General features: G+C 32.7%; 9 protein-coding genes across 9 annotated transcripts in view; 4 read left to right on the forward strand and 5 right to left on the reverse strand.

The window, feature by feature from the left end:
• Positions 1–12,077: 12,077 nt before the first annotated feature.
• HELRODRAFT_142779 (hypothetical protein) lies at positions 12,078–12,542 on the reverse strand (the record flags this gene model as incomplete). The annotated part of the gene is made up of 1 exon (XM_009024461.1): positions 12,078–12,542. A coding segment is annotated over one exon (465 nt), but the record flags the coding sequence as incomplete, so codon positions are not given.
• An 11,324-nt stretch (positions 12,543–23,866) lies between these two features.
• Positions 23,867–28,839, reverse strand: HELRODRAFT_162180 (hypothetical protein; the record flags this gene model as incomplete). The annotated part of the gene is made up of 5 exons (XM_009024462.1): positions 23,867–27,825; positions 27,903–27,986; positions 28,058–28,129; positions 28,229–28,350; positions 28,817–28,839. The coding sequence occupies 5 exons, from the start codon at positions 28,837–28,839 to the stop codon at positions 23,867–23,869; spliced, it is 4,260 nt and encodes a 1,419-aa protein (XP_009022710.1).
• A 633-nt stretch (positions 28,840–29,472) lies between these two features.
• Positions 29,473–34,723, forward strand: HELRODRAFT_188890 (hypothetical protein; the record flags this gene model as incomplete). Its single annotated transcript, XM_009024463.1, has 7 exons — positions 29,473–29,524; positions 31,388–31,495; positions 32,598–32,798; positions 32,879–33,094; positions 33,244–33,465; positions 33,990–34,207; positions 34,700–34,723. The coding sequence occupies 7 exons, from the start codon at positions 29,473–29,475 to the stop codon at positions 34,721–34,723; spliced, it is 1,041 nt and encodes a 346-aa protein (XP_009022711.1).
• Positions 34,724–35,363: 640 nt separating this feature from the next.
• On the forward strand, positions 35,364–37,911 carry HELRODRAFT_162182 (hypothetical protein; the record flags this gene model as incomplete). Its single annotated transcript, XM_009024464.1, has 5 exons — positions 35,364–35,495; positions 35,903–36,632; positions 36,751–37,216; positions 37,422–37,531; positions 37,649–37,911. The coding sequence occupies 5 exons, from the start codon at positions 35,364–35,366 to the stop codon at positions 37,909–37,911; spliced, it is 1,701 nt and encodes a 566-aa protein (XP_009022712.1).
• Positions 37,912–39,397: 1,486 nt separating this feature from the next.
• Positions 39,398–46,343, reverse strand: HELRODRAFT_188891 (hypothetical protein; the record flags this gene model as incomplete). The annotated part of the gene is made up of 13 exons (XM_009024465.1): positions 39,398–39,508; positions 39,806–39,881; positions 40,218–40,475; positions 40,764–41,573; positions 41,754–41,867; positions 42,192–42,726; positions 42,876–43,127; positions 43,637–43,681; positions 43,944–44,091; positions 44,555–44,713; positions 44,782–44,886; positions 45,378–45,467; positions 46,293–46,343. 13 exons carry the CDS (start codon positions 46,341–46,343, stop codon positions 39,398–39,400), a joined length of 2,754 nt encoding a protein of 917 aa, XP_009022713.1.
• A 2,875-nt stretch (positions 46,344–49,218) lies between these two features.
• HELRODRAFT_162184 (hypothetical protein) lies at positions 49,219–52,078 on the forward strand (the record flags this gene model as incomplete). Its single annotated transcript, XM_009024466.1, has 6 exons — positions 49,219–49,230; positions 50,122–50,231; positions 50,662–50,764; positions 51,105–51,175; positions 51,872–51,967; positions 52,033–52,078. The coding sequence occupies 6 exons, from the start codon at positions 49,219–49,221 to the stop codon at positions 52,076–52,078; spliced, it is 438 nt and encodes a 145-aa protein (XP_009022714.1).
• A 2,690-nt stretch (positions 52,079–54,768) lies between these two features.
• HELRODRAFT_155886 (hypothetical protein) lies at positions 54,769–57,548 on the reverse strand (the record flags this gene model as incomplete). Its single annotated transcript, XM_009024467.1, has 3 exons — positions 54,769–56,291; positions 56,352–57,031; positions 57,259–57,548. 3 exons carry the CDS (start codon positions 57,546–57,548, stop codon positions 54,769–54,771), a joined length of 2,493 nt encoding a protein of 830 aa, XP_009022715.1.
• Positions 57,549–59,120: 1,572 nt separating this feature from the next.
• On the forward strand, positions 59,121–66,170 carry HELRODRAFT_66664 (hypothetical protein; the record flags this gene model as incomplete). The annotated part of the gene is made up of 21 exons (XM_009024200.1): positions 59,121–59,237; positions 59,678–59,780; positions 60,061–60,104; positions 60,348–60,457; positions 60,749–60,851; positions 61,201–61,272; positions 61,420–61,457; positions 61,719–61,801; positions 61,988–62,054; positions 62,296–62,381; positions 62,495–62,565; positions 62,786–62,918; positions 63,287–63,368; positions 63,503–63,578; positions 63,737–63,820; positions 64,132–64,227; positions 64,329–64,408; positions 64,730–64,793; positions 65,285–65,404; positions 65,752–65,841; positions 66,021–66,170. 21 exons carry the CDS (start codon positions 59,121–59,123, stop codon positions 66,168–66,170), a joined length of 1,869 nt encoding a protein of 622 aa, XP_009022448.1.
• A 3,419-nt stretch (positions 66,171–69,589) lies between these two features.
• Positions 69,590–72,089, reverse strand: part of HELRODRAFT_162187 (hypothetical protein) — a gene marked incomplete at both ends in the record, with an annotated part of 7,519 nt that continues 5,019 nt past the window's right edge. The window contains 2 exons of the mRNA XM_009024468.1: positions 69,590–70,018; positions 70,132–72,089. The exon at positions 70,132–72,089 is cut by the window's right edge and continues 1,102 nt beyond it. Of these exons, the coding sequence (XP_009022716.1) occupies positions 69,590–70,018; positions 70,132–72,089 (2,387 nt within the window). The remainder of the gene's footprint in view (positions 70,019–70,131) is intronic.

Below are 72,089 nucleotides of genomic sequence, written 5' to 3' on the forward strand. Positions count from 1 at the left end.
TAATTTATTTTTAGAAATTTGCAACGTCCAACTCGACAACACCATCACAACAAACAAACGAGCGAACAAACGAACGAACAAACGACCGATCGATCGAAAGAACGAACGAACATTCGCGTAATTTGGCGCGCATTTGGAAATTCCCACTTCCAAATTCAACAAAATATTATCTATATTTGTATTTTTTGTATTTTATTTTTTGTTTTCAGCCATCATTCTGAAAGATTTATAAGTTTTGTGCGCCGGAGTTGTCAGCTGAATTCACCAGAGATTTTTTCGGGAGTGTTGTAACTTGTGTTCCGTCTTTCTAACTTTTCATCTTCATGTTCATTTGTTATCTTCACTTTTTGTGTTGTCGTCGAGTTGTTTTTGTGTTCAAGTTCTTTCGAGTAGGTAGTTTGCAATGATTCATGTTTGTTCACCGGTTAGTTTTTGTTGTGTTTTTTGCTGTTCTCTTTTTTCACTGTAGTTGTAACATTGTAGTTGTAACATAGTAGTTGCAACATTGTAGTTGTTACACTGTAGTTGTAACAATGTAGTTGTAACATTGCGTTTGTTTCGCTTCACTACACCACTTCACTGCTTTCAAGTTATTATGAAAATTATTCTGCATTAACTTTTTGAATCGCTATTAAACTTGTGAGCTCATGTTTTCCAGTGCCACAGAAGAGTGACTGAAGGAAAAAACCACGTAAAATATTAATTCATATAAATAAAGTTCGAATTCGATGAATTGAGTGGAATGAATACGTTGATGTAAATGTGGTCATGTAGTCATGATTGTATATGTCTGATTGAACATACGATGTACGCTTGCTATTTTGTTAATTTGTATGCAAGTTTTATGTACAGTAAAGTGCATTTTGAGTGTTCACGTATTTACACGTGAACATGTATGTACACTTTAGTGCACGTTGTTGTCATCATCAGTTGCATCGTATTGCTCGTGAATATGCAAACATTGCGTAATGTTCTCAATAATAATATACATAGATTCTCAAATTTCATCGCCACGCATGTGATTTCTTCTTTATTCATTCGTTCGTTCGTTTGTTTATTTGTTTGTATGCTGTTGTACGCATGTGTGAGTGTGTTGTTTTGTGTGCATGTGTGTGTTGTATTGTGTGTATGTGAGTGTTGTAAGGTGTGTATGTGTGTGTTTGTTGTATGGTGTTTGTGTGTATGTTTTATGGTGCGTATATGCGTGTTGTATGTTGTGTGTATGTATGTGTGTTGTAGGATGTGTATATGTGTGTTGAGTTGTTTCCACGTTTAACTTAATGTACATACTTCTTCATTTAAAATGGTGAGTAAGTTTATGAGCTTGTGATTTGCCTTTAATATGCCGTTTTGTATCGGTTTATTTATTTCGCATGCTAACATTCGTTTGGTTGTGTGGTGTGTGTGGTGTGTGTGTGTGTGTGTGTGGTGTGGCGAGTGTGTGGTGTGTGTGTGTGTGTGTATGGGTGTATGTTTATGTGTGTTTGTGATGTGTGTTAGATGTTTTCACGTTCTTCTGTCTGTGGATCGTTTGTCAGTTGTCTTTATATGTCTTTGATACTTGAGACTAAAAGATTGATTGATGGATAGATGGATGGATGGATGAATAAATGGATGGATAGTTGAAAGAATGCATAAATGGATAAATGGAAAGATGAATGTTGGATAGCAGTAACGGATCTAGTATTTTTTGGTGGGGGATGATTTAAAAATAGTAAATTTTTTTATACTTATTCTCATAATTCCAGTTTATTCATATTTTGGTGAGAGTATAACTTTCAAAATTCTAAATTAACGACCTTTCATGCTAATTTCAGTGCATTGAATTGGTTTATTATATACAGTCTTCTTCAAAACTTTTTTTTAAAATCTGGTTGGAATGCATCCGTTGCTCTATTGCCGTTTCAAGTTTTTCACTCCCAAGTCCAGTTTCTATCTATCACTTCAATGATTGGAGCAGATGATGGAGTTCTATTTCATTGGTTCATTTCCACACTTATTTCATCAGATTTCGATTTGCATTTTTTACAGAATGCATTACAAAATGCGTTTGTCGAATCAAAATCAAATGTTTAGTTAATTGTTTCCAGTTGACTGTTTCTATGTTAAAGTGATTTTTAAAAATATAAATTAATCTGCTAAAAGTATTCTTCTTAATTACATTTTTGAAATCATCTTTCATCTTACTTACACAAATTCCATTATATTCCTCATGTTCGTTTGTTTCAAAGGTTTTTTTTTATTTTTTTGGCAACTCGTTTTTGTCAAAATATTTTCAAATGAAAAAAAACTTACACATAATGTATCGCTAATATTAGCTAGGTGGTGATTGGGGATGGGATTATTTTTATCAGGTTGTTCGCATTGAGGTTGGTGTGTTATTGCTGTTGTTCATTAATTTTTATGATGCTCAGCCAGTCCATTCTCAATGAAATAATTTATTTAAAATTTTAAATATTGCAACAAATGAATGCATCATCATTCCCACGAAATGCACCCAACTACCTCATCGTTCAATTCCTTTCTAATATATGGGTATTTGGTATGAGTTTCTTTGTCATTTATGTATGTGTTGTGTGTTTGTTTTTGAACGTGTGTGTATGTGTGTATGTGAACGTGTGTGTTTGTGTGTCGGTGCATGTTTGTGCACGTGTGTTTATATGACAGCATGTTTAAAGTCAACCCGACATTTTGAATGATTTGTTAAACATGCAAACAAACGTTCAACTCTAATCAAACAAATCTACGCTTGTGAACAAACACACGCACACACGTTCACACACGCACACAGACGTATACACGCACAAACATGTACAAACACACACGCTTACACGTGTACACACGCACACTATTTTGCACGTGCATATTTTTATTTTTATAAACTTCCGTTTATAAATTTTTAATTAAAATAACCATTTTTCAAACGGAAGAATATTTATGAATATTCAAAATTAATACCCACTTACGCATAAAACTCATTCAAGCGCATAAACACACACACACACACACACACACACACACGTGTAACAGAGATATTTCCTACATTTGCTTCCATTCAAAATGGTGCATGTGAGTAGTTTCAAGTGTTTGCGCTGGTGACTCAAAAATGTGTGTCTACCTCTGTGTCGCCCTGCCTGTCTCGCTGGTTTGCAGGCAGAAGACCAACCAACCAATCAATTGACCGAACAACCAACCAACCAACCAGCCAGCACTCCAACCAATCAACCAGCCTGCCAGTCAACCAGCGAGCCAACTAAGTAAGAGGCACGCAACAAACAAGGATGTGATGGAGTTTGCTGTAGTCTACAAATTTTTATCAACTCTGAGTCTAGAAAACAGATGGTGCAAAAATTCGCTAACCATTTTGCTTCGTTTCATAACAAATAAGTTGTGTTTTGCCACTTCACTTTTGAGTTAACACATTTTCTGTAACTAAGAAATGTTGATCCTACAATGATACTTTAAAACATAAATATCTCTGGATCAAAAAGTTACTTTAACAACAATTTGCTGTATGAAAACAAGATATTCGCAAAAACTGTGAATAGCTTATTTACCATCTAGTGTACTATACTGCTAACCTGAAAACCAAATTTCAAATTTGAAATTAAAAACAAAATATCGTACCAGCAGATTTCAAACACTGTCTACATTTAATTAGTTAATGAAACACTAAAATGAGGAGACGCGTAACTTCTACAAATAATTTGTATAAACTTCGTTAGCTAACCTTGAAGTGACCAACATGTTATCATTTATTGTGACTGACAACAAAAGCTTAATTTTGGAGTTTTTGGTTAACATTCTTAATCACGACTGACCAGTTTGTTTATATCAAATTTTATAATTAATGAATTTAATTGAAAAAATACGAATATAGCATATAAGCAAAGGAAAATATATACGTATGCGTAAAAAGAATCATAGATGGCAGGCACGCACGCACGCACGCAGGCACGCACGCAAATGTATGTTGTTTCAATGGGGAATTACTTTCCTCAAGTTGATTGCTGGTGACTTTTAGTCTCAGTCCAAGTGTTTCGTGTTTATTCATCTTGTTGCGCATTGTACACGATGAATGTTTATTTGTATTGTTTGTTTGACTATTTTGTTTGCTAGTGTGCTCTTTTGTAATAGAACATTTCAATATTCTTTACCAAATTTTTATTCATTGAACATGAAAAACTGTCTGAATAATTCGGCATAAAAATAACAAGCAATTCCAATGAAGAATTAATGAAAATTGTAAAAGTCATCAAATAAAAAAATAACAAATAAATGAATGATCGACTGAACGGTTGAATAAATGAACAAATAAACAAATGACACCAATTGGTTCTAGGTAATTATGAGTCAGTCAAAGAAAATTAGAGCGTGAAATGAATGCGTGCGTGGTGCTCGCGAGAGGCGTTGCTAATTAAACGGGTACTCCACGCTTGTACCGTTCCTGCTGTCTGCCTCTGTAAAAAAAAGGCGTGCTAATGTTAAGTCACCGATCGTAGGTGGGTGGGTGTGTGGTTGATTTCCGTGTGAATCCCGTGTGAGACGGATCTACAGGATTACCTTTGTGGGAAAGTAGTGGATTTTTTTCCATTTCTTGCTGTGAACGTTTGGTGGGCAGAAAGGATAACCACATTTATTTTATTTTTTAGGTGCTATTTTTAAAAATCAGCTCTGCAACCGCCGAAATTATTAAAAGACGTGAACATTAAATGTGTTGCTATCAATATTGACGTCACAGAATTATTATTGCAATCTACTGTCATATTGAAGCACTCATAGCCGGCTAGCTGTCACAAAAATTTCCCTTTGTTGTGCACGACATTAAAGATGAAGCAACTGATGCAAAATTGTCATCTGTGTTCATAAAAGAACAAGACCGTGGTTGTCTGTTGTCAACTGCTTTTTTGTTCATAGCGCTGTACAACAGTTTTGCCAGCGTCCAAACATAGCTGCAGAACTTTCATAACAAAACTACTGTTAAATATTGGTGTTCCAGTTTCTGATGACTGAATGGCTTGTAAAACTATGGCTTGTTTGTTGGTGAAAACTGAACTTCTTGATGACTGCGATTGGGAGAAAGAGTTGAATTGTTTACGACGACAGGAGAAACTTACAAATTAATCTAAAGTTGTCACACTTTAACAAAATATATAAAAATTAGAATATCATAGCTATTTTCCAATACTTAAATTGATAGTAATAATTAATTAAATAATAATTATTGCTATTACGGATGGTACGGGCAAAATTGCAACAGGTTGAAAAAAAATTTAGAACCTTTTATTAAAAAACACCAGTAAAAGTTGGAAATTTGTTTACAAAATGAATTACGTTTTTAATAAAATATTTTAATGTACACTAGTTTCTTAGTAGAAAAAAACACCTCTCTTGAAGGTGTCCATTGTTTATACCAAATTTTATGTTATATGGTCAAGTAGTTTGACTTCTGTGCAGGTGAGGCCGTGTTTCGCGATGAACAGATGTTTGAAAAACCAAGCATGAGCTTGGTCACTCCTTAATTTAAGGTATCTATGATTATAAAATATTTTGATCCTATTATTGTCATTTTATGGTTGTATCATTTTAAAAGTATTATTTCTTGAACTTTTACGAAAACACCAGGGAATAAAAGTTGCGTCCTTGATTTATTGCTCAAGATGAAAAGAAACTTTTCTAATTTTACTATGGCTTCACTCGTTTTTAATCCTTTTGAATAATAATACCATCGTACAATGTACATACAGTGCCGTGCATGCATTTCTCAACGTTCCTCTCGTTGTATTTGTTAGTTTGCAAGTTCAAACAAATATTTGTTTGCCGATGTTTCTAGTTTGCTGGCAGTTAACCCTGACATTGATGTTGGTCGTGGATGTAGCTCGTGATTTATTTTTGCTTCAGTTTGTAATTGTTTCTATTTGTTGCAGAAAAAATATTTGTATTACTTCACGTTAAAATTCTTCAACTGTTAATTTAAAGTTTTATTTTATTGTAGCTTAATTTTTGATTGGCTTGAATTCTCATTTCATTGAGGTATTTAGAACTAAAAAATATACTAAATACTGTTTAAGAACATAGAAAATTATTAAATGTCAAAAAACCATTTTGATTCGTCATTTATATCTTAATTTATTTTTAAAACTTGTAACCAAAGTCACAAAGCAACAAATTTCCTTCCCAAAAACCAACATCATCACATGAACATTCGCTCGCCTGCAGCTATGCAAAATGTTAATAACCATTAACGACAGTTAAAAGGCCGTCCATGTCTATTCAAAATTTTTACCATCCAGTTTTACACTTAAATTATGTAAAAGTCAAGCAGCTTAAAAAATTAAATGAAACTTTCAAATTATCCAAAAATTGTTGAGACTAATTGCAAAAAATGAGCAAACCTATTTAACTTTGAAACCTATGTGGATATTAATTCAACTAATGATTGCTCGTGACAAATGGCATTTTATTTATTATATCCGGTCTGAACTCGACAGTCTCTTTCCAGTGGGCAGCTTAGTGACAAACCAACTCTCTCCACTGAAATGCTGCTTGTTGCTATCGAAAATAAAAAGTACAAAATTTCCGCAAATAGAAATAATTTTTGTGGCCTCACCAACACTCAACAGCCCTAAAATGCGATGTTTCTTCTTTAATAAAGCCTTCCAGTTCACTGGAGACATGGTAGCTACCTTATTTTTGGTTAAAGTGCCACTTTTATCAAACTAATGACGTCATTTTTAGATAGCAAAAAATTATTCAAAAATTACATCTCAATGAATATATTTACACAAGATCACTTTCGATCAAATATTCGGAGGACACTTCAAAACTTTCAGCACTGCGATCCATCGAAGTTTTGAGATGAAATATTAGATAGGAATAGATGAAATATTAGGTAATATTAGGCTATTACAATAGCGCGTCAAGAAACACTAAATTGAAAATAAAACATATGACGATTAACAAATTTTTGAAGATGTATTTCAAACTCTATAAATTTTTAGTATATTAATTTACGGTCACCGCAATTTTAGTGTTCATGACCAGGCATTTTTGACAATCGCACCCACAAAAATTGGCGTTAGACTTCAATCATTAATAATTATATCACCATATTGAATATCACACCATTCATCAGCCTTAATTGCAAGTTTTTTTAAAGTAAAATCAATTTAAATTCTACCGCTCAACTGTTTATTGTATAGAGCCACAATGCTTCTAAGTCAGTCACCTTTCGTGAATGTTGCTGTAGTTGTAAGTGACAATAAATTTGTATTTGTTTGGAATTTTTAAAAAAGTAATTGAAGATTTTTTATGACTTTTTTAAACGAATAAAATTTGTTTCAAATAATTTTTAGTGTGATAATATTAGAAAACAAATTACAAATGTTCTATTTGGACAATATAAATAACTAATAATAGTAATAATAAAAGTAAACAAGCTACTTCTAATAATTGTTGCCTACTGGCAGTTGAAATCATTCAAGCAATTTAAACCTCAGTCAGTTGATAAACAATGAAAGACGTTCGTGCAATTGAGACGACGACGAAAATGAAGATGGCGACGATGGCGTTGACGTCGAAGATGATGATGAGGATGAAAACGATGATGATAAATGACAATGAAGGTGATGAAGATGATGACGAGGAAGATGAAAATGATGACGACAACAGTTGCCTCACATTGTTGCATTGCGTTGTTACATGCAAGAAGGTGCGTGGGCATGACGATAGCAGGAGTCAGGTAGGTAACAAACAAGCCCATTGTGATAATTTGGTAGCGAGTGTGTAGCGTGTTATAGCATCGTGCGATGTGCAGCACTGTGTTGTCGCTGTTGTTGTTGTTGCTCTATGTATTGTGTATGCATGTATGCATGCAAACGATCAACTCTTGTTTGGCCATTAAGTTGTGAGTTTGCATTAATTAATTCTTTATGTTTGCTCAAGACGGGTTCCTCCTTTTCTCCTTTTTCTCTCTTTTTTTTTCCTTTTTCTTCTCTCTTCTCTCTCTCTCTTTCTCTCTCTCTCTGCTTCTCTATGTTCTTTCTCATATTCCTTTGTTTTTTGTATTCGGGTTTGTTCACGTGTGTTTTCACGTACACATGTATGTACAAACATACAGTCACAGGTGTTCATTCATTCATTCATTCGTTCATTCATTCATATTATTATATAAGTATGAATACTTCTGTATTTTAAATCATATTTCGAAAGTTTTTTGTAACAAAAAACAACAAAATATGAAACATAAAAATTACACACTCAATCAATGGTTGTTTAACACCTTTAAATTACAAAATTTCAGACGTACATGAACGATTCTAGACCAACACTTGATTTTAAAATTCACATAAAAAAAATTTCAAAATTAATTTTATTTCACTATAGTATGCATGTGTGTAGCATTAAGTTGTCGTACATGTTGTTGTATGTTTTGTTGTACATCTATCTGAGCACGTATATTTGCATGTTTGTTTTCGTGTACGTGTGCACGCTCTCCTCGAGATTAGGACTAAGTTTGTTTGTTTAAATGACTTTCCGAGCTGACGTTGAGGTGGAAGAAAGTATGGAAGCATGTTGAGGAATACATCACCGCGGTTAATAACGTGTGCCTATATATATGCACGAATTGCAAGTGAATGTGTGTACATGAATAGGGTAAGTGTGCTTGTGTAGGCATGAGTTATGTGTGTGTCTGTGTGTGTGTGCGTGTGTGTGCATGTATGTGTGTACAAATAAAAAGTTTGTTCATATGTGCGTGTATGTGTGTAATAATTTCGTGCTTTTTTTACGTGCATCGTGCATCGCCAACAAAACACAAACATGTTTCAAAAGCACATGTATCCAAGTGCAACACACGCATATGCAACCTTTTGTTACATTTTTTATCAATTCATTTTGCATGAATTAATATAACATGCAAAAATTTACAATCATTTCAAGAAAGAGAGAGAGAGAGAGAGAAAGAGAGAGTTGCAGTTGCATAAATTTTAAAAAATCAAACCGCATAATTCAGTGTCTTTTCATGCACGTGTGAAATGTATGTAGAAGCTTAATAGAGACATGATTAATCAATATAGTATTATTTTATAAATTTAATAACCTTGCAACAACACGCAAAACAAAACTGCTTCTACAAAACATACACGCAACAACACACGCAACAACACGCACACCACACAACGACAAATGTGCAAACGCATGCGGTGAACGCACCTTACCCATCTACACACGCCATCAGAATGTTTGTCGTACGATCTCCGTATATTTGCAGAATTTTTTGTAGAAATGTTTGTAGGAGGAATTGTGGAGAGTTGAAATGATGGGAGTCGATATAGCGATCAAACAAGGACGAGAAATTTTGTTTTGGTACTGTTGAACGTGTCTTCGAATAATTTGCTGTTTGTTCTGCTTTGTTTGCACTTGAAAAAAATTCTTCCACAAATTTAATTTTTCTTCACGTATTATTTCTTTGCATATTCATTGACATTTTAAGCTCTGATAAATGTTTTTTGGATAAAAATAGGATAAAAAAAATATGTTGTCCACTCTTTTGACAATGGGAATTTAAAAGATTCTCCAAGGAAATATATTTTTGAAATACTTTTTTATTTGATTTTGAAATTTTAAATCGAGCTGCATCAAATTAAGAAACATTTTCAAAATAATTATCTACCTAGAAATGTTGAATTTATTTTATTCTTTAATCAAACTGGTTGTTGTTAAAGTCCTCCACACAAATTAATTATTCAATCTGTTTGGCGATAATCACCAAATTAAATATATTCAACTATAATGACTGTTGCAAAGCTAGCAAAACCACGATTTTAAAAACGAAAATGTGCATTAATTAAAAAAATGAATAATGACTTCATTGCATAAATAAAATATATTATTCAACCAATGAATAAAACGTTCTATTGAGTTGAACCTACCATGGCATATCTGTATCAAATTCGTGCTAAGTTTAACAAATTCACTTATGAATTCTATTTATTGCTCGTTAGCAATTCAAATAAGATGCAGTTTATTAACTACATAAACCTCGCGTGCACTAAGTATTTTTGAAATGTGTATTATACTCCCTAATCTCAATACTATCATTTCTATTTAATTCACGTTTCAGCGTCCATTTACCAATCTGCGCCTCCACTCCACAACATAAACTGTCTCCATTCCACCTCATAGTTTCAATCCATAATCACTCTATATATTTTTAAAAAAGTCCACGAGTTGGGTTTAATTGTTCTGCAAATGTTGAAAATCATATAAAGCTAAAGAAAATTTAAAAAACAACCAATGTAATATCTGTAACTTACTTGTGTGGTAGTTCTTCATGGTAAGGAACTACACGAAGATTATTACGGTTGACGGTGATGATGGTGACGATGACGACGACGGTGATGATGAGGATGATGATGAAATAGGTTGTGGAAGTCGTCATCATCAAAATGGAATGATGTCAGGGTCTTTCAGTTTTTTGTTACTGATGTAGTTTTTGAGGTTTATTTGTTGTCAATTTTGAAATGTTGACTGGTGACTGCAGTTTGTTTTTTGTTTTTTTGTTTTTTTTTTCATTAATTCGGATCGTTCACGACAGCTTTGATGTGAAATTTTTTGAAATTAAAAATGGAACAAACTGAAATCATGTGAAACAAGAATTGGCAGCCAACAAAATTCTATACAATTCAAAAACTAATAAAAGTAACGTCGTAGAAGTTATCAAGACAACAGAAAATATAATTAGAAATGATTGTTCTCTCGCTATTCAACACATTGCTACCTTTCAAGGGGGATTAAAATTGTATTTTTTGCTTCATTGTGCGAAGTGTTTATACAATACCTCCATGCGTGTTCGTATCCGTTCATAGGTTTGATGATATTCTAAGAAAAATTTTGGAGTTAGCGGTTGAGAAATACGCTGCTACAAACCTTGTAGAACGACTCGCGGTTGGACATGTCGACGAAAGGCATGCTGCCAAATACGTTGGATTTGCGCGCTAAGTAGGAAGACACTTCTGGAAATTGGTGGCGGTTGACGTTGTTGTACGATTGATGGCAAGATGAATTACTGTTCAGAAAAGTTTCATTGTTGCTGTTGTTGTTGCTGTTGTTGATGTTGTTGCCGTTACTGGTCTGATGGTTGTTATTGGTTTTGTTATTTAATGCATTGTTACTGCTATCGTCGTTTTTGTCATTATTATTATTTACGTTTTTGTCGTTGTTAATGTTTTTGTTGTTGTTAATGTCATTGATGCTGTTTATTTTGTGATGTAATACTGAATTGTGATTATTGTTGTTGTGATTGTTATTGTTATTACTGTTGTTATTGTTGTTGTTGTCATTGTTCATTTGTTCAAGGTTATTGTCGTTGTCGTTGTAAGCGTTAGAGCTGTGAAAAAATTGTTCACTGTTGTTCAAATCGTTGTTGTAAGAGTTACGTAGAGGGGATGTTGAATTGTTTATATGGTAGCCGTCGTTTTTGTGCTTGTTGGAAAGGTTGTAGGTGTTGCAGTTGTCACTCATTATCGGCGTCGTTGGTCGTGTTTCCCTACTGCACGTTGCATTGCCTAACAAGTTTGGTGCCTGTTGTAGGCGGCTGTTGTACAAATTGTTGTGCTGTTGAGCCCGCAGCAGCAGCGTGCTGTGGTAGTTATTTCTTTCAATTTGGTCGTCGATATCGTCCGAATTGTTTGGACGCAAGTAGTTATGATGTATGTTTAAGTGTGGATGTTGCAACTGAGATTGAACTAAATGTTGCTGGGTGTGGTGGTGGTGGATAGGATGATGTTGTTGCTGCTGCATTTGTAAATGTTCTTCCAAGTTGTTACTGTTGTTGTTGCTTTGAGAATGTTCTCTACTTGGGTTGAGGCCATCATAGCTGTCGTCATCCATGTCCTCCATGTCTTCATTGTCTGAACCTGTGATGTTCGCCAAAAGTTGATGAATCATGTTTTGAAATTTTTTATTTTGAATAAAATATAGAAAAACATTTTCATTAAATTATTAAATTATCATTCAAAAGCAAATGCGAATGAAGTTGTTTACCGACCAACACAACCATTGACACCCATCTGCAAGGGTGTCATTCTTTTTTCCTTCTGCCTCCTGTTACAAAACCACACCCTTACAACTTCTTTCTCAAGTTGCAACTGCTCAGCCAACGCTGCTATTTCTTGAGCGGCTGGTTTTTGTTGTTTTACAAAATGTGACTCTAAAGCACCTTTCACTGTTATTTCAATACTCGTTCTCTTTTTACGTTTCCTTCCTTGGGCGGCAATTTTGTCGATGCTGGTTGGACTGCCGGTGGTCGAGTCGGCCTCTTCTAGCCACTTTTGCAGCAAAGGTTTTAATTTGCACATGTTTTTAAAACTGAGTTGTAGAGCTTCGAAACGGCAAATGGTTGTTTGCGAGAAAACGTTGCCGTACAGCGTGCCAAGAGCCAAACCAACATCGGCTTGAGTGAATCCCAACTTTATTCTTCTTTGTTTGAACTGGCGAGCGAATTGTTCCAAATCGTCGGATGTTGGGGAATCGTCGTCAGACTGAGCGTCTGGCATTAGACCTGACCCAGACATGAGACCGCTAAGTTCTCGCGAGGACAAGGGACTTCCAAATGAATGTTGAATGCCAAGCGCGTCGGACAATGAATCGTTACCAGTTCGCGCTGCCAGTGAAGATCGCCAGTTTTCAGAATAAGTTTGATAAGCTGCAGCCGCCGTTGGAAACGTTGAATATGGAGTACAATGGTTGACGAGGAAGCGATTAGGATGATGATGGTGATTTCCTGAATGATGAGATTCTGTAGAGCTTGATGTTTGCCATGCTTGAAATGGATTGTTGGTTGATTTGAACTGGCTGAGAGCTGATTGAGACATCGTTTGGTATGCAAATCGATAATCTGGACTTGTGCTTCCGGACTGCTGATTTGATTGGTCATTTTGGTTCTGCTGAGTTAATAAAAACGGCTTGAAATCTTCACCATTACCAAACCATCCAACGTTTTTGGCCATTGTGTAGTGATGATGAGATGCGTATGGTCCAAATCCAAACCACTGACCGTAATGACCAAGCGTTGGAATCGTGTTGTTTTGAGTGAATGGTTCAGAATTGTTGTTGTTGCTGTTGAGAAACAAGTTATCTTGCGCTGTTACTGGAGTGGATGAATTGAAAAAATTTGTTTGAAAATTGCCGGAAGTGCTGTCCTGTCCGCTGTTCCTATATGAAGAATAATTTAGGAATGAATTCATGGAATATTCAGATCTCTGAACATCGTTTGATTCCAAATTAGAAGGTTGTTGGTGGTGTTGTTGCGATTGTTGCATTGATAAGGAATGTTGCAGAGGTGGTGGAGTGGGAGTTGTGAAACTTTCATTTTTGTCTTCATCATTGTTGTACGAAGAAACTGCGTAACTGTTGTTTTTGTTTGCCGTTGTTGTTGAATTAACTTCTTTATCACAATCTGCAGAATTTTTTGCAACACTGCCATCCTCACCATAGATTGACAAGCAGGACTGCGTCGTTCGGTTGCAAGATTGGGCGTTGCTGAGTTGGTTAATTTTCTGTTGTAGTTGGCAGTGGTTGTATTGTTTTGAAACGTTTTGTTTGTACGCTGAACTGTTGAAAATGGCGGATGAAAAAATTGAAGGGGTGAATGTTGTTGACGTGGCTGATGTGATGACAGAGACCGGTTCATTCATCGCTTGGTGGCTTGGTGGCAACTAACTTTGTAATTAACAACTGTGAAAGCATAAAAACGTATCCAAAATGTTATGAATTAGCGAGATTGTTCAGTATATGTTGTCATTATACTAAGATTAATCAAAATATTTACTGTGTAGGATATATAGTACATTAGTCAAGAACAAACTAAAAATTAAAATTTGGGTAATAAAAATAAGTTGCACAAAAATCACAGCATTTTTTATCCATTTAGCAAGAGATAACTGGTAAGAAAAATAAGAATAAATGTTCTGAATTTTTTATTAGTTTATTTCACACTATCGCTCTTTTCCCAGCAGAAAATTGTACCAACAATCGAAGTTGAACGTCAAATCTGACTTGCAAATATCCCATACAGACAAACATCCCATCCCATGCATATCTCGACATCAGAAGCACACGCGTAAGCATGCATCCGTACGTACGTACGTGCGTGCGTGCGTTTGTTGCTGCAATAGAGAACGCTCTAGATATATATATGCATGTAATGTCCCTACTATAATAATATTATACACATATATAATATGTACTTATATGTAATATTTGTATTGTATATGCACCTTTGTGCTTATATATTGTGTATGTATCTCTATACATGTGTGATATTTATATAACAAATATTCACATCTATGAAGCGCCAATAAAATTTACAAAGTTATGAATTTATACGCTAACATTTGCAAGCCAATCGTGTGTGTACTTGACATTTTGGTTATTTTCAGTTTGAATGGGAGAGTGAACCGCGCCATAGAGTATTCCTCGTGAAATATTTTTATTTAAATTTTAATGAATAATGATCTCAACGATTAAACTCTTCAAATAATAGAATAAACAATCGTATACATGAAGTGCTCATATGCAAATGTTGGTTATTCATGAAATGCATCCCCAATATAGCACACACACACACACACACACACACACACACACACACACACACACATGCACGCACACCCCATAACCTCTTCCAAACAATCACACAGCCGCGCAATATACAAACTAAACCAGGTTTATCCATTTTTTAGATTAATATTACTTGTTTGCTTGTCTAAAATAATTAATAATTTATATATTGATTAGGAGTTAATTTATTTGAATGTAACGCATTAGCTGCCATTTTTTGTAATACTAATACTAAAATGTTATATCATTAAGTCGTCAATAAGAAAATGTTTGGCAACCAAAATCTCTATTCTTACTTGCTACACTTGAAACAGCTTATAAACAAGTTAACAATGTTGTTTTTTAGACTGGAGTATATTTGCAGTTAGATTCATTCAACAATAAAATATTTATTAGCCGAAATCTTTTTGTGTGTCTGTGTTTGTGTGTAAACGAATGTGCATGTAAAAGTGGGGATGTGCTAATTTGTATATATGTACGTATGTATGTGTGTATGTGTGTGTATTGTGTGTGTGTGAGTGTGTGTTGTGTATGAGTGTGTGTGTGTGTGTGTGTTGTGTATGAGTGTGTGTGTGTGTGGTGTGGTGTGTGGTGTGGTGTGTGTGTGTGCTTTCGAGAAGGTTTTAAAATATACGAAGTTGGTATTTTCAAGTCTATAGATGAAACTGCACTCGATACTTCTGGCTTGTTTCTTTCTAAGCCAAACTTTCTGTTCAGCGTTTTTGAGTAAATTTATGAAAAATGAAAAAAAATTGTTCTGTTGTTTTCGATTCATTTGTCGAATGGTGGGGGAACGTTCACTCACTCACTCACTCACTCACTCACTCACTCACTCACTCACTCACTCACTCACTCACTCACTCACTCACTCACCCACAGGTGCTTGGGTTCGATTTCTATGAAGTATTCATCAGGTGCATCATAATCGTCGTCGTCGTCATCACCGTCATTATGCTGATGATGATGATGATGATGACGATGATGATGACGACAACGACGATGATGATGATGACGGTGAGGAGGAGGAGGAGGATGACGATGATGAAGATGATGATAATGATGAGGATTTATTGATCGTCGACAATGAAACCTAATTTTTAAATTTTTTTATTTCTAGAAATTAACATTTAAAACATTTCAGCAATTACAACGAAAGAAAGATCCTAGCTAGCATGAGATTTTAAATTCCTTAATTTCGACAACAAACGAATGAACGCTACAAAAACCAAGAAGATCACATACACTGCTAAAGAATTTTTATTTTAAAATATTTTCACAAATTCAAACAAATATAAATATTAATAAACACCCACAAACCGTGCAACAGCAATTATTGCATAGTGCAACATACCAAAACAACAACACAAAATACAACACAACGCAACGAAACAACAACACAAACACATCATAACAACACAATGTTAATGTCATCTCAAATCAAAACATTTTCAAGCATACCTACACTAAATTTTGTGGAACCATCTGAAACTCAACATTCAAATTGAGGATTTTTTTATTTTACAATGCTCTCTATACTAGTATATATTTATTATCTACAAAATTGTTTGTATATGTTTTACGTATTTATTTATTCATATACGTATATACAAATGTATACAATTGAAACCCATCTCACACGACATGTTTATACTGTATTGTATAACTATAATGTACATATTGTATGTTCATAATTGGTAAAACAGCAAACATACATTTTTGTTAACACCAACTCCAGGATTCATTCAAATTGCTCTGTCAACAAGTGCACATCCAGACTAACTTAGAAAAAGCCCAGGGAAACATTTATATGATGCATATTCAAATCACATACATGCATATAATAAATATATACATGTATATACACGGGAGTGCATGCATGCATACAGAAGCGTATATGCAGATACCCAAACGTACATACAATTGTTTCCAGATGAATGCACATCACACACACACACACACAAACACACACATATTTATAAATACAGTAACAGATAATACGCCAAAGATATAAAAAAAGTGGCATATACAAAAATGAAAGAGGAACGAAAGAATGAAGGAAAGAAAGAATGAAGTATCTGCAGTAGCTGCAGTAGCTGCAGCAGCTGCAGTATCGGCAGCAAGAGTAACAGGAGAAGCAACTGTAAATATTTTTTTATATCAAAATTTTGCATTAGCGCAGGAAATGCTCTTTTTCTTGCACACCATACGTCATCTATTTGATCATCTAGTCACGTGTTTTGCATGAACGACGTTCATTGGTCGGCGACAACGTGTGACTGACAGGCATTCTCTGCAATGATTTGTAAAAAGTAGGCGTGGCTCCGTAATATTTCCTTGCTGTTTGTTGTTCCGTGTGCGAATGATGAATGTGCAATTAAATTAATTAATGGGGAAATTAATTGTATAATTTGTTACATTACGTTGCATTAAATTGATCGTCTGTGTGTGTATGTGTGTGTGTCGAACCAACGTTTATGTGTATGTCTGTATGAGCGTATGTGTGTCTGTGTGTGTATGTGTCTGCCTGTCTGTGTGCGTGTTTACAGGTCTTCCATGGGAATGAATAAATAATTCAGAGTGGTCGTTACACATTACAATTTTATTTTAATATACCCCTTATATCAATTTTTGTAATGTTTAAAAAGTAGAAACGTCCCAGCGTGATGATAGTGTGCAACATTGGAAAGTCACTTCAACGGTCGTCTCAACCCGCGACCAGCTTCGTGGAGTCACCGTCAGCTGCATCTGGATGCATTTCAGTATTAGTACATAAGTATGTACATACAATATATAATATGTATGTGGGTATACATATTAAGTTCACGCACACACAAACACACACACAAACACACACATAAACACACATATGTATACATAAATATACGCTTGTAACGTTGTTTTTGTACATCTTCATGCATCTTCATGTGTGTGTGGTGAGTGTACATAATGTACGCACGTGTACGCATTTATTCAAAAATGCATGACGAATATGGTGTGGTCAGTGTGTGTTTGTAATTGTTGCCGTGGGTGTCAGTGTGTGGGCGTTTGTATTCAACAACAAATCAAAAAAATTATATAGGTGGGTAGAAAAAACTGAAGTAGACATGGGTGGGGGCGAGCGGGCATGGAAACAGTATCATGAAACAAGATGGGGAAAATAAGTTACTCATTCAACTAACTTATTCGATTGTATATTTTGGCTTCATCGCAGACTCATCTACTTACTTCATCATCAACTCACTCATTCAACATTAACATTAAGTTTATTAACTCCATCACTCAATCAGTCATTCAATCATTCACACGGAAATCAACTCAAGTTTATAGTCTTAAAACAAAACTGCAGATGCAATCCCAAATGTTTACCAACATATACTATACACATATCCTTACATATATGTTATATATGTGTGTGTGTGTGTGTGTGTGTGCGTGTGTGTGCGTGCGTATGTGTGTGTGTGTATACGCCCCCGCACGCAGCGCACACACATGTGCGAGACATGTGTTCGCTGCACATTGCACATATACATTACAGACAATAAATACTTTGAATATATATATATATATACATATATAAATATATATATATATATATATAGTATATATTACTATATATATATATATAGTATATATTACCATATATATATATATATATATATATAGTAAATGTTAGCAGCACACACAGACATATACATTATTTAGCGCACACTTGAAATGATGTTTGTCATTATTGACGGATGGCGAGCAAAATGATGTCTCTAACATGGAGAGTCTGGTGCCGTGCTGTCTGCTGGTGGGTGCGTTCTGTTTTCTTGTTCACTGAATGGAGGAAAGAAAGTTTAAATTTGCATTTCAAACACATTCATTCAATCATTCATTCATTCACTCACTCATTCATTCATTCATTCATTCAATCAATCAATCGTTCATCTCTTCTAAAATAATGAAACTTCTGTTCTATAAAATTTTTTGTTAATTAAATTTTAAGTTTGTTATAATAATTTGATTAGATGCGCAGGTTTATGGTGAAGTGATCATTCATTGATTGGTATCATCCTCTTCCCAGTAACGCTTTACATAAAATAAATTTCTTTCATTAGTTTTTCGGCTCGTTACTCTTAATCAAACAATGCAGATCGTTTTGAGAACAGAATATTCTTTCTCAACAGTCATATTAAATACATCACGAACAAGTAAACAGTGCATACATGCGTATCGTTTGTAATATTTCAAAATGAAAAATAATTGAAGTTGATTAGGTAACGAAAGATTAGCAAGGATATAAAGTATAAAAACGCGTGCCTGTGCGTCAATCAAATCATTTGTTCACATACACAGGCTTGCATGCATATCTGATACAACATCAACAAAAAATTACAGGCATGAAAATTAAAATGTATTAAAACCAAATAAATACACACACACCTACAAACTAGATGCACACACACACATGCTTGACCATCAGATGCATACAAACACATAAAACACACTCACACAAACAACTTACACATAAAACAACTTACACACACACACAAACAACTTACACACACACACAAACAACACTCACATAAGAAAGATGTAAACGTAAACTTTACTTAATCTCGACATCGCACAAACACATAATATATATATATATATGTGTGTGTGTGTGTGTGTGCGTGTGTGCGTGCGTGCGTGTGTGCGTGTACATTTGTATAGGTGCGTGCAGTGCACGTATGTATAGCGAGAAGGTCGTAAGCGGAGATAGTGGTGACATTAGAGAGGACAGAAGAGGAGCATGCATATGATCAGTGTATATCAGATGACCTGGTTCGTCCCTGCGTTGATTAGTTTGACCGCTGGACGGGAAAATGCGACTGGACAGGCTAATTGCAGCATGTGTCTGCAACGTAAGACGACGTTTGTGCGAGAACGCATGCGCGTGCTTTGATACAAAACATAAACAACTGCTTGTTTATAGGAAATACTTTTTATAGTATGTTCTTAAAAATGTCATTAAGTTTGTATCGTTAAAATGTCAACAAAATGAGGTATATAATGATCGAAACACATTTATCCATGTGCAAATAGTTTAATGGGTTTACAATGCTTATAAACAACCAAAACATGTGAATGAATTTGTTGTTTACTTTCAAATAAAAACTGATCATTTATGCTAATTGTATGAATGCATAAATGTGTGCATAATTGAATGCAAACAATCATATACGTATATGCATACATACTTGTATATATCGGTGACAACAAGCGTGTGATTTGTCCGTCAACAAGTGAATGAACGCGTGTTGCGCGCGGTGATGATGCGTGCAAAGGTGCACATTTTTTGTACAACCTCCAATGTGGAAGGTTTTTGAATCTGTGAGGATCTATCATGGAATTAAAATTTCAGGAGCCATTTTGATCAAAATCGAAATTGTTTGATCACACAAACAATTTCTTAGTACAACCAATAAATTAACATTTATGTGAAATGCTGAAGTTTATCTAGTCTCTTAAAATAAAAATTTCTTCGGCCATCGTTTGCGACCATTTCGTTAAAAAATTTACATCTACCGGCAAAATCTCTTGATAATGAAGCCGTTAGTCACAAAAAACTAGACAGCGTTTTTTGTTTTTGAAAATCTTTTAATATTTTTTAAAAATTTAGAATTTTAATAAGGCGTACTTACTAAATTTGTGGTAAATCTTCATAGGAAATTTTTATTTTTGAAATGTTTGAGCAGTAATAATTTCTGATTAGAAAGTATTCAATTGTCATCAATCGACAAATATTATTCATCTTAACACGCCGGTGTAATATGTTGTTGATTCAGAAATTCATAAGCAACTAGCAACGTTCGGTGCTATCATTTGTTTGCAGGTACCTCTACGCATTTAACCAAAACTGGACAGAAAAGATACAACGTCGTACCATCCGACCTGTCAATATCTCAATTAAATAATACGATAAATATGATCCTTGGATGGATCGCAAATTCATTCTCCAGCATTTTCCAAAACAGCAAGTGAGTAAATGAATAACAGACAATGCAAAATAGCATCAACGAACTGAACATTCATTATCTAGAACAAAACGAAGGCATGATTAAAAATAACACTGATGTCAACACGAATTCGAACGTCAACTACACCAAACATATAAATCAAACATGCATTAACAACAACATCAGCAACGCCATCAACAACGTCAATAACAGCAACATTATCAACAACAACATCAACAAAAAACACTTGCTAACATCAATCAACCTTCTTTTTTTAGACTGAGCTTCAGCCAACATCAGTCGTGGTGCCATTTTTTGAGATTTCATTTTTATTTATTTAGGTCAGGTCATGTTTCAAAGTTCAAACAAGAGAGCAGATGGCAATAGAAATGAAAAAAAATGTATACATGTATGTATATATATATATATATATTTGTTTGTATATTTATATATACATATTAATAAACAAATAGATAAGATATATATATATATATATATATATATATATATATATATATATATATATATATATATATAATATAATATAATATAAGCGTATAATAACAATGTCTTTATCCGGATTTCTGCATATATGACCTCATTATTGTACAATGTACATAGCTATATATCAGGTATGATCTAAACTCATGAGTTTTTCATTGAATATTTGTCTTGTTTTTATAAATGGTTAATTAACTGCAAGGTTTTTGTTAATTTTATCTTTCAGATGCCCACCATACCTTGCACCAGATTAACATACAAACAGACACAAACACACACGTGCATACATCGACCTACACGCACATGCACGCACACAGTACAATCCTCTAATAGAACAAAGAATGAAACATAAAAGACATGAATCCGGATGAAAACAGATTTAAACGTACATACAGGACATACACACGCATGACAATTTGTTTAAATTAATAAATGCAAATCACGAGTAAAAATAAATCAATTAAAATAAATAAAAATAACAGCATCGTCATGTATCAATCCAAATCAGTATCCAATGACTCTCCGTAATTAAAGGTAAAACATTCTTAACTAAACTTATACATATATATATATATATATAAGTGTGTGTGTGTATGTGTGTGTGCGTGTGTGTGTCTGACACATAAATATTTACACATACACGCATACACACACACACGTACAACCACATGCACGCATGCATACGTACCTACACACACATACTTTCTTGGAGCAAATAAGAGAAATTTCCATTTTTATTATCGACTACGACGACCATTCTTTTATCCTGCAGGATGTAACTCTTAATGATGGCATGGATTATCACGTGACCGATGCATTGTCCGATGATTGCCTCTCGAACACACGCTCACACGCACACTCATACATACCTAATCCCTTGTTTTAATCGTTAATCTTGCTGTTGGTGTTATTTTAATTCCTTCTCTTTGTTTAGGAATGCTTTAAATGATACTTCATCCATTTGATTTTAATGAATTGTTGTTCGTTACTTGCTATAATAATTAAATTCAAGTCTTATCTTTCAGGCAAATAGCAGTTTTAAAACACAAGAATGCATGCTCACATAACAACAGCAAAGAAACATTTGCACAAATATACAAAGCATGCACCATTACAAACACATACACACACAAACACACAATCAGACATAATCACAAAGATGAACAAGCCTTGGTTCAATACACACAAACATGGTTCTCGTTCTAAATTGGTATATCCGTATTATTTACATAAACTCTGCGTTCACACAACATCAGCACTTGAGCTACACGTTCGTACACCGCTCTGAGAAGCGTTGCATGAGAGCATGTCTGGAGAATAATTATCATTAAAATATTATTTCATAAACTGTTCATCTCTTTGACTACACTGTGAAGGTAAATTTAGACTGGTAAATATTTTTGTGTTATTGTTGGTTAAATAACAAAAATTTAGGTGAAATATTAAACAAACAACAATTTTAAATAAATCATCCAGTCTCCGATGGAGAAGATCGATCGAGACATGAAAATCATGAAACTGGCACGCACGCAACAAGACATGTCGCACGCACGCATTGCGCAATCCAAACGCACCTAACCTTACAACCAACAACGATAACGACAGCAGCAACCACAACAAGCAACAGCAGCAGCAACAACAGCAAAACAACAGCAGAACAACAGAACAACATCAACAAATCCCAACAGGGCACACACAACATCACCACACACTCGTAGGAGGAGCGCGTATTTTAAAAATCTGAATAATGGAGCAGGGATTTAAGCATATCTAGCAAATGGATGAGTAGCATTGGATTGATCAATTAGTTGAACCGACCAGCAGGTCACGTGTTCATGACATTGACGTAATAAGGTCACATCCGCATAAACTATCCTCCCATTCTTAGCTTTTTCTTGCATCAATTTTCATCTACTTCATTTTTCCAAAAAAAAAAAATAAAAAAACAAAAATTGGGTTTTAAACAAATGAAAAATAGCGTTGAGTTAAGAGTAACTGACGGTAATACTGCATGCAAAAAATTGATTATAATTTCGTTCTTAAAAAGATTCCTCAAATATCAAAAGTTTATAATTAAAGGCGAAAAAAAATAATTATCCTTTAGAGAAACCGAATGAAAAATAGGAAGGCCAATTCATGAGGCGCTCCATTCAATTAAACTTGCTTACGACCTCGTAGCGCATTATTAAACAGCTCACGATTTTTTTTCGCACACCGATATGAATTATAATCACCCACTCTACAGGGAAAAAAACTTCACCGTTCGACCCCAACGTCTTTCTGGATTATAACTTGAATTATGCTTACAGATCATGAATTGTGACGAAATATTTGCTATAAAGCCAAAAAAGAGCATGCACAAACACAAGAGCGCTCTCAGGGGATTATTTAGAAACGCGGAAAAGGGTTGGGTCATAATTTAGGAACTTGAATAATACTCGAGTCACAGATGTGTCAGACAAGTGCATGAGACAAACTCTATGGCACATAAAGATGCTTTGCCTCTTGAATACGTAATGGAATGCTCCTAACGATATTGACTTTGATGCGTGCACACTTGTCTCCGTTATGAATATTAATGTCCTCTTCTTGGTTCAATCGTATTCGTTTCTGCTTTTGTCTAAAATAAATAGACGAATGAACGAAGCTTATACATTTTATTTTTTCAATAAATAAATAATCTAATTAATATCCCGATAAATTAATATCTGATATAAAATATTTAAATACAAAAAAAAACCAAAAAACAAATTAATGTGTTAAATATTTTTTTGATTGCCCAACAAATTGTTGATGCTCATTGAATTTTTTGCGGTTGGATGTTGACTACCCAGACCAGAATGATTGCCATTTGTGAAAAAGGAATGGTTTTGATAGTACGTGACGGCAGAGGGTAGATGCGAATAAGTGGAAGCTACATTATCACTAACACTATTGAAGTCGTAGGGATAGTGATGCGTCGATTGAAAAAACGGTTCCGTCTGCATCGACTTGACAGGAAGTGATGCATTCGATTCTGCTCCTAATCCAAGTGGAGGTGGCAAGTCCGTGAAAAGATTGCTAATGCCAAAATGATGAATGGATGGAAGAGCGGATGGCAATCGTTTTGCAGATAACGGAATATGAGATGAGCTCAAAGAAGGTTGCTGCGTCAAATCCGCGATGGATGTCGAATGATTGGGATAAAAATTTAATTTGATGTCGTTAGATTGATGATGTGAACCAGGCAAAGGAGGGATTAGAAAAGAATTTAAATTTGGTTCAGGATTTGGCTGGTAAGTATTGTACGATGGCAGAAAGTCCTCATCATTGGTCAAATAAGTTGGCCGGTCGTGAGATGCTACGTAGAAATTAGGAGGGAAGTTTGACGTATCGTATCCTGATTGGTAATCTAATTTTTGATATTTTGATGATTCGTGTGAAAATTTTGGATATTTTTTTGAAGAAAGCTTGTTTTGAATTGATATAGGGCGCTTTGAGAAAGGTTTGGCAAAATTTAAATTAACAGAATCTGGAGATTTGTACTGAACATTCTTTAAGACTGAACTGGTTAATTTTGACGGTATTGAAGGAGACGATCGAGCGGTTAAGGGGTATGAATCTGAATTCGTAGACAAGTTGAGATAAGGAGTGAAGGTTGTAGGTAAATTATTTGTTAAGTTAAAATGTGATCCGTCCTTTAATTTGTACTGACTGTTTGAGTCAAAATTGGGATATTGATTTTTTGTTGTACTTACTGAAAAATACTGCGAACTCAACGTATTCGATGAAGAGTCATAATATTTTGAAGTAACAGGATATTTAATTGACGTTGTCATTGGATAAAGATTGTTTGTAGAAGAAATTGCTGAGGAAAAATTTCCAGAATCAGAACTTTCCGGAAAATCAAAAAAATTGTTAGCCTTCAAGTATCCTGGATTAGATTCAAATGATGATTGCTTATTGACGAGATACTGATCATTCTTGTTAACATGAAAATTGTCGTTTTGATGCTTGTTCATTTCATTGTATGACAAAGGATAAAACGAAAAAGGTTTGTTCTTGTTAGTCTGGTAGTCAGTTTGATCGTTAAATGGAACGACACTACTAGAACTATCGTATGAAGGAGGAGCAACCAAATTTTTGTTTTGATAGGCAAAGTGGTTGTAGTTGGAAGAATCATTTTTCTTACCAGACGCTGAAAATAATGGTGTATCGAAAGATTTTGTAAAAACAGTATTACTATTATCATTATTAAAATTATTATTTCTGTTATCATTGTTAAAATTGTTATTTATGTTATCATTATTAAAAATATTGTTATTTTCAAGATGAGACTTATTTGCTGATGGAACGTCAACATGAAAATTAACTATTTTCGGCTTCTGAAATTGTTTTGACTGAGCATTACTTACGCTGTTGGCAGAATGTTTGATTGAGTCACCATGAGAAAAGCTGAACTGAACATTCATGTCATTATTAAATTTTCTGATGCAACTATTTTCAATTTTGTGTGAAAAAATGTGAGAATTATTGCTAGAAGGTAGAATATTGAACCTGCAGTGATTTTGGTTTGAATTATATGACACTTTTGCAAAAACAGAATCTAATTCATTTGAAATTTTTTGATTTTCGAAATCTGTCGCTTTGGTGATGTCGCTTGACGAATTTTTTTGGAGATCAGCAAATGGCTCCGACATATTTGTACAAAACGAAAGTTTCTGATTTGAATTTCCAGTTTTCAAAACATTACTTGAGCTATTAACACTGTCATTAGAAACCCTACAAAAATTTTGAAAACTTGTTGACTTGTATGCAAAATTATTTGCAGTACTCCCTGTCTGCTGAAAATCTTTATCATGTAAATAGAAACTGAAATTATTTGAGAACGAATCATCTGCACCGAAGTTGTCATTGTTGTATTTGTTGTACTGCATGTCTGAATGTCTAGCAACCCAATCTTTGGTTGAGTTCAATAGCTGCTTCGATGAGCTGACAGATTTTGTTTCTTTGATGGAAGTAAATATATCATCATCAAATTCAAAGTTCAACACGGATTCATTTAAATAATTTTCAGCGTTCGTAGAAAAAGCAGCGATATCTTCCGTATAATTTTGTAGAATATTCTTATTAGTAGACGTTTTATCACAACTCATTTGAAGATTCGTACTAGAGCTGGTCAGCAGATTTCCAATGTTGTGATAGCTGCTCTTAGATTGAGAAACTGCATTTGATAGGGCATTATCCAAGCTCTGGTTAATAAATTCGTGTTCATTGTTTTCCATGGAGAAACCGACGGAACCTTCCATAACGTTAATAAATGAAGATTCATGAGAAGATGCATCAGGAATGTTTGTGTCGGTTGTGTTGTTAATCACTTCCTTATCATTTGTCACAATTTCTTTATTTGCTGTACTCTTCATTTCATTCATCTTGCACGTTGGATCTTCAATGTTCTTTGCTACAGTCCATATCGGTTTTTTCATTTTACTATTGACTTGTGCGGTTGATTCAAGATCAGATGTTGAAAATGCAGTCGTCATGTTGTTGTTGTCAGCGTCATTCTGGTTAGAAATTGATGAATCAGTGGGTGGAACACTCATTACACCATCATTCTGAGTACTTACATCATTTTGATCATTCACATCATTCTGAGTACTTACATCATTTTGATCGTTTACATCATTTTGAGTGCCCAAGTCGTCAACAGCATTTACATTGTTATGATCATCTACTACACCTTTCACACTTGATCTATTTTGACTCTGCACATCACTTTCATCATTTCTGGTAACATCTATAGTTTCAGGAGCAGCATTATTTCCTGATGATTCACTGCCTTCTTTCACAGACTTCTTAATTTTTGTAAATTTACTGTATTTAAATTTATATTTATTTTGTAAATAATTTGTTCTGCTCAAATGACAGCAATGGAAAACTTTGAATCTTCTTCTGTTTGGAACCTGCTGTTTGTTTCTATAACCACCTTTTTGCTGGTCACTTCTACTTTTGCAATTAACATCTTTTAAAACATCGTTACAACTTGTGCAACCCTGAGATGAAAACATATTAATGGGACAATCATCCTTGCCGACATCACATATGCTTGCATTTGAATGTGGTTGAATTGTATTGATGTTTGCAAATGGTTGAACTGTTAGAAATGGGATGATATTAAAGCCCAGACTGGCATTTGATACTGGTAATATCTGACCAGATGGACAAAGAAGGGCAAACGAGTTGACGGACTGACCACATTGAATGAATGTTGGAGTCATTGATGTGTTAACATTGTTCTTCTTCGATGAGACCAGATCAGTAACTGTACTGGAACTATTTAAGTTATTAACCTTTTTATCATCGTTCCTGAATGTCACAATGCTGGCCAATGATGAACTACTTTCTATTGTAGTAACAGACACCTTCGTTGTGAGACTTGTAGTCAAGAGTGTGCTCGTACTCAGAGAAGGTTGCTTGAAATATCGAGAAATTGTAAAACATTTGGAAGATTTTACACTGCTAATGCTGGCAGTGATATCATTTTTGTTGTTGCAGCTGCTATTTTTGTTGCAGTTGTCATTGCTGCTTTTGTTTTTGCTGCTGCTACCTATGTTGTTGTTGTTGCTGAGCATGGAGGTACTTCCTATGAAGTCACATTGTACCTGACAGGATTTGCTTTCAGTTGATCGCTTGGAAGACCAGTGCTGGGCAATGTTTGCGAGGTTTGGAACATTTATACCTTCACAATAATTTTTTAATTGAGTTGATAATTATAAAATATATTCTACAAATTAATTTTGATCAGTAACAACATACATTGTTTTTCTATTATGTTTTTCAGCTTTCCAATCTCTTTAAAACAACTTTCAAGTTGAGCTTTCAAGTCAACGATTAGTTCACCTGTAAAAATTGCACAAGATAAATTTACATCACATATACTTTTATAAAATGTATGAGCATTGTAACATTACCTTTAGCAATGTCAGCTCCTTCCTTTAACAACTTACTGTTTTCATGTTCCAAATGTTTCATGTATTCTATGGCTTTCAACAAAATTTCATGATGGGTCTGTTAGTTTTCAGTTTATGATAAAATATCTTTAATGATCTTTAATGAATGATAATAAATAGATTTTTAAAAACTTGCCCATTTTTGATTTCTCAATATAGAAGTTGGCAAATATTTTCTGAAGTCATCAATTGCCATTTTCAATTTATCTTTTCTTCTTTTTTCTACACTGTTGTGACTTTGTTTCTTTTCTGATCTAAATTTTTAATGTACATTATAAAAATATTACATTATTATTATTATTACTACTAAAAAATAATAAAATAAAACTATCAATTTACTTTTTAACATTTATATAAATAATTGATTCATCAACACAAAAACAAACAGAGAATAGAGATAAAAAAATTATTTTATTATTAGATTAATTAAAAATTATAATAAATAATTTATTAGATGAGATTAATTAACATTAGTTAGAAGGATTAGTAGGTCATTGTCATTAGATATTTATAATATTTGATAATAATTTAATTAGTGAAAATTTTAAATTTTTTGTTTTTTTCTACTAATTTAATTTAATAATAATTAATAGTTAATTATTCAATATACTTATTAAATTAAATAAAAAAAAACAAAAATTGTTTAATTTTTACTTTTCTACAATATTTAATCCAGTTAACACAGCATGCATAACATTCAACAAATAAAATATTTTTTACTTGTTTTCAATATTTTCAGGCATCTTTAAAATGGATCTTTAAAATAAAAACTTTGATCACAAAATATAATAACAAAAATTAAATAACATTTTTAGTGTTTACTTTTAGTTAAATATGTTAAATGTGCACGGAAGTTAATAAAATTTTCAAAAATTTTGGTATGAATGTCTTCGTGTTTCCCATCTACTTATAATGCATATCTCCGTCACTACTTCAATTATACTAAATAATTAAATGCTCTACTTGTTTATATGTTACCTATTTTTGAAATTTGTTACTTTAAAATGTATTAGTTTTCATAATTACCAGTTTTTCTATTTGTCTGAAATAAACATGCCACAGAATTTTGTCCCAAAAATTGAGCTATAGTTGTGAGCTTAACGGAGGCCATGAAAAATATATGACCTATCAATCATCCGAAAATTAAATATTAATTTGCAATAAAATGTTTATGCATATTTTTAGAATATAGTAATGCGCGATGTCAATGCTTTTTGGCTTCCAGTGAAGTGTAATGAGAAGAGTGGGATGGGACAAGCCCGCGAGTCTTTGTACGCATTTTGATAAAAAATGAAACGACCAAAACAAGGTCGTCAGCCACAAATGAACATCTTAGCAAATTCCACCCCACCGGTCAACGGCAGACAAATTCACAAATGCGGTCCTTCAAAGGCAAAATAGTTTTCAATGCGGCCCTTACAGCAAAAAGTTAGCCCGCCTTAAAGAGATCCCAGCTTATCGCATGCAATGTGTGTGACGCGTGCATTATACAGCTATGTTATTAATTACAATAGTAGCAGTAGTAGTATAAGTAGCAGTGGTAGTAATCAAAACAATAAAAATATAAAAAGTGTCTAGTTGAATGCACAGTCAAAACAATGACATCAAATAAAAATAATTAAAAAAAGAATAATTTTTACTACTACTACAAATTATATAATAAATGAACTTAAACACAAAAAACACCAAAGTATAAAATTTCTATTTCTTATGAACTAGTGTTACGGCTTTTCAACGTTTCACTAGTCGATGCTGAAACATCAAAGGTTTCATTGTTGTTGATTCTCGGAAGACATCGGCATAAATTATTACAGGCAAATTTCTAAATTTGTTCAAAATTTTTTCAATTTTGAAAACGACCTCACACAATCAAGTTATAGTGAGGATAATGTCAAAACAAATTTGTAAACCATATACAAATTTGAATGTGCGAAGCAATGCAACCAAAACTTTTGGAAAACAAAATAACAACAAAAATAAAATAATAACAAAATAACATTTTATAACTGATGTTAATTCATATTTGTGCTTGTTGTTGTTTTCAACTAATGTGATGGTGTACATATTTTCAAGTAATTTTACTGATTCAGTTTATTAAATATCTTCCCTTCCATTTCAAAAAGCAAATTATAGCCATCTTCGAGAGTTGTTTGAAAATTTTCCCGTTACATTGCAAAATCCAATATCGATTTAATGCTGGTCTTTTGTTACACTGCCATTAATTTTTTAAAACAGCCCATTCAAGTGCAGTGCGTCACTAGGCGTTCTTTACAAAATTTCTTGAATCTAAAAAAGATAAATCAGCGTAAAGATTACCATACTCAGAAAACCTCCGTTTTAAATTATTAATCACTTGATCCTTAACTACATGTGAACAATGGCAGGAAATTCATCTTTTACATTGTCATGCGATTGGTTTGCAATTCTTTTTTTCCTTCCAAAAAGTATGCAACTCAATGTCGAGATTTTTTTTATCTGGTTCACTGTTTGCAAATTTTGAAAAATTTGTAGCTGCCTGAAGAAATAAATCGAAATTTTGCTGTTTTAGGTTATAACCACTGACCTCGGATGCTTATTAAAGAACGAACGAGCGAACGAATTATGTAAATATATTAAGATTTCTTCTATAATGATTTTGCTTTTTCAGTTCAATAAAAACTATTATTTAAATTTGTCATGTAATTGAAGGTAATTTCTGCTAAAACGAAAAACGTAATAACTTTTTTGACATTTGGCAGCCACCGGCCCGCCGAGAATTTCTTGGTGTCCTGCGGCCAAGTCCAAGCCAGCTCATCATCGTCGCCATCATCGTCGCCATCATCGCCGTCGTTGTTGTTGATGTTGATGTTTTTTCTAATTTGAATTCTTAATTTGGATGGTCAATTTTTTGTCGCAACTCTGTGCAATGATTAGAATTTTTGAAAACATATTAAATGATTTTTTGTCAGGATGACCAACAAAACGAGATTTTTGCCCAAAGAATATGCAAATTAATAAAATGAAATAATGAAATATGCAAAGTATTATAACGAAATAGTATTATGAAATAATATAATGAAATAATAAAATTTTTTGCCACGTAAATTATGAAATAAAATATGAAATTATATTTTGAATTATCATGTAATGATCAGATTGTGTAATGGGTTAAAGCAGGGATGGGCAAACTACGGCTCGCCAAGCCATTTTATGTGGCCCGCGAGTCCTTGTACACATTTTGAAAAAAAAGAAAATGAAACGACCAAATAAAAAAGCCGTCAAACAATTATTATGACCAATAAAATTTGTTAGCCACAAATAAACATCTTAGCGAATTTCCCCACCGGTCAACGGTCGAAAAATTAACATATGCGGCCCTCCAAGGCAAAATAGTTTTCAATGTGGCCCTCACAGCAAAAGGTTTGCCCACCCCTTGGTTAAAGAGATCTCAGCTTATCACATGCAACGCGTGGCAGCAGCAGTAGTAGCAGCTGCAGTAGCAACAGCAGCAGTAGTAGCATCAACAACAGTTGTAGCGGTTTCTGGGCAGTGGGTAATTTTTGAACGAAACGTTTTAAAAATAGTAATCATAAAACTTTTCAATGTATGCGTGATATATATTTATGACGGGTATCAAATATACATATATCACATGTTGTATGTATGCATGGTTGTCTCTGTTTGAATGTATCTACCACACAGGAATCAGATATTTTTCTATTAACAATAAATGTTTTGGTCTATATTACGGAATGGTTAGAACGCATGATATTATCATTATTATTATAACTATGTAATATCTAGTTGTACACTTACGATCCATTCCTTCATTTATATTCATTCATTCACCTCTTGCATTTGCACAGTCTGTTTTTGTTCATTCAAGAAATTTTTAATCTCAACTTTACGATGGCGAGACACGTTTTGTTTGTAACTTTTATTTTATTAATTGAACAAGTTATTTGTGGAGGTAACAAACTGTTTTATGATACTTTTGTATTTAAATATTTATTTAATCAAAGTATAATACTAAGTGAAATTTATTTTATTTATTAAATTCATTGTCATCTGCTTCAATGAATGAAAATTTTTTAAGCCATCACAAGACTAGGTAAACTATAAAGAATGTTATTGAATCACAGCTAACGATACAAAAGATGTAAAAGTTGTAAGATTTCAGCGTGGAAACAATTTGAAAAGTAATGCACTTGTATTGTAAAATTTCAGAATAAAATGATGTATTACCTATGCTTCAATTTTTAATAAACACTGGTGAAATTGAGCTAGCTGACGGTAGAGGAAAAATATTAACTAAAAAATTCATTGCATTTTTAACCAAACTAAAGCATTTTTTACTTTAATTAAAAAGATAGGCAAAATTAAATTAATGCATATGACTCTTGCGCGGGATGTTTTGAAAATGAAAAAATGTTTTAAAATATTTAGTTTTAGTTTTCATCTACTTGCCTTCATCCAATAGTTAAAACATGAATTTTTCGAAAATAATAAAATGATTTAACAGAGATACTTGGTACCTGTTGGAACTATATTGACGCACAAACAAGCGAGTGCTTCAGTCCTGTTGAAAGCGCAGTCACGAAGAGAGCATGTTGCAGAAGTTCTAGCCTCACCAGAAGAGGCTGGTCTCCGAAAGTTCTCTCAAACACTGAATATGCTTTGTACAAACAAGTTGGATCACGACATGACTGTCAACATTGCGTCGGTAAACAATTTTATCGATTTAACTCTTAACCTGTCAGAGAAACCAAATTCATTCAAAATAATTCCTCGCGCCTCTTTCAGTTTCGTGCAGAAACATACAATGCGGTTTGAATGAGGTGTGCAAAGAAGAAAATGATAAAGCTGTTTGCAAATGCAGTGACTGCGCCGACGCTCCAAGAAATCAAATTTGTAGTTCGGGTTTCAAGACGTTTGACAGCGAGTGTCACAGGATTAGTTATCTTTGCAAGAATCCAGAGGATAATTTTAATTATTTTAATTACAATGGATCCTGTAAAAGTATGTAATTTTTTAAAGAAGTGAATGAAATTAATTTAAATATTGGTAAAAAATAAAGTAAATTTTGAAGGTGACTGCAATATAACTTAAATTTATGTGATAATTTAGCATTTGAATGAGATCATTTTCAACATATCATAACCTGCCAGGTGATTGCTCACAAGTCATCTGTCCAAGCGGGCGTCACTGCGTTTATTTTGAAACTCAGCCCATATGCATCCTGTGCAGCACGTGCAACATCGACTGGGGAATTGACGGACCAGTCTGCGGCACGGACAACCGCACCTACGATAGGGTCTGCACACTGAATAAAGATAGCTGCTTGCGCCACAACGGCAGAGTGAAGCTCGCTTATAATGAACCATGCAGAGGTAGTTGTTTTGTTACCTGGAATGAAAATTAAGTACATTATTTGTTTCAAATATTAAAAATTTACTCAAGTACATCAAGTAACAAAGTTGCATGCCGAAAAAAATTTAATGAAATGTTTTACCAGTTTAGTTTCATGACGGGACGTTCAAATAATGTTGACGTGCGCCAGTGTAGGTAAATTGTTTGTTGATGATATTTAGTCAAGCGACTAAAATATCTTTGTAAGCATTAAACAAAACATATAGCATAACATCTCAAAAATTTATAAAAAATGTCCATTATATAATAGTGTTTAAAACTAAAATTGCTATAAAATGCGAATAGAGCAAATAAACCACTAAGGTCTTTAACTTTTAAAAAAAGCTCCAAAGCCCTCTCCGCATATTCTTGGCAACGCTAATTCTTTATAATATTGTGATTCAATAAAAGAGTTTTATTGATTGATTTGTTTATGTAATTTTTTATACAAATATTCTAACGCGGATGAAAATTAGTTCTGACTAACTTGCACTTTATTCAACAGCATCAGCCTCATGCGACAATGTGAAGTGTAATGATGGACTTAGTTGCTTGGTAAGTCCCGACACCCACATGCCCAGATGTTTCGAATGTTACGACTGCCACACTCCTCGGGTATCTTTTCAAGACGACGGTCCTTTCTGCGCTACCAACGGCAAAACGTACCAGAAATACTGTAGGATGGTCGAAGATGCTTGTCAAACCAAAACTTATATCGGAAAAGTAAAGTCGGGGCGATGTTGACATTAATCTTTCTGAGAAATGTATAAACCAGATTCATATTTTTATGTTTCTCTCAATAACTTTGAATTTAATTTGTTAGCGTTGTTTTTCTGTTAATTTGTTAAATTTTCGAAATACTTTCTATTTTATGGTTGTACGGGATTTCAATTTGCTTTCTATTGCAGTTATGTTATGTTTTATTAATATTTTAATAACGATGAGATGTTACGACAAGTTTTTTTGTAATCATAATGTTAAATATTTTACCATGCATGTAAGTAAGGTTTTATTTTATTAATCTCTTAGATCATCTCTGCCGACTGGCTACATTTGTTATGACTATCTGAACAAATTGAACATTTTTATTCAAATACTTTTATTTCACAACGATGGTAATTGTATATAACACTTACCAATAGCAAAACACAAATGGAGTTGTCTCTCTGGTCTCTGTCCACTCATACAAATAACTATACACACCAATTAACACAGTCGTTTCAACGTCTGAACCAATAAACTTGTTGAAACTGTAGTATATTTCAATAAATGTAACTCATCTGAATGACTTGTTTTTAATATATATATATATATATATATATATATATATATATATATATATATATATATATATATATATATATATATATATATATATATCTGCAACTTGATATGTGATGTCAATGCCACTCCATTTTTAATGGGAGTAATGCGATAAAGCTTTCTATCTAGCTAGCGTGTTCCGAAAATGTACTTAGAATATACGTTGTATTGTACATGGTACACGGTTAAAATTATATAACGATACCAATAATTCCTTTTTCTACACAATTTTTCATCTTAAATACATTTTTCTATTCTAAGTACATGCTGGTAAGTCCAAGCCGCAACGTGATTTCTTCTACGTCGTTTAAAACTTAGATGCACTTTTACCTCAGGTAACACGATAAAAGAATAAAGTGTAGAAAAAAGTGGGAGGTGTTGATTGAGTTGATGGAAAAGTAATAAAAATCAGAAAAGCAGACGAATGAATGATGTTTGTTTTGATTGATTGACTGATGTCTTGATCGTTTAAATTAAAAATGATGTGAATATAGGGCTTTTTTTTGTTTAGAAAGTGTCAGAACCTGAAGCAACCAATCCAAAGGCAATGATGACGATGAACAGCAGCTGCAGCAGCGGTCACACCAGGGAGACGGTGATGGAGGATTCTCTGATAGCCCAACAGATCCAATGCGAGGAAATGATCAGGAGTGAGCAGGAAAGATGGAGGATTGAAAACAGTGATAAGGTGTGGTTTTGGGTTGGTGAGTTAGATTGAAATTCATTTGAAGTTTGTACTCTGTGACTGTGATGCATTTGTTTTTGTTGTTCATCTCTAATTGTCCTATTCTATGACTTTCCAGCGTATTTTAATCACAATTTATTTTTAAATCAGTGATAATAAATGAATAATCTATACAAATTTATTGAATTTCAATAAAAAACGTTTTTTATGGCTGCACTTTTTTGCTCAAAACCATTTTGTATAAGTTTGTTTTATTTTTAATAACCTTTTGAATAATAGAAACAGATTGTTTCAAAAAGCTAATATAGTTGTTAATTTAATCAAATTGTTATATTTTGAAAAATATGAATTTTAAGGTTTTGTAACAAAACATTGACTAAATATTTTAGTTCAATGATTAATTTTTACAGAAATTAGCAGAATCAATTCAACAATTGGAAAGCATTCGGGCCATGCTGAAAAGAAAAGAATATAGAAATAAGAAAAAGCTTGCAACCATGTTCCTCTCATCCAGCGGCAGCAACTGCAACAATAACAATAGCAGCAACAACATTAACGACAGAAGCAACAACAGCAACAATGAGGATGACTTGTTGGCTGAGTTGATGCAGGAGGTTGAATGTTTGAAGCTTGATAGGAAAATTGTTAAGAAAAAGATAAATCAGCTAATGAATAGCAACACTAAATGCAGCAGCGCAGAAGATTACATATTAAAAAAATATTTGAAAAATGAATTAACTTCACTGAATATTGAGCACCAAGCTGAGGAACAGTTACCAAATGTACATATCCAAAAATATTCATACCATGTGCCAAATTCTGAATGTGCAACTCGTCTCCCTAGACAAATCATGCAAAACCAGAAACCCACTACTTTGCTACAGCAGACCAGTCAACAACAACTCATTTGTCAGCAGACTTTCCATGAAATTTTTCCATCTCAACAGCATCACCACCAACAACAACACCAACAAAACCAGCAACAACAACGTCATTACCATCAGCAAACACCAGGGCAGCAACATTGGAAACAACATCAAATCTTACTTGAAGGATCTCAACAACATTCAAACTTGAAACCACCAAGCAGTTCATTAGTGCAAACCAGCAACAACTTTTTATTTCCTGTCAATAATCATGGTAACATTTAGTCATTTGCAGGAACATTTAAAATTAAAAATAACAAACTTTATTTGTTATTCTCTAACTAATAATTGACTTAATTTTCATTTGATTGCAAGGCTTAATTTATTGTCAGAGGCTGATCAACATGTTCTTGGCATTAATGAGGGCAAAAGATCAAACATCCCTGGCGAAAATGGCTTCAGAAATAGTGACATCACTAATAGAAACAACATATCCAACAATGCTAAAGACGACTACATCACCTACATCAACAAAGCCGACGACGGTCCACACAACATTAAGATTAATGACAACCTTAACATGAATGCCAATGCTGACATCATTTTTACAAATCACAATTTTCCAGAAGGTAACGAGAACCTGGGAAGAAGCAGTTCCAATATGATTGAAAATAAAAGCAACAGCATTATTGACAGATCATCAAATATTGCATTTGAGGAAAGAAATAAGAACAATATGGATTTGAAAAACTGCACTTCAAATGATTTGAGTCTACCAATTGAAGAATTATCACCTGAGACCCATGGTAAAAGCCAACAAATGCATGCCGATGGAACAACCTTTCCAGATCATTCCATGTATTTAAAAATCTTTCATTTTAAATCATTGCTGACATCACATTGATTAAAATAGATACATTTAATTCCTTTTTAATACTTTTAATAGTTAAAAACTAGTGATAACAATAATTGGAAATCTGTATCATGATTCTTAGTAAGAATTGTTTTAAAATCACAGAACTTAAATATTTATAAAAAGATTGTTTTGCTCATTTTTTACCAGATTGTCACACAACATATTTGCAGCTATTGATCCGACTTTCGTCAACAACAAAACAGACAACAGCAAATCTATTACTCCATGTGACAACAACGTGAACATCATAAGACGCGGTTTCATTTTCGCTATTTTATTTACATTTTTATGAATTTCTGTTATTTTGTGTGCTGCTGACATGTGACTAGTTATGTGTGCGTGTGTGTGTGTGAAATTAAATATTTTCTTAGCAGGAAAGCTGTTGATGCCCTGTGAGAACTACTGCAGACTGGAGGACATCCAGGTGCGACCAACCACCAAGCAACAACATCCACAACAACAACCACAACAAAACAAGATGGACGGAGCATTTTATTTGGTTCATGGACAGAAGAGATCGAGTGTGCACACAAAGAGAGGTCGTAGCGTTGATGATCGTGTTGTTGTTGCTGATGTTGATCACCGCGTTGATGTTGATTTGTATTCGGGGAACCAAAGACAGTGCAAACAGCAGTGAATGAAGCATTCAAGGGTGTCGTGCGTTGCTGCAATGCATGATTAAGAACTCCACCGATATTTTTGTGCTCTCATTTTTTCAGTTAACACTAGCGGTCGTTAGTCAGTTGTTTGTTAGTTATGAAACCTGTTGATACGCGTTCATTAACGCGATTGTTACGCATTTATTTTTATTTTTTGATATTGCGCACACATACATACGTACATACACACATGCTTACGTACATACATAACATGCATACATACATACACATATTTAGTTTGTCATTTTCAGTAATTATTTTTCATCATTTTGTCATGAGTTGTTTGTTTGTGATTTGATAGTCTAGAAAGTCAACTTGAACTTTCAATTAGAGTATTTCTATATTAATTAATCTATGCATTCTTTTTTTTAATTTCTTCAACCTGCAAGGTTGAAACGATATTCCATCGTTAAACTGAGCGCCGAGTTTGAAAGTTGAGAAGTTTATTTTCGTAATGCTGATATTTATCCGCAGCATGTAAGAAAAGCCTGATTTGGTCGATGATTGAAAATCAAATTTTTGTTTTTCTAAAAGCACATTCCCACCTATTGAGTTCTATTTTGTTTTCACACTGTGAATAAAATCCTTTAAGAAGCATAGCACATAACTTGTCATCTATAAATAAATGATCAAGTAACAATGGAACAAAACCTCGGATAAGTTGAAAGTTTATTTTTTAAATACATTTCCACGTATACAACAACACAACAACACACGTTTAGACGGCATTTTTCCCGAGATCGGGGGTTGCCGTTTGGCTACCTATGATGAAACCGAAATACCCCTCGACTCCATCCACATCTGTCACTCGCCTCAGTATCACGCAACCCCGCTTTCACCCTGTCCTTCTCCACCTGCTCTCTCCATCCCAATCGCGGACGACCCCTTCCTACCACTCCTTCAACCTCGAACTCCAACGCTCGCCTAATCCCGACCCTTTCATCCCTTCTCAACACATGTCCATACCACCGCAATCTCGATCTCCTTATCAATGTCACAATGTCCTCATTCAGTCCCATCATTGACATCAGCTCTGTACTACTCCTCCTATCCTTCACTTTAACCCCACACATCATCCTCACCATAGCTCTTTCAGCCCTCTGCAGTACACTTTCCTCCTCTCTCCTCAACACCCAAGTTTCACCACCATATATCATCGCTGCTCTCACACATGCTTTATATACCCTCCCTCCCATCTTCACTGACCATTTCTTTCCACACAATACCCCACCCAGTTCCCTAAATTTCATCCATCCCACACGAACTCTAGCCGTAACTGCGCTCAAACATCCTCCATCCGCATTCAGCTTATCCCCTAAGTAAACAAAGCTTTCCACTCTTTCAATACCATCACTCAACCCCGTCCTTGCGTCCGTCCTATTAATCACACCATGAACACATTTCTTACATTTCCACGTATGGAGTTAAGAATTAATGTCAATGAGATAAAAATGCATTGATAGTTTACAATTTTTTGATGAGATAAGATTCATTTGACACGAGTTTTTGAAGCTCAATGCATTCAACTAGCCAGTCAGGATGTACAAAAACCAACTTCTCATTATCTTTTTTTGCCTGTTGGAAGTTGAAAAAGTCAGTTACACGCAAAAAGTTATTAATAATATTAAAGTTCATAACTACATCGTGCGCATTTACTATCAGAAGAGGGATGAGGATTTGTGGAATTCAATTTCCGGTCGTCTAAAAAGACAGTAAAAAAAAAGTAAAAAATGAAAAGACAAAAAAAAAAGTTTGATTTGTACTGAAAATGATAAAGAAAATGGCAGTTACCCATAAAAATGACGTCAACAAATTGATAAAATAAATTTCAACCAGTGGAGAAGACGCAGCAGCAAGCACGCCTCCGATTACCTCGTCAAAGTTGTTATCCCACTTTTCGTAAGTTACGACATTTGTGACGCCGTCAGTCATGTACTCTGATACAATCCTGGTTGAAGTCATTTTACAATTTTTTCAAAATATTCTCTGTAAATCATCTCCTAATTCACATAACAAACCAACCAACCATTCATTCGCATTCTTTGTTCATAGATCCATTTAGATAGTATCTAATCATTTTACTCATCCATCTATTCGGTCAGCCATTCAACATTCAATCATCTATTCAATCATCTATTCAATCATTATTACAACCATCTGTAAACCAAACCGCTCATTCAACACCTCATGCTACAAAAAAACATACATACACACACACACAAACAAACAAATAAACATACATACACACAAACAAACAAACATACACACAAACAAACAAACATACCCGTCATATGCTTGAATGTATCTGTTGATACACTTCCTATCGACAGAACTGAAATCCCCATAGAGAAAGAAATTCAATCCACGAAAGAAGGATGGAAGATCTGGAAGACTGCTAATAATCTCCTGCATGTGTTTGCTGGAGTAGTGAGAACGTCGGTGGTGTTCTGCAGTTGATGTGGATGTTGACGGTTCTTGCGTGTCAACTCCACAACAACTTTTTTTGGCTACATCTTTTTTCTTCCGCTGGTATTCATCGAACCTATGGCGAATTTGTGGCCAGGTTGTTGTTGGCGTTATAATTATTACAATTATTAATATTATTGTTATATTATTTTTAATCAGGGCTATCAAAATTATACATACAGACATTGAATGCTTCAAAAATCAAGCAATATTATTAACAGTTAAATATTTAAACAGTTTAAAATAAATATTTCTGGCTGAATTGCTCTGTCAGACATGAATAAACATACAAACGATGATAATAGACTTTCAAATATAAACAAAAACTAGACACAAACCAACCAAACACAAAATGAACACAAACCTCCTGACTTCTTCATCCGTATCACACTCAGAGTCTGTAGGACAATTGAAACACTCATCCTCTACGTCATCCTCTACGTCATCATCTTTAAAATATTCCTGTTTTTTATTTCTTTCAACGTCATCATCATCAGCTGCACCACCACCATCATTTCTGGTACTTCTATGATCACCATCGTTTACGGCAACAGCGGTGATAATTTCATCATCACCAATTTCATCATCCATGTCTTCATCATCACTGCTACCATCATCCTCTTGTAATTTGGGATCTTCATTCTTATTTGGTTTTATTTTTATATCCACTTTATTTGTATCACTATTTTTATTATTAAGATCATTCTCATCAACGCCATCACTGTTATTTTTAAAACTGTTGTCGTTATTGTCATTGGTGTTGTTGTTGGTGCTGTTGTTGTTGTTGATGTTATTGTTGTTGGTGGTGCTATTTTTATTGAAGGATCCATATAACTTCACGCCGGCATCGTTTCTATCGCTTCCATTGTCAACATCATCTGCCCTACCTGATGTAATGGAAGAGTTTCTATTTGCTGTTGTCGTGACTGCACGTTTATTAGAGGCTCGTGGGTTGGTTGACGCGGCGTTCGGGTGTTTATTTTTTGACGACGGGGTGGTCGATACGGTAGCTGCATTAATATTTGCTGATTTTGGTGTAGTTGATGTAGTGGATGAATATTTATTTGATGACTTTGGAGTGGCTGGGGTGAAGGTGGGGGTGACGTCACCATCTTCTTCATCATCGGCGTCTGATTTGGAATTTGCTGGTGAAGGTGCTCTACCAAGGCGATACCTGACATTTTTGGGGTTTTAAGAGGCGTTCAAATAAAATATGATGCTTGTGCCATTAGAGATGTTTCAAATGTAAGTTATATAGGTCTTCAAATTAAACCTTAAAAAATAGCAATAAATAAATGAACAACTGAGAATTTTTTGAAAAATGTTATAGAACATTGAAAATTCTGAAACAAACATCCTCCACGGAAGAAGAACTTCCTCTTTGAAGCAGTCCACGATCCACTCCTTTGATACAATCCTCCCGAAACCTTTTACTTGGTTGTACTTTGGAGTGTTCTCAAATGCACAACTACGCACGTTCAAAAGCGTCCAATATTTATCAATTAATAATATCAATATTAATAACGTACGATCAATTACAACCACGCCGTTCAACGAAATGTAAAAAAAACTATTCCAAGAAACAAAACCAACAAACTGAACTAAAATAAATGGGTGCAGTTTGCATTCATTTGCGCTGTCAGGTTAGGGAAATATTACAACAGTTTTATCATCACTTATAATTTAATGTAATTCAATTTTTTATTATTTACATTTCAACAAAAACACAAAATAGGAGTTTTGAATGCAACGTCATCGGCATAAAGATGCACCAATATTAAAATAGACTGACATGAGGTGTGTGCAGTTTTTGGACCAGTCTGCTTCATACTTGGCCCCCATATCGAGGGCCTTGTCCCTCAGCTGACTTCTCAGGGGGTTCTGAAATCCACTGAGGACAAACCTCACATCATCCATCAGCCTGTGGAATGAAACTTTTGGTTTTGTAGTCCTCCACGAGTTTGTTCTGCTTTTTTTGCATTTAGACTTATCAAAGGTGTTAGTTTTATTACTGGTCTTATTATTATTGATGTTATTACTAGTGAGGTTAATGAAGTTTTTGTTGATGTTAGTAGAATTGCTGTTGAGTTTGTTATTGTTATTGAAATTATTGTTAGTGTTTTCCATCCTTCTATTGCTACTGTCACTTTTATTTTTTTTGTCATTCTTGTCGTTGTTGTTTTTATTGTTGTTGTTGTTATGGTTAAAATTGTTGTTGTTGTTATGGTAAAAGTTGTTGTTGTTGTTGTTAACATTGCTGTTTCTGCCTTTCGACGAGATTTCTTCCCTGTCATCCTGCTTGTCTTTAAAGGGCAAATCATGGTCATCTCGCGTCAAATATTAAAAATTGTTTAAGACTATTATCAACTGACTTGAAATCAAGCCATTCAATGAGAAATTAGTAAAAATAAATCTTAGTACATTTCAAACCATACCACATAAAAAATTAACAGAAATATAACTGGGCTTAAAATACTTTTGAACTTTTTCTTCGGAATATCATAATCACCGCCATCGTCGTCATCATCATCATCATCGTAGTTCATTCCGATGTGTTGGTTGAAGGTTCGTTTCAGTTTTGGATTGTTGTCCTTATCAATTCTTTCAACAGCAGAACCGCTACCTCTACTGCTGCTGCTACCACTTTTACCACAACTACTACTACTATTATCACTACCAATAACACCACCACCACTATTACCTCCAGATGGACTGCCCACCACTTTTCCTAATAACAAGAAAGCAATTACGATTGTGAACATTCTACACATGAAATCAAACACATACATTCATCACATAATATAAGCAAAGTCATTATCAACCAGGGTTCCCACACGCCCCACGGTTGGCAACTTCATTTTCGAGGTGGAGCAGTAAGGCTTCACGGGTTAGGGTGAAAATGGAAATAATTGGTGCAAACGGCATATAATAATAGGAAAACACCATATTCAATCATAAAATTTAAGAAAAATAGATGGTTGATTGATTGATAAAATAATCACAAAATTAGAAATAAAGGTCATCAACTTGTCTTGAACAAACGTGGGGCATAAAATATTTCGTGCCAGGGATTTTACCGCAACAAGGTTTTGAAAGCCCTGTTATAAACGATATCACCACTAATGCATAGTGAAACAATAAACAAATGAACAACACGTTAAATTATATAGACACATTAAGTTAAGAAATTGTTGAACAAAATGATCAACTGAGAGTGAGTAACAAACAGACTGTTACCTGATGTCTGCAGGGTTGTCGAAGCGTTCCGAAGTGTGGCAGCAACTTCAAATCAATGATAAAATAATTTAAAATTTTACTGCATGAATATTTTTTGGTTAGTATGTAATGTTTTTTAGAAATATTTATAATTTAATAAAATATATATCAAATAAATTAATTTTAAACTGATGAAAACTAATACAAAAAGTGCAAATCAATCAATACACAAGATATCCTGTTTTTTCTTTCTTAGATTTTTTTATTCATATTTAAAAATATAAAAAAACTAATTGAACAAAAAGACGAATATGATGAGCAATCCAACCACTCATAGCAGATGATGTTGAAGATGGAGAAGATGCTGCTGTTGCTGATTGCTTGTTCATCTTGCTGCTCTCAAACAATGACCCAACACCGAGACGAGACAAAGATAGTTCTGATTGCGACTTCAACTTGAATGAACCAAGATCAATCTGTCAAATGAAAGAAATGACAATGAATTGAGCAGAAAATTCATGACATTAACAGACCCTCTTCAACATGTTGGTAATTCGTGAATCAATCTACTGCAAATGTAACCTGTACAACTTTAGCACCAATACAATAAATATATTTAAATTTTTATTGGTTGTTTACTTTAAAAACGTTTATTTTGAGCAATAAAAATGTTAACATGTATTTGCATGGGAATGTTTAACATTAGCTACAAAGTCATAATCACCTTGTCTGATGATGATGATGGGGTAGGTTGTGATGATGATGATGACAAGACAATGAAGGATAATCCGTATTGCATCGTCTGGAAAAAACGTTTTTAATGATAATGGATCAAACAAGAACATTATTTTTAGTTACCGGGTGTCATCAAATACATTTTTCAAAAAGAAAAGAAATAAACAAAAAAATAAATAAATAAACAAATGATACATGACAAACTTTGTTGAAGGGCTGCGAGCATACAATCTTAACAAGATCCCACTTTTCGTTGGCTGCCGTCTGACTCAAATGTTCCTTCTTGAACAACCTTACCTTGTTGACATTCTGAACATTTCGACTTTCAAGAGGAGTCATGAATGATGATGCCATTAGTATCACCTTCAATCAAATATTTCATTATAAACCTTAGTGGAAATAATGTAAGTAATGATGGAAAGGCATGAAACCTGGAAGGCATCGATATTTAGTGAGGACCTGCCAACAAGCACCTCCACAAAGGCAGACCCCTCATTTCCAATGTGTATCTGATCAATGACACTTGCCTGACTCAGCTGAGTTGCAGAAAAAAAATGAAAATGATGTGGAACATCAAAACAAATTGAAAGTTAATAAAAAGAAAACTAAGTTAACAGAAAACAGATGAAATCATAATTAAGCACTTCTTCATACGTCTATTCAACACTCCAGACAAATTAAAAGCTAGTTTCGTAAAACTTTATACCAGTTTGACAAAAAAGCAACATACAAATGTGCAAGAACTTTCAACGCTCAAGTACATGCCAGTAAAAACTTTCAAAATATAACAGTTCATTGCTTGTAATAAAAGCTTATTCACACAGTTTGTACGAAAAGTCATCTCCATCAACATCGACACTTCTTGTTGAGACAATGTTTTGGATACTGCCAATACAAAGAGAAGCAGAAAAATAAAACAAGATGGAGAAACTATTTGTGGCCACTTAAAATTTTGTAAAATAAATAAATAAATAAAGAATAAATACATTAAACAAATATAAACAATACAAATACATCTACCAACAACCTGAATGACTATTGTCGCTTTTGTTTCACCAGCAAGACATTTCCATTTTTTAAATTCACCGCACTTTAAAATATTTTCAGCGGGGTAATTCTAGAACAAAGTATTTAAAAAAAGAAATATAATGCATAGAGTCAATGCACTTGGTGATGTATTACATGTCAAGTGTTATATTATATTATAAAATAAAAGAAGAAATTTTTTTTTAGTTACATAATTCCTATTTATTTTCTAAATTTCAAATTTCAAAATTCAAATTCCAATTGTAATATTGTTCATTTTTATATATTTCAATGACAATTTTTCCGTAATAATGGAAGAAAAAGGAGAAGCATCACACTTAAAGGAACAATCTAACAAAAATGAGCTTATCATCATAGAAACTTTATTATATTTAACAATTTTTAAAGTTATTATGTATAATTGAACTTTAAAAGAGAAACAAAATTTTAACAAGATTTTTTAGCAAATAACTCTCCAAACTACTACTTATCATCTTATCTTTTTAGCCTTATCTTTTGAATTTTTAATTAAATAAAATAACCAATGTTTTATTTTATTTTATAATTTCATCATTTTAATGTTTAATCTTTAATTTTTAATATATTTTAATAAAATTAAAATACATAATTTCTATATAATTTATTCGTGCACAATAAGAATACATATTAAAATTAAATTAAAATTATTTATCATTATGATTACATAATAATCTATTTGTTCAGTATTTGAAAAAAATAATAAATATTTAAAAAAATAAATTAATTAAATTAAAAAACAAGCTGACACGTGAACAAGCAGGAACAGAACACACCGACATGGAGAAAAGAACAGAACATTGAGATTAGGCTAAAAAACTGAGGAACTAATTACTAATTAGTAATTACTAATAAATTAAAAATATGAACATGAACTAACCTTATCCTCACTAGAAACAGATATGACTTTTGATAATTTTATATCAGGCATGTCAAGTAAGTATATCAACTACAGAAGAGTTTCTTCAATGATTGATCAGCTGCCGTACAAGTTCGCACAAGTTGCTTAATGTCAATTGATCGATTAAGAAAGACAATCAGCAATTTAGTCCGTTTTTATTTGTTTTGGATACAATGTTTAAAAGTTGATTGCTATCAGAACAAGTCAAATTAATACTTCACGTAGATGCTAATGCAGATTTTTTTTTTTATAATTTTAATTTTTTCAAATAACATACACCAAAAAAATTATTAAAAAATATATAATAAAAACTTTGTAATAAAAGGTTGTGATATAAAACTAAACGTTTTCATTTCGTTAATTGGGAAAACCAAAGTAGCCGATAAAACGTTCAAGTTCACCGAATGGGAGACACGAAACGGAACAATCAGTTCGAGGTTCGCAGATAAAAATTGAACTTTTCAAGATTTCACTAACATCAACTTGATGAGGTTATCAGCCTACTCTATTTTAGTCTATTCTATTTCAACTGTTTCTCTCTTTTCTTATTTTTTACACAGTAACTATAGACCCGGCCGCCGTTTCTGAACGTAAAAATATTAAAGACACGGCGATCGGTTATATAAATTTTTATCCCGCTAAAAATTTGAAAAACGGCAAAAAAAATCAAAATATATTTATTTCATATTTATATTTACTTTAGATATAGGGACAAATTTATTTTTTTAACATAAGTTTTTTAAACTAACGCTTCGTAACCAACTTTTACTACGTAATTTTGTGACGCAATATATAGAATAGAGTATCTTTGGTTATACATTACGTTCTCCATTGTTGCTCCTCTCGTTCCATGTTGAGGTTTTTAAGTGTTTTAGTAATTTAGTAATTTTGACGCAAATTTTCTTGTTACTTTGTTTATTATGTCGCTTGTTGAAGGAGAAGAATTTGTTAGTTTTATAGATTTTAAGAAAAAATTATCTGAATATGAAAAAGAATCATTTGTTAATTATACTGTTGTTGATTCAAGAAGCATGAAAAGAGCATGAAAGAAGCAACCCAATAAAACATTCAGGTGAGCAATTTATGATTACTTCTGATAATTATATTATTTTAATAATTTTGTTAAAAATTGTCATAATTCATAATTAAAGGCCGTAACTGATTGATTTTGTAATTAGCATGCTATTTAATCACAACATATCTTTGTCACCAAATTAGCCTGCTTGTAATTGTATTGTCTGTTACACAATGAAAATCAGTTCGAGTAAAACTGCCATATGCCACGTGTGTGCTTATAATTGTACAAAATCTAATGCTTTTTGTGTAGTGCTGAGTTGTAGTTTTTGGCACAAAGATAATTAGCCAATGTTATATTTTTACCCATATTTTTAAAGATAAAGAAGGTTTTTGGGGTAACATTTTTGAGACTGTGTCATCACCATTGCCTCCATTTCAACAAAGAATTGAAACGGAAAGTGTTGAAGTACTCGAGGATGATCAACATACTCTTTTTGCATTTCAATTATGTTTTTTAATATTACTTTTTGTTTTTGCTAATTGTTGTATCTATGTCTTTTCAGGTGACAATATTGAAACCTTATCTTCACAATTGCTGTCACAGGAAACTGATGCTGACAAAATACCCATGGTAGTCAAAGTATATTTTTTTACATTAAAACTATATGTATCATTATTTTAATTAATGCGCTTGATTCTGCAGATGATGAATATTCTTCTCTTGAGGCCTTGCCACTGCCTTCATAGCAACAAAGATTTGACACTGAAGAACCATGCAGTAGACCTATAGGTATTTTTAACTGTTTTATTGAACTTTTTTATCAACATCCATAACTTAATAATTTCCTAAAATATGATATTCTCCCATGTACTATATTTAAAAGTGTACGAATATTTACTTAAATATGTTATTAAATCAAATAGATGAATTCCTGAAGCGTTGCCAGCCACTTCACAGTCACAAGAACTTGCAACAGAATCATCATCATTGCCATGTTCAGAGCTTCTTTTTCCCCAAGCTTTTAAATCAAGAGGTCGACTAAAAGGAGCAACACTAACCTGCTTAGGCATGCCTTCAAAACTTTGTAAATCCATATCTTTTGCTTTGGAGCCAACAAGAGAAAACCAAAAACTGATGTTACAATGGTTATTTGGTAGTGGACAAGATTATAATATTAGCAATATTCAATCAGTACCAAGTCAGTTCTTAGATGGACAAGTACAAGAATGTCTATATTTATTAAGAGATTTTTTTAGATCTAAATGTTTTGAACGAAATGATTAATAAATGTTCCAATAAAGAATGGATGTGTGGAACCTGTAGCAATGATCTTAGGGATGTTCGAAGTGTTTCCTGTGATTCTTGTCTCAAGTGGTTCCACCGTTCTTGTGCAGGCATCAAAAGGCCTCCAAGTAAAAAAGAATGGTTTTGTAAAACATGCAGGAAATAATAGCTGAACAATATAATAAAACATTTTATGTATGACTGTATATTATTGGATATATACTATGTTGTAGATTAGTGTTGTCGTCGTTATTCCTTTCAATGTTTAATAAATACAATTCGTCTGAAACGTTTTGAAAGTAAAAACTCATCCGGCAATTCAAAGCTGTATTTAAAATTAATCGGATAAGTGACATTTCTAACAATTTATGTATTTTCTTAAATGTGCTATAAAAAAAGGCAATTTAGAAATTATAATTAAAACAAGCAGTACAGATATAATATAATAAATAAGTAATCTGTAAAAAAAGCAACCTGCAATTATAATGCATAGAAAAACATTCAAAATCAATTAGATTCACTAAAAGCGAATATTTATAGAAAACATTCATTTATTTATGATTTATAAAATGCAATTTAATTAGATGATTTTTTGAGCATACCATGTACCTCCACGTAAGGTGAGCGAACTTTATTGAAAAACGGCCGCCGTGACCACAATTTTTTGCGTAAGGAAATGGCCGCCGTGTCTATAAAACTTTTTAACATTTGAAAACGGCCACCGTTTCTATAATTATTTAACATTCGGAAACGGCCGCCGTTTCTATAATTTTTTAACATTCGGAAACGGCCGCCGTTTCTATAATTTTTCAACATTCGGAAACGGCCGCCGTTTCGATAATTTTTCAACATTTGGAAACGGCCGCCGTTTCTATAATTTTTTAACGTTCGGAAACGGCCGCCGTGTCGCTAGGTTCGGCGTATTTTTTATTGTTTAATAATTTTTTTATTTATTTTGATTTTTATTTATTGATTTTAATTTCAATTAGTAACTGCTTAGGTTATAAATTTTTATAATAATACTATGGAATAGAATAAATAAAAAAGATTTTTTATTAGCATTAAATTAACTATTAAGACATTAAGTTTAATTATTAATGAATGCCAAATAGCCTAATTAATACTATTAGGCCCTAATAGTATTAATTAATTAGGCTATTTCGTAGTAGTATTAAACAATTAATTAGTATTAGGCTAATACTAATTAATTGTTTAATACTAATATATATAATATATATATTAAATGAGTATAACTTACTCTTTAAGGCTTTACGCTAAGTTTTACATTAAACTAAAACTAAGTCTAACTAAACTAAAACTAAAAAATTTCAAAAAATTATTCAACTTGAATTTTTTAAATAAATTGTTATAGTTATACAATCAATTTCTTTACTGTATAAAAATTAAATTAACATTTATTCAATCTTTTTTACCTTTTGGAGATATGGTAGATTTTAAAATCTATTTTAATTTATCAATTATACAAAAACTAATTTCTCCAATTAGACAATGAATAAAATCGTTGATTTTGTGAAGAGATACAAAGTAACATTTGTTTGCATACCATCCTTGGTCCTTCTCCATTACGGCTGGTACAGATTACAGTTCAATACTAAGTTTGTGAAAGAATCAGAACGAAATCTTAATCCATTTCCCATGATAAGTGATTATTACAAAAGGAACTTTCCGTCAAATAAATAAAGTTAAAAAAAAAAGCAAAGGACTGTCTGATAAATTTTTTCACATGTCTTTAAAATTATTTCAATGTTTTAATAATAATGTTGTAAACAAAAAGTTAATTTTTTCAAAGTGAGTTTATTTTACCTATCAATATATTAAATTCATTCATGTTGAATTTTATCGGTAACCTAATAGTCAATTAAGTTATTTAGTCTGCTATCTCTTATCCTAAGCTAAGGCACCGTTTATGCAAGCATGATTCATATGTTAATATTTTTATAAATCAATTGGATTATCTTTCAATTCTTTCTTAATTTTTGATGTTTGTGATGATTTTTAAAATCTGGCAAAAAACTTTTACTTTAGTTTTTATTCAAGACAAATTAGGAACCATTATGAAATTTTGGGAATTTCTGAAGATGCTAGTGCTAAAGATATAAAAGATGCCTTCTTAAAGCTTTCCAAACAAGTAATTTGCTATACTTCAAACCTTTAACCTTAACTATGTCTTAACTTTTGATATAAATTACCAAAAAATTTTCAATTTTTACTTAGCATCACCCAGACATTAACAAGAAATTAATATCACATAATAAGTTTGTTGAAATAAATGAAGCATATTCTGTGCTGAGTAAACCATTGAAACGAAGGAAATATGATTTAATGTTGAAATCTCATTATAATCACCACAGAAATCCAAATTCGTCTTCCATCAATCAGCATTATCAGTTGGTGGGCTTTGTTATTTTTTACGAAGCAACATTTTGTATTTATTTTTAATGAAACCAGTCATTGCTGCATGATTTCAGCTGGTGTCGGGGATAGAGCATCAAAAGCAGGGATCCGTCTTTGTAAGGCTTGCAGTAGCTTTTATAAACAGGTCACAACCTACTTATTTTGAACATATGAAACACGACCCTTAATGTAACGATACAAGATATGTTGGATTAAGGCTGGAGCGTATGCATCTAACACCTAGGATGGGTCTTCAGTTTCGCCGGGTAAGAGAACTCGGAATGGAGTGGGAATTATTACCCTATGAATGCTTCTGAAGTGTGAGCAAGTGCAATACTGTTTAATGGAAATTTAGACTGAGTTTCTGTCCCAATATTCCTCTTTTAATGAAGTATTGATGTATTGGTACTGCTTGACCAATTGTTTCAAGTCATTCTAAGTTTTTTCAAAGAGTTATGATTGCCGTATTTATCATGGACACCGTAGTTTAACAGTATATCTGATTTAAAGATATGCTATGATGATGATGATTGTAATGACGATGATAATAATGACAATGGTGGTTACGATGATGATGATAAAAAATACAATTTGATTTCCAGTTCAACATACTGGCATCCAAAACATGGAACCAGATCTTCAGAATTCAATGAACAATCTGAGAATTTCTCTTCAACCATTCAAGACATTAAAAAGCAATCGAACGCAAGAATAATTGCCGTCTGCTTGTTAATAATAGCGTTTGGTTATTTACACTTCATCTTTCTATATAAGTGCGTTTATGCTTGTTTTCCCAATTTATTGTTTATATATATATATATATTGTTTCAAAATATTTCAGCTATTCAAAATATAAGCTGAAAAAACATTTTGATAATGTGGATGCAAAAAACATTAAGCTGTATGAAGAAATTGTAAAAAATGCTAAAGATCGAAGGTACAGAATTATCTTTGTAATTTATTTGTTAATTGAAATTTTGTTTATTTTACATTTCATTTCAGCAATATATCAAGTGATGTTGATACATTCACATCCCGTGGTTCCTAAGCATTTCATTTTCATCTTAATGAAATCAATAAATTGTACGTTTACTAATTCTCTGTTGTAATTTCATCGAACTTAGCGCACTTTTTTAATAAATTTATTGAGTGAGTTTGATTTTGAACCGTGAATTAAAAAATTGATGTCAAAACATTCAGAATTAGAATATAAGACATTATTATTGTAACTCATTTTACTATTGTCTTCCTGATTCTACACTCTATCCTGTAAGAAAAGAAAGCTTTTAACTCTACTACTCGTCTAGTTGCTCGTGTCCCTATATTTTCTCATATCCTTTTTTTTACACTGACTACATATAGAACGTAGAATAATTTTTAAAATTTGCATATCGATGTACAAGTCTCAATTTAAATTATTTCCTGATAACTTATCAGATATATTAATTAAACCTTTACGATCGTTTTCTTGTTGTCAGTTCTTCTTAACTTCTGATTCCTGTTAAACACTCTTACTCTAGATCTGCGTATGCTCTTATGGCCCTTGATCTCTAGAACATTTTATCACCTCTAACTACTTTTCCATCACTTACAAAGTTTTGATCCGATCTCAAGACCCGTCGGTTTATAAAATTCTTTGAGGATCGCTGTTGCACATCGCGGAAATGGCGCTTTAGAAACTTATTGATTGATTGAATGACTGTTAGCAAATCAAGTGATTTTTTCACATTTCGTAGAAAGCGAAAGTGACAAGAATATTTTTTGGTGAACCGTTTAATATACAGATCTATTGATAGATTACTATCAAGGATGACTCCATGGCTTCGAGCAGACCTAAAGAAATTTATGGAATGTATATACGATATGTGCGTGTGTTTGTGCATATACGCCGATTTCGCTTTCAAATTTGGATTTTTGATTGACTTTAGTCAAAAAAAAAAACGTTTAAACGCTATCACCCATATCATCATTATCAGCTAGATTAAATATTTATAAGACTGTCGGAGTCGGATGAAAAATATCCGACTCCGGCATCTCAAAAATTCCAGCTCCGGCCTCTCAAAAAAATCCTGTTTTTGTTTCCTACTCCCGAAAAATTTTTAAACTTTTGCATCACAATTTCACATTATCACTACTAAATACAAATATTTTCAAAAACACTTAAAATTTGTCAATGTAATTGTTTTTCATATTAAAATTACTTTTTTTATGTTTTAAAACGTATCTACTGAAAAAAAATTATGTGATTTTAGTTACATTAATAGCATTTATTTTAGTATTATTAATAATTGCATCTCGCTACTTATATTTATCTTCTAAAAAAATCGATCTTAAAAAAATTTCATAAAGAAATAACTATGACATTTTCCGGTATCGGATAAAAAAATCCGACTCCGACACGGCCTCTCAAAAAACCCCGACTCCGACAAAATCTCTGACATTTCTTTATTATACTTCTTCGCTTTTTGCTCTTTGCACTGGTTTGTATCGATTCATTTTCGCTCGCTTGACGAAGAATGTCATTTACAAGATTTGGTGCGGTTTTAAGGTCTTTGAGACCCGTCGTCAGAAACAATGGCTAGTGTGGAACATTTATTTTGTTTTTTTTTGTTTTATTATTCTAAATATTTTAAGGTCATTAATTTTAACCTAATTAATTATTTCGAGGTCATTAATATTATTAATTAAAATTAAATTATTTAATAATCAGGTTGGTTAATCTTAAATTCTTAATATTAAAAATTAAGTTAATTTACTTGCCAAATGGAAAGAATCACTTGATTTCAGAACATTTATTTATTCGTCTGATTGCTCATTTGATTAAAATAAATTTAATATTAATTAAATTATTTTATAATTTGGTGAGCAAATTGCTGATAATGGATTTTTATATTTTATGCTTTTTTTCCATTTGTCTCACAATCAACCAATGGTAAAATCAATGTTTTAAGTTTTAATAATTAAAGTCCAAATCAAATGGCATCTGCACCTACCTACTTTTTGGTTTTTTCAAGTTTTAAATTGGGTGAATCCATCATGTTTGTAGTTTAAACAATTTTTAAAGTGTTTGAAAACATCCAAAATAATTAAATATGAAAGTTATATGATTGTAATCTCTTTTTGTTATAACATAGTTCGTCAGAGTTCAGGCCATGGCAGTGATATGTCAGCTGTGTTGAAGGAACACAAAGGAACTTTTAATGACCTTCCTGTTCCTGCTGGGTCTTGGCAAGAAAATTACAATAAAAGGAATGCAAAGTTTAATATGCAGCTTGGAGTTTCATTTGTAATTTTTGCAGCCACCTGCATTTTTGTAAGTCTTGTTGTAAATTGTAATCAACATCTTTTCTGTTTATTAAGCTTAAAGACATTTAAAATTATATCAGTTACTATCACTATTGTCACATCTTAATTTAGCTTTATGTTTAATTAATTTGCAGGTGATCCAGTCCAATGTGTTTTATCTTCACTCAATAGGAGATGTTAAGAAGATAAAAATAAACCCTTAAATTTCATATTGGGCATATTCAGACAAACAATTTTGAAAGTTTCATTTCAAAAAATATTAATACAATAACTCTCAATTCAATGTTGTTGATCTATGATTTATTTTACATACGAATGATATATTAAAAATTATTTCAATAATTAAAATCATGTTAAACTAAAACAAATATAAAACATTTAATAGTGGAATGAATGATACACAAATGACTGTTAAATCTTTATTAAGAAAATTTAATAATTATCTGAGTTTGATGATGAAAGCCTCATCTGATAGATTCTTTGCTGCACATAAACCAAAGGACCACCACCATATAAATCACTGAGAAAGTTGTAAGTATCTTCACCCATCTGCCCATAATCAGAGTTTTGTAGTAACACTGGACTCGAAGAATTTGACCTCATTGTGCAAATATGAGAGTTTTCAATTTTTTTTGGTGGGATGTCACTGATTCCTCTTACAAAGTTCTCCCATTCTCTGAACCATGTCATGCTTATCGCAACAACTGCACTGTTTCCTGGTTCGTTTTCTTTAAAAGCTCTGTTCAGTTGCAGAAACATGTTGAGTTCGTACTCTCTGCGCTTTTTAAGAGATTCAATCTCCACTTTGCAAGTATCACAAGTCAACAAATGGTTGACAGAAGGTCCCCCTCCAAATGTTGAATGGAAAAATTCCCACATTCTTGGTGGTAACTCTATGACTAAATCCATTATATCTGAAGAATATTGAGGTTTGACTGCTCCATGCCTACACAAGAAATCGTAGTTGTTTATTGGACCAGGCTCTGAAAATGTCTTAAACTTTGACAGCCACTTGCGTGATATATAAAATTTCATCAAACCATTGTTGTTAATTTTCATGACAGATTGAACTTTCTCCCTTAATATATTTATTTCATCATCCAGTTTTTGATAAAATAATACATAAGCTTGTGAGCGCTCAACCTGTTGTATGTCAACTTCTGTAACAGTTTGATCATCATATTCATACCACGTGTTGTTAATTGTGTTTAAACCATAAGCTGTATAATGTCCACCGTTAGCAGTTCCATGATGGCATATGACAGCTATCAAACAATAAGAGGTCACGGAGTCTTTACAATCCTTGTGCAAATATGGCTGCATATCTAGCCTCTCAACAGGAAACACAACAGCACTACTTATTTTACTAGCTGAGGAAGATGAAAACGTGTAGTCATGTCGAAACCTCTTCAAATGAATGCATAAAATCTCTGGAAGTTTCATAACCTTTGAATATTTCAGACCATTTCTTAGCTTTTTGCATTTCTCGCAACTGTACATGTTGTCACCTTTGAGATCATCAGCAGAAAAAAATGCTGCCAAGCAGTCTTGTAGATGTATTGAAGGTCCCCATATCATTCCTCGAAATAAATTATAAAACCACGACATCCAACCAGGCCTCTTAGCTAGCAGGTCATCAGATGAACCATGGGAACTCAAAACAATTCCATTTGAAGACCTGATAACAGGTATTTGATCTGAACTTGGAATTGGCAGTGATAGGTCCTGGAAAACTTCTTTGGTGGTTGAAATGTTTTCACATGTCATACATTGAACTGAACTTAAAATATGTCCATCGAATATATCAGATATAATACTAGAATATTCTGGTGTTTGATGTAATTTGTTCATTTCATTTGATTCTCTGATGTTATCAAACATATCCGCTCTTAAACTTGTTTGTGATCTTGTTCTAGGTGGTATGTCTTTTGAATAATTTTCCATTTCACCAGCAACTGATGATGATATTGAATGATCATCACCAATGATTAACGTGATTCCAGAAGTGTTTCCACATACGTTCTCGTCAACATGCTCAAAATTTTCATCTGAATTAATTTGTGTGTTGTCACTATCATGACTTTCTTCATCAACATTGTCTCTTGAGGTAAATTCTTTTTGAGTGAAGCCAGAACTGCTACTGTTGCAACTAACAGCAACAGAAGCCTGGTCATTAGCCAGAACAGATTCACATGTATCATAACCAAGGTCAGATGTAAGACTTTTTGATACACTGTATTTAGATGTAGATGAATTTTCACTTTGACTGTCATATTCCACTGGTGTAATGATAATTTCTTTCAGCTCCTCATGTAAGTTATCCATCAAATATCTTAGAAACTCTTGTGAATCATGTTGAGAAAATCCCCTGAACATGGGATGTAGTTGCTTGATGCAACTGAACAAACCTGTTGGACTCAATTGCCTAGGTCTGTTTTTATGCCAAATCTCTGCCATTAACCTCATAAAAATTTTAGATATATTAGGCCTTTTTGCCAAATTTACATAACCAGGGCAGTCCAGAAAAAATTGTGTGAGAGGTGGACAGTTGGATAGTGACTGTATAGCAGCATTCATGTAGCAAGTGTTGCCCAAGTTAATAAGACCAACCAGACCACGAGGTTGTGCCATCTTATCTTCAATGTATGAATCATCAGAATCATCACAAAAGAACATGTTCAGCTCCTGGTATGAACTACCATTGTCAGTTGCTGCAGCTGCAGGTCCGTGAGAAACACTGCTGTGATTGAAATTCATTCATATAATAAAATGAAGTCAATAAATATTTCATTAAAATTAATATTAAAATTATATTATTGTCATCTACTTGTTTCCATTCTTAGGGAGTAATGTTATCAAACAGATTAGCAAAATTATATCAAACTATTAACAAAACCAAACTTAGAAAAACAAATAACTAACTGTTGAGAATATTGGCTGAACATTTTCAAGTGTACTTCCATTTCACAGACATTGCACCACAACCTTTTAGTTGAAAGATTAATGATCAGTGGATGTTTACTAAGCTGTGAATGTTGCAAACTATGGTCCTTCACCGATTCTCCACAACCTATGTAGTTACACATAGGTTGCAAGCACAGCCATAAATTAGGATTGGGAGCCAAACATGATGAGCAATGGGGATTTTTGAATTGATTTAGTTCATCAAGTGAGAAATTTTTCAACAAATCCAAGTGCGAACAAGTCTCCATAACTGTAAAATTTAAAAATTTATTAAACATTAATTTGAAAAAATACTACATATAATAAATTAAAAGCTTTTTAAATAACATCTGATATTTATTTTAATTTAGTTAGATTTAATAATAATTAGTTAATATTTAATAAATAGTTTAATTTTTTTTATATTATTAAAATTATTTGAAATAATTATATTTAAATTTAATAATAATATTCACAATATTTAACTTTAATTAAAAAATCAATATCATTTTGATTTTATGATTTTCATTTTATTTATCAATGTTTGTAATTGTAATAATGTAATGTAATGTAATGTAATTTCATAATTTGTAAATTACTTACAAATTTTGTATGTAATTTAATTTGTAATAAAAATAAATAATAAAATATTGAATTAAAAATAATTAGACAAATAAAATTCTAATAAATAAAAATCTACAAAACTCACGGAACAACAACGACAGTCAGGATAAATTAAAAGTTTGGTTTATACAAAATAAATAAAATTCCTCCAACATCGATTACCAGGGATGGCCTATTTATACAAAATGACTGTAATAGTTTATCAGCGGTTAAAAACAGTTTTGGGGTGGTTTTTCAATCACTTAAACTTAGAATATACGTAATGATACATAATATAAATACATGCTTAGTATACATTAACAATGCCAATAAAAACACAAACGCAAATACCTTATAATACTTATATTTAATGACTTATAGATATAAGCTATTACATATAGCTAATATCTATATAAGAATAAATATCATATAAATATAAGCTATTACATAACATATACATTTATTAGGCTCAACGATTTTCCGTTAAAATTAGCTTTCATTCTTTACAAATATTTGAGTAAGGAAGACCAGGTTCACAACGCTTCGGTAAACTGTTCCAAACCGTCAGTCCAGCAAAAGCAAAATGTCAGTTCATTTGATATTCCATCAAACGGGGCATTTGAGTAGCTGCGTTTTGATCGTAAGAACCTAGAACGCGAGGCGTGTACCAGGATCATATATGTCCGTGACCAGGACAGCAAAATATAACTTTTGAATGACTTACTGGCAATTTTTTAATTCGGGTAGCAATTTCTGTGAGACATACTGTTGTTGTTGCTAACCGAAGCTTTGGATACATTCTAAGTACTGGTTTTGTCTCATAATTTTTAAAATTAAAATTCCAATTAAGCGTTATGGCATTTAATTGTTGGCGACTTCCGCATATTGTTGCTCGCTCTTGTTGATTCCAAGATATGAGATTGATTTTTAATTTTAAATGAGTCGTTGATGCGAATTAAAATCCACATTTATTTAAAAAAAAAATCCTCTCACTTACATTAATAATTTATTACGGCCAGTCCGGTCACAATTTGTTTGGCTTATCACAGCTACGGTGAATTTTTAAAAATTCAATTAATCTGGTTGTTTTTGTGGTTGATGGTGATCGTGATCATGATTGGATCAACTACCTGTGTGTTTTTCGTTGACCAGTACAACGAACGTTTACGTGGCCACCCGTTTTTATATTTTAACAATAATTATATTGACGTATTTTTGAATTAAATTAATTTCAACAGATGCTTGTTATAGTGCGATTGTTATTGCCTATCTTGGTGCTGCAGCTCTCACATGGGTTCTATGTACCTGGAGTGGCACCAAGAGATTTTAGTGATGGCGAGTCTCTCGACATCAAGGTGATATTTCTTGAACATTTCCCTCCCAAACAACCCTTGAATCCGTTTTAGAGTTTTTTTCCTTTCCAACTTGATCAATTTTCTAAAATCTCAATACAAATATATTTTAAAATAAAACTATTGATTATTTATTAATTATATGATTTTTATTATGGAAATAATTTATTTAATTTGCTATGTATGTGGACAAGTACTAGAATCAATAGGTGAAACAACTTTGTTGTGTATGCTATGTTTTGGAATACTGTAGAAGGATAGTAATATGAAATATGTGCTAATAAAATACATTGTTAAAAGATTTAGAAGCTATGTTTTAAATTATTTTACAACTGTTGTATCCATAGTTGAAATTAAGACCAGACTAATCATTACTCATTATGAACATATTATTTTTTTTGTTAACAAATGTTTAATAGATTTTTTAATTTAAAAATTTTCAGGCTGTTAAACTAACCAGTGTCAAAGCTCAACTGCCTTATGATTATTATTCACTCCCATTTTGTAAACCTGATAAAATTGAATACAAGCCTGAAAATTTAGGTTGTTTTTTTTAATTAAAATGTTACTTAATGTTATTAATTTTAATTTGGTTATATCAGTTACAAAAATTATTATGTGTAATGGTTTATGAAAGCCAAAGGGTTTTATTTAGGTTATATCTTTTTTTAATGGCATTAATAACTTGAAACTTTCAAATATTGTACAAACTAGTGGCACTACAAATTGTAATTCATTTTTGCTTTTTAAACCTACAATTCATATAAAAATGGTTCTTTTTAATATTTTGTTACATGATCACAAATTTTGATTCATTCACTATCAGGTGAAGTTTTGAGAGGTGATAGAATTGTGAACACAGACTACAAGGTGCGTACAATGGAATGCTTCTTAATTTGACATCAATCATGATGTCTTTAAAATTCTTTCATTATTCCTGAGGTCTATTAAACAATTGAAGTTTAAACTAATGAGTTTTACGATTTTTATAAAAATATTTTTAAAAATATGTGATTCTAGAACTCATAGTTAATTTAATTTTATTAACTGATGATAGCAATTTCATTAAATGTTTAAATGTTTTGACATCATTATGTGATCTTGATGACACAGGTCCAAATGAACAGGCCAGTTGAATGTCAAGTCATGTGTGTTGCCAACCTGACATCTGATGAAACCAAGATGCTGAACAAGTTTATTAGACAGGCTTACACTGTTCACTTGTTAGCCAGCTTCAGCTTACCATTCCTTCATTGCTTTTCATTATATTATTTTATTAAATCTATATTTTACTTTATGTTTTTCATTTATGTAGCATAGTTTCTGTAGCAGCTTGCTATGATGAGCTGTTTTTATTGATTACATGCAAATTTTGTAGAAATATAAACATTCATAAATCTATTGCAACTTAATATTCCTTCATTAAATAATAAAACTGGGAACATATTGTTTAAATTTGAATTGAAAGGTGATGGATGAGTTGAATGCACAATTTTGAACATTTGAACATTCAGACTCACTGACAACTTGCCATGTTCAACACCCATCAAGTCAACAAAATCTGAGGAAGAGCAGTATGAACATGGCTACAGATTGGGAATTGTTAAAGATGACAAGGTTTATCATTCATTATCATCATTGTTATCATTCATTGTCATCATTGTTATCATTCATTGTCATCATTGTTATCATTCATTATCATCATTGTTATCATTCATTGTCATCATTGTTATCATTCATTATCATCATTGTTATCATTCATTATCATCATTGTTATCATTCATTGTCATCATTGTTATCATTCATTGTCATCATTGTTATCATTCATTATCATCATTGTTATCATTCATTACCATCATAGATGTCATTCATTATCATCATTTTTATCATTTGAGATATTGCAAAACTTGTTCATGTTTTGTAATTATTGAAACAAATAAAATTAATGAATTAAAATAATGGGCAGGTTTACTTGCACAACCACATCAAAATGATGTTGGATTATCATTTAGAGGATGGGTTGGTTGACAATTCATATGTTTCATTATTGTATTGCTTGTTAGGCACTTAATATATGCACTTATATTCTTAAAAAATAATAAAAAAAATTATTTTCAAATATAGTTGTTAAGTTTGTGTTCAATAGAATTATATATCATATTTGCAATGTAGGTCTGATGCTCAGATATACAGAGTTGTTGGTTTCAAAGTAGAGTCAATCAGGTTTGTACTTATTTAATTTTTTTATCTTAATTTTGTTTGTGGAAGTTCACAAATAGATTGGTATGTCAGTCTCAATATATTATTACATTTTCATTTTTAAAATTCTGCCTCCGTATTTTATAAGGCTGTCTAAGTCACTTGTAATGTTTATGCTAAATCATTCAAACTGATCTTATTCAGCATAACTTTATTGTCTAAGATATATTGATGTCTTTATTCTTGTTTTTTTTTCTATTTTAAATAATATTTGATTTTTCCCAGTCAAGCATGGAAAGATTTGAAAAGTGCTAGCTGCAAAGATTCCACTGCAAAAGCTGGTGACCTTTTGGAAATACCGGCCGAAGGTTTGCTAAAAGTTTCTCATTCCTCAGCTTAGATACATATAAATATTTATTTTTGTCTCTTTTTAACATGGAAAATTTTGACATTATTTCATATAGGCATGGATTTAATTGAATGTCATGTATATCTCTGAACTTAAATTCTTTATCAGTCACATGCATTATCTTTCGCCGTTTTTATTGACACAGGGGCAATGAAAATTCCATTTACTTACAAAGTTGAGTGGAAGAGCAGTCCAGTTAAATGGGCTTCCAGGTATATTTGTGTAGTTACTTTTTCAAAAGAGAACATTTTTATTTTTGTTTTGCATGTGTATATGCTTACCTTTAAGCAAGGACCATAGAGTTGTAGAAGTAGTTGAAATTATGGAGTTGAGGCAATCTTGACACATAGAAAGGCGAAGATGAAGAAAGTTACAAAATTATCCTGCTTTTATATCCATTTATTTAATCTTCTAACAGTGTATTAGTGTTTAAAATATTGAAACATAATATAGATGGGATACATACCTGGCAATGAATGATGTGGAGATTCATTGGTTCTCAATCATCAATTCCGTGGTCGTTGTACTTTTTCTGTCTGGTCTGTTGTATTTATATTTGTATTGAAACTATGATAATAGCAGAGCAGACATCTTGATGAAATGTAAACTAATGTATGCGATGCAATTTACATAAGTTATGCTATATTTTCAGGCATCTTGACGATGATTATTGTGAGAACGCTGAGGAGAGATATTGCAAAGTACAACAAGATTGATGAAGAGGTTTCTGCTTGTCATTCATTATTTACTATTGGTCACTTTCTTATGTTGTTCAAATTTGTTAGGAGAGGGTCGGTCATTTTATAATATTAATATTGTCGAAATGGTTATCAGCATTAGATAAAAATACAAATTAACATTGAAATTTTCTGCTGAACAATATATCATTTAGAACGTATAGGTGATTTTTTTATTTTGACATGAACTTGAAAATGTTGACTAGGATGAGGCACTGGAGGAATCAGGTTGGAAATTGGTACATGGAGACGTCTTCAGACCTCCACAAAGACCTCAACTACTGGCTGCTCTCATTGGATCTGGCATTCAAATATTTTGCGTTATATTTATTGTCATTGGTAATTCTCATCTTTTTGCTTTTTTCATTATCAACTGAGCTGACTCACTGTCATTCTCACTATTTAATGGTTTTATATTCATCACGTTCACGATCACCATTGTAGTCACCATCATTGATGTTAGATTCGTATATAGTTTTTGCTCGATTGGCAAGTGATGTGTCATTTAATTAGGCGCTTTGTTTAGCTATTTGAAGTTTAAATGGTCAGCTTGGTGCAGTTTAAAGTGTACATCAGTGATAATGGGGAAGCATTATCATTTTATTATTAATAGTTGGTGGTTTTATAGAGCAAGTTGATGAAATGTCATTTAACGAATAGAGTGCCGAAGTTGATTGATTTCAAATGATTGATTATTTTGCATGCAGTGTTTGCCATGTTGGGCATGTTGTCTCCTGCCTCGAGGGGGGCCCTCATGACTGCTGGCATCTTCCTCTTCATGTTCATGGGGTTCGCTTCTATGCTTTAGTCTTTTTTATCATTACTTTAACATATCTTCACTCTAACTAAATTTTCTATTTGATTCTCCATTTTTTTAATTTTTGTGGTAATTAATATATTTCACGTTGTTTTACATTTATCAGTCTGATAGCAGGTTATTATTCAGCTCGTTTGTACAAAACAATGAAGGGCATCAAATGGAAGAAGGCAGCTTTCCTGGTATGCGCTTACATTTTTTAGGGTGTGCATACGTCCATGTGCTTGTACATGTACTTAATATTTAATTTATACAAATGTTTGTATGTGTGTCTATCAATGATATTTTATCTACTTTGAAAAAGTAAAAATATGTGAAATATTGTTTGACAACCAAACAGACTGGAACGTTCTATCTCTCAATTGTCTTTGGCACATGTTTCTTTCTCAACTTTTTCCTCATTGGGAAACATTCATCTGGAGCTGTTAGTTCTACTCTCATCTTCTTTCCTTACTTTTTGTTTTATTTTTATCTTTGTTTTATTTCTTGTGTTTTGTCATGTAAACTAGTTTTACAGTTATAGCTGATACAGTTTATTAAAGTTTTTGGTTTTAATTTTTGTAAATAAGAATCGATATTTATGATTCAACATGAAAAGGAAGCAATAGATTATTATTTTTATAATTTCAGCTCCGCCTTACTAGCATTCGATTTTATTAATGTGACATTGTGATTTTATGCATCTGATTCATTATTGCTTTGTGGCAGCTAACACGAACGAACATCACACATTAGGTACCATTCACCACCATGGTTGCCCTGGTGTGCATGTGGACTGGTATCTCGGTACCCCTGGTTTTTGTTGGCTACTTCTTTGGATCTCGCAAACAAGTATGAATTTGATTTTCATTGTGTTTGAAATTCTATTTACATTCTTTTGGATGATGGTAGTATGCTAATATAAACGGAACTTGATATAAATTTCACAACAGTCCTACGAACATCCGGTACGTACGAATCAAATACCCAGACAAGTACCTGACCAACAGTGGTATCTGCATCCTGTTGTTGCGTTAGCCTTCTCTCACATGTTTCCATTTTTAATTTCATGTTTGCTGTTTGTTTACACGTAACTGAGTTGGGTAGAGAGTAAATTCTGAATTTTTCTTATTGGAAATGGCTGCTCTGCTTCTGCTCTAAACGTGAAATAGCAGTGCATAATTTTCATTGACCACTAGATTGTTTTGCCTGCACATTTCAGAAATTTCAGTTCTTTGAGTATCAAATATTGGACATTCATCAATTCTGTTCTTCATGACAACATATTTGTATGATAGTTTTCAATAAGGGCTTTTTGAAACAAAATAACCAATTCACTAATTTTTATTTACAGAACGTTGTTGGCTGGCATCCTTCCGTTTGGTGCAATGTTCATTGAGTTATTCTTCATGTTTTCTGTAGGTTATGTGTTCATGCATAAACCATTCCACAAAATCACACATGTTGTTCTTATTGTCATTGTTTGTCAAGTTTGAATAGATTTTTGTCAAGTCAAGTTTTGAGTTGTTTATTTGAGTATTTTTGTTTCTTCAATAATAATTAAACAATGAAATCATTTATAACATAGTTTTAAAAATTTTAAATGTGTTCGATCTCATCATTTTATGTTCTGACGTGACGATGTGAGCAGGAAGAACGTTAAAATGGCGCACCTGTTATGCACATCTGTCATTTAATCATCAGCAAGTTAACTGTCGAACGCATCTTAATATTGTACATTCAACAATAATGTGCAAACCTGATTGTGGTTTCAGTATACACGTTTAAGCCTCTACACTTTTGATTTTTCTTAATATATTCATATATTAATTACAGTGTCAAAATGCGTGGATTCATTATTGATCCATTTATTAACAACTATTTTTTTAACTCATTACCAAAACCACAGGCAATTTGGGAGAATCAGTTCTATTATTTGTTTGGCTTCCTCTTCCTCGTATTCATTATCCTCATCATCTCATGCTCTCAGATATCCATTGTCATGGTTTATTTCCAGCTCTGTGGAGAAGTAAGTGCAAATGGCATGTACTGGTGTTTTGTGTTTAGAGATGCCATCATGTAACAACTTGTGTAGTTCAATGTTTAAGTAATCATATTGTAACTTGGATAGGAATTTGGCTGTTGTGGTTTGGTTCAAGTTTTATTTGTGCTGAAATAATTTGACCTGTCAAAAACAACATTAACATAATAATGCAGTATAAATACAACATTGCAATATATACACTTCGCAAAAAGAAGACATCCTAAATACAAAAATTTAGTATAATCATCCGCATATTAGCATCAACTTGCAAATTCTCATAGAAATGCAAGGATATATAATAGTATAGCAATGCAACTGACTTAACAACGCAGGATTACCATTGGTGGTGGAGGTCTTTCATTGTTTCAGGTGGGTCAGCCGTCTACGTCTTCATATATTCCATCTTCTACTTTGTCACAAAAGTTAGATTCACATTGTTTTATATAACCAAATAATTTCTTTATACTTCAATATTTTATAATTTATTAATTTATTTTTTTATTAACCAGTTTAATTTTTTATTTAACGGCTTTGTTATAGATTACCGAATAATTTAATTTTATTTTTTTATTCAAATAAATAATGTTCGTTTTTTGCACAGCTGGAGATAACTGAGTTTATTCCAACCTTGCTCTACTTTGGTTACACAGCGTTGATGGTCCTTACATTCTGGCTGCTCACCGGTACCATTGGATTCTATGCTTCTTACTTCTTCATTCGAAAGATTTATGCAGCCATTAAAATTGATTGAGAAATTAATAAAAGTTGAATTGTTGATGTTAATAGAACATATGTTTCTTCATTTAATATTTGTTAATATTATTAGTGGTTTTATTTATTGTTTCGTTTATAATATTTATTATTCATGCTTGGTTTATAACTTAAAGTAGAGGTTGCATTGATTTTGTTTTTTGCCAACATTACTATATTACTTACTGCTGTCAAAGCATTCTCTGAACTGTCGATGACAGTTTTATTTATTTGATTTAATAATCTATAAGTGCGTAATGCAAAGTTTATTGTCTGTATTTCTGTCATTTATCATTACTAAAAATCATTTTATTAAGTTTTCATAGCAACTCGTTTCTAATTGTTTGAAATGGTGAAAACATGTAGTAAAACTTCAATGATTTTTCATCCAATAATTCCTTATGCTTATTTGCACTGTAGATAGGAAGCAATGTTTTGAGATATTTAACAAATTAGACATTAATATGTTGACTCACACAAATGTTTAACATTATTTTTTTATTTATTTTTAAATCTTAGGTCTTTAACTCAAGATTTTTATTATGAATGGAAGGCTGGTTTCATACTGTATAAATTTCATTTACTGCTTCCGTAATTCATCTGCGTAACAATTATTGTTTCTGATCCTGCAACAAAATTCAGTTCCAATATAAAATATATGATTTATAAGATGGCCAGTCTAAGAATTTGGCTTCTTATTTCGTGAAGTTCGTAACTCAATTTTCAGAGCCTTCGTGAAACGTGTAAGGTGATTGAAAGAAGCTATCGTCATGTCATAGGAAACCAATGAACGCAAGAACTTCAACGGTAAAATAAAGTTGAAAATTGTCAGTCTAGAAAGAAAATGTGATCATTAATGGAAAATGATTTCTTCAAGAATGGAGAAAGATCGCCAAATGGAATAACTATAATTTATTAATACACACTTTCGGGCTGACGATCGTTTAATTAGACGCTGCCCTGGAATAATTCCATCCAAGTCTCATCATTGATCTTTGTGTTGTTATGGCACTCTCATGAACCTAAGTTCAGATGATTCGTTGTTAAATTTTAACGATTTTGGGAATGCGACTGAAAAAATTTTTTTTATTGTATAGTTTTCATGTATATTGGTAACATGCTGTTACAACGTGTACATATATGACTATATGTACATTTCAAACGTAGGCGTTAGTGCTGATTTTATAAATTCACGCATATTTTGACGCTTCAAAAACAATTTGCTGTTGACTATATTATAATTATTTTTTTTTAATCCATAGTGGTTAATGGATTATGAAAATTATTTTTAAATACGTTTGACCAAATCTTTCTTTTATGACTCATACTCAGCAGTGCGGTTGCTGTCATTTTCTTTTTATTATTTATGTAGACAATGTTGATGGCAAAAACAGCTGTCTCTCCGTTGGATTGTCTGTTGTGCATTTCCAGAACTAAAAAGGTTGTAGATCGTACTATGCAGCATTGGTGAATATCTAAAAAAAAGCATTGATTCAAAGGACAGTCTCTGGCCAGGGGTGTCTATTGGCTTCCCTGTTTCTGGATTTTTTTCTTAGATTTTCTTTGAAATTGTTGTCGTAGCAAACGTTTGAAAATATTACTAATTTCAGTTCAAAACAATTTCAAAGGTCATCTATACTCTACTCATTTGGTTTTGTTAGTTCAACAACTGTTAACATTCGAATCAATTACATCAGATGAATGAAAATATTTGGTTCGTTTATACCAGATTTATTTAGAATTATTACTGTATCTTATTATTATCGTGTAACTGTTATGGTTTTTATATTCATTAATGTTAACGAAGAAAACGTGATAATTCGGGCGCTTTTTGAATTGAAATGATGATGAGTTGTAAATTTTTGTTTAAACTTTTTTATTTGTCACCTTGAATTATAGTTAGACAGTTTAACTAAACGAAAGTTTTTGTTACTGCCAGGCTTCGTTAACTTTTGAATGTGGGCTTCTTTACGTTGGGACCCGGTCATAGTTGTACACGCTTGAAAATTTTGTGGGCTTTGTATTCTAGAAGACGTACACGACTCTGGTAGGCCGTTTCCCGCTAACCAGTTTTTCGAGTTTTAATTAAACACGCACTTGTCAGCCGTCAAGAATGTAAATAAAGATTCAACCAATCAATTAGTTTTTAAAGCGTTATTTTCGCTATGTTCGACAGCGCTTCTCAATGAATTTTGCAAAATTTTTGATAGGTCTTGAGATCCGCTCTGAACTTTGCAAAATGGTGAAGTAGTTAGAAAAGGAGGTAAAGGGTTCCAGATAAAAGGGCTAGAAAAACGCAGATTTATCATAAGAGTGTTTAACATGAGTTAAAAAGTAGTGAGAAAAAGAAGACGATCGCAAACCGGGGCGTTTAGGTTTAATAAATAAATACTGATAGATACTTAGGAAATAATTTAGATTGAGATTTATACATTGATGTGTAAATTTTAAAAATTATTCAGTATTTTAAAGGCAGTCAGTGCAAGAGAACAAGATATGAAGATATATGAGAAAAGATAGAGGCAGCAGAGCTTTACTCAAAGGATAGAGTGTAAAATCAGGAAGACCGTAGTAGAGTGAGTTGCAATAATCAATCCTAGAAAAAACTAAAAAAGTAACAAGAAAAGAAGGATCATAAAAGATGCTTTAATTTCATGGATTAACCGACTCCTACTACACAAGTACGGCGAGATAGCGAATAATTGGTTCTACAACATAAGTACAGTGAGGTGGAGAATAAAATTAAAAAAAAATCACGTTGGAACGATTTTCAATTCTTTAAGAAAAACCTGTCGACAGACCACTCTGCTTCTGCCATCAAAAACTCTACAAAAAAACGTGACAATGAATAACAACAAAGAGCAAAATCACGTTATAACAAATTTCTATTATTCAAAAAACAACGTGTTGACAGAACGTTCTGCTTCTGTCATTAAAAATTCTTCAGAGAAACGTAGACACTAATAACAATTATAACGATAATCAATAAAGCTGATGACAAATCAAAAAATTTATTAATCTTGTCTTTAGCAATATAAACATACATACGAACGCTACTGTTCCGAGCATAAAAAATAATAAATGAAACACTTAACAATGACTGATATTGGTGGCTGATTTCAAAATCACTAAAACAGTAATATTTATAATTCAAGTTTTTAAATGTTTGTTCTTGTCAATGCGACCAAGCATTCAAAATAGAATCCTTTAAAATTATGTTTATGATCGTTTTACGGCAACAATTTGTTCGTTCACAGGTTTATTCTGACTGCATGTACACTTTTTTCTTCAAATCTAAATCTTGTCAACTCGCTCAACTTTAAGACTTCATAAAAAAGCGAGAGTATAAAGATAACTAGCTATACAAGAACAAATACTAAAAAAAATTAAGAAGCAAAACATTAATACATGAAAATAATTTTAATTGGAAATTTTGTGTTTTTTGAACGAGTGTTCCTTCAATAACCTTTCTTTCTTGAACACTTGGTCACACAAATTGCATGCATACAGAAATCCCATCTTCGTCCTTACCCTTGACAATTGCTTTGAAGTCAATTGTAGCTTGTGAGTTTTCGTGTAATGGGACGTCAAACTTCTAACTGTAATGAAAGTTCTTTTACAACCTTGAAAAGGACAAGAAGCACTCTGAACTTCTTCTTCCTCATCTTCATCCTCATCTTCGATAGAATCGATCATAGTATAAAATGTTGAAGGTTTCGTATTAGTTTGAGGTTTGAACTTGTTGCTGTTGAAATACTTCAGCACATCAGCATTCATTGAGCTATCAGTGTGGTTCATGGAATAATGTTCAGCAAGGGACACCTCATCATTCAAATATATAGAACAGCGCTGTTGGAGAAATATATTTAACAACTAATCAACTCATATCTCACAACTTAAAATAATGCATCAATATTATTAGTGACCATTAAAAAATATTACAAATAGCAAAGTAAACTAACTTTGCACTGAAAAAAAGCAATTTCAGTGTTATTGCTTATCGGTGGGCAGCCATAAAAGTCTATATCACTTTGTAAGGAAGGGTTAGATCTATCTTCCACATCAGCAAAAGATTTAATGTTAATGTCATCATTTGCATCCGTACAACAATTGTAACTGGCACCCAGATTTATATTGTTGTTTATGCTCTCCTCAACAACATCAACATCATATTTATTTCTACTGCATGAACCAAACCCTGTTCCATTAGTAACTTCTGTGGTGTTTGATGCATTGCTAATAGTTGTTGCTGATGAACTTGTAGTGTAACTTTTATTTGTTGAAGTAACAGCAGTAGATGTTGCAGGAAAATCAAACAAGCTGCTGAATTCAAGCTCATTGCTGATTGTACTACCACTAGCAGAATGGTTGGCACCATTGCTGCCAGGGATTTCATTAGAGTACGTATCTTCTGACTGAATGGATTGACCAGACATACTTTTTGTGACGACTGTTTCGTTGCAGCTTACATTCATTATACCATAAGCTTCCTCACTGAAACACATTTCATAATTGTTGTTGGCACCACATTCGCTGGCACCATTTCTAGAACTTTTGTCATTGCCTTTTGGTGATATTTTGGAATCTTTCTCTAGACCCTCCACTGCTTTCAATACTTGACTGAGTGCCAAAGTTTCCAAATCATCATCACCATTTTTTGTAGAAAAGTTTTTCAGGTCCAATTTGTTATCACTGCCAAATGTCATTTTAGACGAATGGTGGTTAGGTGCTTGTGAATCTATTACAAATGCACTATCCTTCCCATTATACTTTAACTTCAATGTTGGTACCTTTGAAGAGTTGGAACTACATTTCTTGTCAAGGTTATCAACGTTGCTCTTGTTACAACTTCTTTTCTTATCATTATAATCATCTTCCAAATCACATTTACTAGTGCCAATATCAGCGGTGGGTATGGACATCTCAGCTTCATTATTATTGTTATTATTATTGGTTACATTTGTACTATCCTGGTGATTACTACTTTTAATGCTATTAATGTTGTTGTAATTAATATCATCATTGGTATAAAAATTAATATTTTTCTTCATCTGGCAGGCATCCGAGTTGACAACTTGTTTTGGGGACGCCTCTGGATTGGCGTGTTTCATAGCTGAAGTCAAATTTTGATTACCTACTGCCACCTCTATTGCTTGCTGCTCACTATGTTGTCGTTGTTGATGTAATTGTTGTTGATGTTGTGGATTACCTGATGGATGCATTGAATAAAAGTTGTCGCTGCTTGTAATCGTATACTCTGTTTGAAATGAGCAACTTTTTCTAGTTGAATTGTTGGTATTGTTATTTATATCACGTTGTGAATAAAAATTGGTAAATAAATTGTTATACGTTTTTTCACTGGTTGTTCTCTGCAATTTATCAATATCATTAGAAGCCTTACAAGAAGTTTTAAGATTTGATTGTTGTTGCTGCTCTAGGCATTGTTGTAATTGATGTTGTAAGTGTTGTTGATGATGTTGTTGCTGCTGTGTCTGTTGACCTTGTAACGGTTTATACTGTTGTTGTAGCTGTTGTTGTTGTAACTGTTGTTGTAGCGATTTTTGTAGCTGTAATTGTGGATTTTGTGATTGTTGATGCTGTAACTGTTGCTGCTGCTGTGGTTGTTGTAGTTGCAACTGCTTAGAAACAATTCCCGTTGGTCCAGTAAAATCATTCATGCTGAAAGTTGAGGTTGTTTGTTGAGGTGAGAAAGCAGATCTTAAATTTAAAATTGTATCATGAAATTGATGTTGCTGATGGGCTGATTGATGGACTGGTTGATGTTGTAGAGTTTGTACATGTTGTTGAACTTGAGGATTTTGTTGTAATTGTTGAGGACATTGCTGAAAATATATTGAAGAGTATTGCAGATGAGTCTGCACAGTTGGTCGGATAGGATTTACTACAGGAGTAATCTTCA

Source organism: Helobdella robusta (genome assembly GCF_000326865.2).
Source record: "Helobdella robusta unplaced genomic scaffold HELROscaffold_4, whole genome shotgun sequence".
NCBI classification, from domain to species: Eukaryota; Metazoa; Annelida; class Clitellata; order Rhynchobdellida; family Glossiphoniidae; genus Helobdella; species Helobdella robusta.